The following is a 72,089-nucleotide window of genomic DNA, read 5'->3' on the forward strand; positions in this document are numbered from 1 at the left end:
CAGAAATAACTTTAAAGAGAAATTTAAAAAACTTTTTTTAATTTATATAAATGTGACAAATAGTAGACTAGAATTTAATAATTAATAAAATGAGAGTAAAGCAGAGGAAATTACTGGAATGCACCTAAGAGAAACATCTATCAAAACATTAAAGAGTTTTTAGAGAAAGAGGAAATAATATGAGAAAGTGTAAATTTTTAAACAATTTTAATGAAACATTGAGATAAGGATTCACATTTTTAAAAATGTACAGGTTAGCCTGACCAGGTGGTGGCGCAGTGGATATAGCATCAGACTGGGATGTGGAAGACCCAGGTTTGAGATCCCGAGGTACCAGCTTGAGCGCGGGCTCATCTGGTTTGAGCAAAAGCTCACCATCTTGGACCCAAGGTCACTGGCTCGAGCAAGGGGTTACTCAGTCTGCTGAAGCCCCGTGGTCAAGGCACATATGAGAAAGGAATCAATGAACAACTAAGGTGTCACAACAAAAACTGATGATGGATGCTTCTCATCTCTCTCCGTTCCTCTCTGTCTGTCCCTATCTATCCCTCTCTCTGACTCTCTCTCTGTCTCTGAGAAAAAAAAAAAAGTACAGATTAGTAGTTTTTTATGTTTAGAAAGAGCTTCAATCAGCACTACACTCAATATTTTAGAATATTTTTTTCACACCAAAAAGAAACCTTGTATCTATTAGGTATCACTTCTCATTCCCATCTCCCATCAGCAATAAGAAATAAAAATTTAGTTTCTGTCTTTTAGCAATTTATCTATTCTGGGAATTTTATTTATAAAGAATCATGCAACATATAGTCTTTTGTGATTGGCATAATATTTTCAAAGTTCATCTAGGTTGTAGCTTTTATCAGTGCTCTATTCCTTTTCATTGCTGAATAATATTCCATTACATAAATATATCACATTTTGTTTATTTATCAGATAATCATTTGAATTATTTTTATTTTATGAAATTATATAAAATGCCATGATAAACATTCATACACAAGTTCTTTTTTTTAAAAGGAGGTATGCTTTCATTCTCTTTGGTATATATCTAAGAGCAGAATTGATGAGGTATGGGGGTAAACAAAGCATCCTATAGCCTTATAATTAGATCTCAGTTTTTTAGTGAGCAGATATCTGTGGACTGTAAACTACTCAAATATTTCTCAGTTTATTTTCTCTCCCATCAGGCAGGATAAAACAGCTAGATTGCATTGTAGTTAGGTTATCCTTTCTTACCAATAGAAAACTAGAGCAAACTGGAGTTTGATATTTCCATTTCTTCAGGTAGTTAGGCTTTGATAATGCCCATTAAATTAGGACTGGTTAACTAGTTTTCACTGAGGGTAGGCTCATTTAGAAGACCAGTGCTGTGGTACATTTCAAAATGATTTATTTTTTTCTCCTGCTCAAAAGACAAGATAACTTATTTTTTTATTATTTACTGTGGAAACTTGGTTAAGTTCTCAGAGGTAAATCTCATAATAATGTGAAACTCCCCTCCTATTACAAGGACTCCCAGGAGTTTTTAATTCTCAGAGCTATCTGCAATTTGTCAATTACAGGTCAGTTTTTACCAACTTAGTACTGGTTTCCACAGTAAAATTCCTTGTATCTCTGCTCTGGTAAGCCTTGACACCCTATAATCCCCTGTTTGTCTAGGAACTAAGCAAAAGATTATAAATTTTATTAAGGAGATATTAACTTCACTCTCATTCTTCACTCTTGCTTTTTAAAAAAAAAGAATTATAGATGTTAAGCACCTTTTGGGGGTCTCATGTTTTTTTTTTCCCTTAGATGTTCAATGATTCCTTTTTATATCACTATGTGAGTCAAACCTCCTAGGATGCATCTGCAACCTTGCTAGTCATTACAGTAATTGAGTCCTCCTGGCTCCTTGTAGGTAAACACAGTTACTTTCCCTCTAATACTTTGATGGCCTCTTCAAATCAATATGAATGGTAACAAGAATTGCATTATGATGGTCTCCCCAAACATCCTCCCTGCAGAGGAGACCCATCTACATACTTATTGGTAATGCTAGCTCCTTTCTTATCAGCATATTCCATTTCATCTTGTTAAATATGAATCTACCAACTTTTCCCATTGAACATAATCTTCTGGTCTTAACCCTTTTAGTAGTACAAACATTCATTTATGTCGTTGTGCCTCCTGACCATCCAGAGTACTATCACTTTATTTTAAAAATGTGTAAGGCAACATTAAAAAAGGGGAAATATATATTCTTTTTGTTTCCATACATTGGTTATCAAACAAACATGATTTTAAGTAAATAAAACTGTAACTGGAACTAATTTCATTTTTTGAAAAAGAACTCACTCCTGGGGGTCAGCAAGCATGAAAAAAACTCACTACTCAAAGGGTTAAATAATATATTCAGTCTAGTATGGCCACTTCTGCCAGTTTATTATTTCCTCTACCATATGCTAGAGCTGTGATGGCGAACCTTTTTATAAAAACCACCCACTTTTGCAGTGCTGGTCAACCTGGTTCCTCCCGCCCACTAGTGGGAGCGTCCAGCTTTCATGGTGGGCTGTAGCAGAGCAACCAAATGGCACCACGATTGGCCCACCATGAAAGCTGGAATGCCCACTTGTGGATGGGAGGGACCAGGTTGACCAGCACTGCAAAAGTGGGTGGTTTTTTTAAAAAGGTTCACCATCACAGTGCTAGAGTAATAGGCATTTTCACTTTGCTGAAAGTTGACCATCATTTGATCAATATTCTAGGCCCAATTTTACTAGCAGGTTTGCCCCTATCCTGTCTCATTTTTCCCCCAATGTGTTAAATTCTGTGTCATGAGAAAGTGTCTTTATTTCAATGAAATCTTGCTGCATATATTTTGATTGTCTTGTTCAAGTAGCCTTAAAAATCTAATCTCAAGAGTACTTCCTTCATTCCCATCAAACCATGCCAACTAAAACTAGCAATTCTCTAGCAATATTATCTCTATATTCCTTTATCAAGTCAAGCATATCCACAGCCAAATTATGCTGAAATTTAATCTTAGTTTTATGCCTAAAGCCATAACAGGAATTGGAAACAGCCCTCAAGGAATAACCAGTTGTCTGTGAGAAACTTCTGCACTATCTTCCAACATAGTTAAGTCTAAGTCATAGTAAAGTAAGGTGGACCATTCCTGCAAACTTGCAGTATTCAGGAAAGTTGCAAAGTCAAAATTCTCAGGGACATTGAAAATGATATTAACGCATAATATTTCAGGATATCAAATGTCCCTCTCTCTTCACATTACAGATCTGCTTTGATGAACAAATGTCTCTAGAGCTCTTCAGCTCTTATGATTAGGTCTCAGTCAGTGGCTCATCTGTGTCCACCACTCTGCTACAATAAATAATGCCCTTTATGACTCTTAGATTAACTTCTTGTTAAGAGCTTTCAGTCTCTTATTGTTCATAACAGGACAATGCAGCAGTAACCAGCTGTATGGCCAGTGGCCACCACCATCATGGCCACTCACATGCAGGTTCCCATTGAATCCAGGCAGATAGTAAAGGAACAGTGAAGTCAAAGAATGGTGGGCCATTCCTTTATTAAAGTCTTTCAATGGAAGATGAAAAAATAGGCAGGGAAGACCTCTTTCCTCTCATTCAGAGCTCCCAAAGCCCTGACACATTCTCAGGTTCCACAACCAAGAGATTCTTCTCCAGCTCCTCCTAGAATCAAAGGTCCCACAAGCCTCAGTAGGCCTCCCAAAGTCCCTCAGCTCTGGTTCCCTATCTGTACATCTTCTCTCTCTTTGCCTTTTCTTTCCCTGCCAACATGGCTTCTTTCTCTCCTTTTCCTTCCACTCTTTTCAAAATTGTTTGGCACAAAAATCTTTCCTCCAGCAAACATTTGTAAAACAATGGCCCTTCCCAAGCAGGAGAATAATTTGCAATTTCACAGACCACATATACCTGGTGCTGCCCAGCCCCCAATGCAAACTATAAGCAAACAAACATAAAAATCATATTTTACAAACTAAATTGACCAACACCATCCACATTCATTATTATTGTAGTCATTGTTACCTCTATATTTTTCAATTGTCCACAACTTTATAGCTCCTATATATTATTCTCTTCATGGGTAATAATCCTAGGTTATTGCCCGTGAATTTTTCAGCAGCTGAGCCACAACATATTGCTAGGTAATATGCATCGCTACCTACCAACAAATGCTATCCTGCCTGTGAAACAGTGAGTCAGTCACAATTAAATAAAATTATATGAATTGAATATTCCAAATGCTCAAGGAGATAAAGATTGATTATATCACTATAGACATGAAAGATACAGAAAATATACCCAAATAAAAATTTTAGAGTTGGAAACAAAAATGACTGAGTTGAAAAACACATATATTAAGATTAAAAACAGATTAAATTTGTAAGAGAAAAGACTAGTGAACCTGAAGACATAACAATGAAAAATGTCCACAATGAATCATTGATAAAAGGGACTGAAAAAAAATTAACAGATCATTAGTGAGCTGTGAAGCCACCTCAAGCAGCTTAATAATATGAATGTAATTGGATTACTTGAAGAGAAAATTTGGAAAAAAAAATATATGAAGTGGTTACTGAGGAATGGAGTAGGTCAGAAAAGACTAGTGGGAGAGGTTACAAAGGAACATGAAGTATTTGGGAGTTCAGGTTTATTTTCTTGATTGTTATTATGATCTTATGAGAGCAGATATATGTAAAAATTTAGGTTATTCAACTGAAATATATAAATTTTAAAATATTTCACTAATACCTTAAGAAAACAGAATTTAGTGTGGAATAACTGGTCTAATAATTTAAGTACACCTTGAGATAAAGAAAATATTTACTCACTACTTTACATAGCATAGAAAATAAATATTAAACATATTAAGACTAAAAATAAATTCACAATATCAAGAAGAAAGTATCTTTAGAATGACAAAGTAAAAACTAATTTATTGATAATACTCAAAAGTGAAAACTATAGAAAGATTGAAACACTGAATATATTAAACTTAAATATCCCATGCATCAAAAGACTTTATAAAAAAAATAAAACATACACTGTACAAAAACTTTACAATGCAGAGGATTAATGTACAGAATGAGAAAATTTCTTTCCAATCAATATGAAATAAATAAATTATTAGAAAATTATTAAATATTAAAATAGTTAATTCATAATAAAAGAAGTTATATGTTTAATAAATATAAAAAAGATCCTTGGCCTTGTGAGTAACCAAGAAACTTAAAATGAATAAGTCAAAATGAAAATGATATTACATTTGTATTTCAATGTTTGACAAAAAAATGGTTAAAAATTCTGATGTTGCACATTATAAAAACATAGGCATACTTATAACTGATTATTATTATATACTGCTTGTGGGAATATAGCTTGTTAAAAAACTTTACAAAGCAATTTGTTGATATCTATTAAAGTAAAAAAATTATAATACATAGACTTTAGCAATTCCTATACCTACTCTCATACCATAGAGAAAATCTTATATATAATTTATCAGGAGACACTTATGAAGAATACATAATCCCTCCTGGCCTGTGGTGGCACAGTGGATAAAGTGTCGACCTGGAAATGCTGAGGTCGCCAGTTTGAAACCCTGGGTTTGCCTGGTCAAGGCACATATGGGAGTTGATGCTTCCAGCTCCTCCTCCCTGTCTCTCTCTCCTCTCTCTCTTCTCTCTCTCTCTCTGTCTCTCTCTCTCCTCTCTAAAATGAATAAATAAAAAAAAATTAAAAAAAGAATACATAATCCCATAATGTTTATAATATATAAGAAATGAAAAAAAGACCTTACTTTCCATTAGTAAGAAATAGATTTTAAAATATTTATACAATAAATTATCAGACAATAGATAAATAATAAATTAGTAATAAGTAATTAAAGTTTATGTAAGGAAAATAATAAGTAAATAATATATCATATTTTCTCTTCATATTTTTGAAAGACATTTTTGCTAGGTATAAGATTTTTAATTGACATTTATTTTGGTAGGTTAAATGTCAATTCATTGTCTTTGGGTTTGTATATTTTCCTTAAAGAAGTCAGCTATTATTTTTTATTTTAATTTATTCTTTGGCTGTTTGCAAGATTTTCTTTTTATATTTTTAAGTAATTTGAATATTTAAATATACGTGTCAAGGGTGTATGTGTGTTATCTTACTTATTATGCCTGCATTTTCTTCAGTTTCTTGATTCTATGATTTAATATCTTTTAATATTGTTAAAAATGTATTAGCAATTATTTCTCAAACCTTTCTTCTTTCATGCTCTTTCTTTTCTTTCCTTATGGGGCTCAATTACATGTATGTTAGACAATTTGATATGATATTACAGTGGTAATATTATAGCTTTTATATGCTTTGTTTTGATCAAATTAATTTCTGATAATTTTATAGGCTAATTTTTAGTTTTAATTAGTTGCTTCTGCTGTATTGAGGATGAATTCTTTTAAATGCCATTTTTCCTGCTGTTACTTTTTACTTTCATGTGTATCATTTTCATTTAACTCTTCTCATTTTTATCTCTCCTAAAATCCCACATTTGTTCCTGCATGTTATCCATATTTTATACTGGGTCCCTTAATATATTGGTCATGTTATTTTGAAGTTTAGTCCAATATTTGAAACATGTGGATAATATCTGTGTCTGACTCTACTTAGAAATTTATCTCTTTATAATGGCTGAATATTTCTAATTTTTAATTTCTTCTTTATTTCTTGCAATTTTTAATTGAATATCAGTAATAATGTATAAAACAGTAGAGGATAAGTAAAATAGTATTTATGCTTCTTAATGGGAATATATTTTTCTTTCTTGAAGCTGTTATTATGGAATATAAACTGCTTCTATCGGCTATCTATGTATTTTGAAGTGAATACCTTCATGAGATTATGCTGCCTGTACTTATAGTGAGGAGTGGAGAGTAAAAAGAATTTTTTATTGTTATTGTTTCACCCTCAGATTTCAACTTTACCTATGTTCTTGTACCAGAGATCTGATCTCTCAGCTCTGTTGCCCTTCTTAGTGATACACTGTTATTGCCTGCTACTAGATGATTTGCTCAGCTGATGCTAAGGAGTAAGGACATTTATCTGTTGCCCTGACTCAATCTATGTTATATTAAGGTCCTGTGTTCATATGCCTCAAAGGGGTTGTTTTATATTTTGAAATATACAACAGAACACTAGTATGTTATTTATGGACATATTTTTATATTTTGAAGTATATAGACATATGTGAAATGGATTGATACTCAATAAATGATTAAAGTATACTTTTGCAGAAAGAAGATGGAGAATAAATTTGAGCAAAGGATATACTTATCTAATATGTACAATATATATATATTATTTCCTAAGCTTGTTAGTTGCTAGATCACTTTATCTTTGTCTATTTTATGTGATTATTATATACATTTTATATTTACAAGATAAAATTGCCTCACTTCACTTAAAATTTAATTCTGGTTAGCTTTATTTTTTTCTTTCTGCAATGCCATTTGTTATGCATAGGCCCAACACTTCTTTCCCAAGACCTATGAGATTTTTGTAATGTGATACTTTTAAAAAAATTATTTTTGGTGAGAGAAGGGGAGGCAGAGATAGATTTCTGCATGTGCCCCAACTGGGATCCACCTGGCAAGCCCACTAGGGGGTGATGTTTTGCCCATCTGGGTCCCTTGTTCCATTGCAACCAGGGCCATTTTTTAGCACCCAAGGCAGAGGTCATGGAGCCATCCTCAGCACATGGGGCCAACTCATTTCAATTAAGCCATGGCTGCAGGAGAGGAGAAGAAGAGAGAGACAGAGAGACAAAGAAAAGCAATAAGGGGAGGGGTGGAGAAGTAGATGTTCACTTCTCCTGTATGCCATGACCAGGAATCAAACCCTGGACATCTACACACAGGGCCAACACTTTACCACTGAGCCAACCAGCCAGGGCTTATAATGTGATACTTAATAGAATATAAATAAAACAAAAAATTTAACTATCTGCAAAAGAATTACACAACTGAGTAATCTTTTCAAGTGACATCAGAGAAAATTGTGGCATGAGAGATACTCCTCATCTATCCCCTTGAAATTTCAACAAATTCTATAACTATATGCAGAGAAAAAACCCCAGATGAACCTGAAATATACACACACTGGATAGACAAAGGTATGATCATGCAAAAAAGCAGGCCAAAACACTGAAGAAAAAATAATATCAGAGGACAGAGTCTCTCTCCTTCCTCATGGACCTGAGGTAGGGAGGCACTGTTTGTGCAGACTTTGTCTCAGACCTCAAGGAGCCGAATGAAAAGCCTGGGGGGAAGGAGCAGAGCAAGAGGCAATGACCAGGAAGCAGGGTTGCTTCCCAGCATCTGATACACCTGTGACTGCAGGGTTGAGGGCTGAGCTAATACAGGCATGGGACACACACAAAGTCAATGGCAAGCACCCAAGAACTGCAGGCAAATAGCTAGTTGAGATCGGCCAACAGGACACTGGGGTACACTTGATCTACCCATTCGACTGGCACAATTTACCCTGTGGCACCAGACATGCTTGATCTTGAATCTGGGATCTGCATAACACCATCTCTGAGGCACCGGCACTGGTTTGCCAGAGGGAGTTTAGCATGTGTGGACAGAAAGCCCATGATCTGAAATATCTGCTGCAGCTGTTCCCAAAACTTGGGGACACCAGCTTGTGGTGCATACACCTGGCCTAGCCCAGGGCTGTGCCTGGAGAATTTAGAGTAATATCGGAGGAGGGACTGGACTCTGTCACCACAGCCTCCCAGTTCCTCATTGCTCCCCTTGCTGTGAAAACAGCAGTGGTGTCGGCCTCCCCACTAGGTCTCCAGGCTGCTCTCTCCTGTGAGAAGTGGGGGCACCCAGAAACTAGATCCTATGCTCTGTGGGGATGTGAGGGAGGGCCCTGGAGGACTCCTAATCAGCCAATACTGGTATCATAAAGTTGCAAAGCCCTAGCAATAAACCCTTCCTACCAATGCCACAACTCTGCCTTTGTCATTACAAAGGTGACAGCTAGGCCTTAACAGATCACCCAAGGATCTCACAGAGGCAAATCTTGTAGTGCAGTACACCACCTGCCAGAAAAAGGAATAATTATCTCTTATTGGGGTTATTAACAACAACCGTAAATTCCATCAAGGAAAAAAAAATCAAATATGAATATACAAATCAGAGATGTGGCTCAGAGGATGAAAAATCTCCAGGAAAAAATTTCAATTACATGTCAACCTTGGAGCTTAATGACAGAGTTCAAACTTGAAACTCTAAAAATACTCAATAAGATACAAAAAAAAACACTGAAATGCAATTTAGTGAGCTCAAAAAACAACTTAATGAACAAAAAGAGTACATCACCAAGGAAACTGAAACTATAAAAAAGAACCAGAGATGAAAAACTTAATACACAAACTGAAAAATGAGTTAACAAGCTTAGCCAATAGAATAAGCCAGATAGAGGAGAGAATCAGTGACATTGAAGACAGATAACTAGAGATACTACAGAAAAACAAAGAGAGAGACTCACAAATTTTAAAAAATGAGAAAGCCCTACAAGAATTGCCAGACTCCACCAGGAAGAGCAATATAAGCATAATAGGTATATTTGAAGAAGAGAGGGAAAAAGGAACAAAGAACATATTGAAACAAATAATTGATGAGAACTTCTCAAGCCTGTGGAAAAAGTTGCTTCCCAAGGAGCAAAAAGAACACTGAGTTACCTCAACCCAAACAAACTTACTCCAAAGCACATTGTAATGAAATGATCACAAATCAATGACAAAGAAAGAATCCACAAGGCAGCTACAAAGAAAAAGGATATAACAGATAAAGGAAGGCCCATTAGGGTATAATCAGATTTCTCAGCAGAAACTCTAGAAGCCAGAAGAAAATGGACCCCAACATTTAAAGTACTGAAAGAGAGGAACTACCAGCCAAGAGTAGTATATCCATCAAAGTTATCCTTCAAATATGAAGGGGAAATGGAAACATTTACAGACATATAGAAGTTGAGACTTTATCACCAAAAAACTGCCACTTTCGGAAATACTAAAGAGGGTTATCCAACCAGATACAAAGAACAAAACAAAACAAAATTACAAGTAAAAATTTTTTAAGAAAACCACAATAAAAACAGTGATAATCTGTGACAACAGTAGCATAAAAGGGGAGATAATAAAGATGAGCAGTAGCAAAGGAAGATGAAGTATAGAAGCACTCATAAGATAATGGACTCTAATAAATATGATAATTTTTTTTCTAATAACCTAATTGTAAACACCACTGGTAATGCCATTACTAAAACATATACCTTAAAAAAAGAAAATACAAAATATAGAAGTATGGAACATCATCAAACAAAAAGAAATGACAGAAAAACAAAAAAGAAGAACCAAAGAAGACACAAAGCTATCAGAAAGCAGTATATAAAATGGCAATAGAAAATCCTCAAGTGTCAATAATTACACTAAATGTAAATGGATTAAACTCACCAATAAAGAGGCACAGAGTAGCAGATTGGATCAAGAAGCAAATCCCAACAGTATGCTGCCTTCAAGAGACATATCTAAGCTACAAGGATAAAAATAGATTCAAAGTGAAAGGTTGGAAAATGATTCTCCAAAAAAAATAATATCCAAAGAAAAACAAGAGTAGCTATACTCATATCTGACAATGCTGACTATAAGACAACAAAGGTAACCAGAGACAGTGATAGACATTTCATAATGATAAAGGGGACATTGTATCAAGAAGACAGAACACTCCTTAATATACAGTGTGTTCGTGAAGTCATGGTGCACTTTTGACCGGTCACAGGAAAGCAACAAAAGATGATAGAAATGTGAAATCTGCACCAAATAAAAGGATAACTCTCCCAGTTTCATACCTATTCAGTGCAGTTCGATGTGGGCTCATGCACAGATTTTTTAGGTCTCCTTAGGTAGCTATCCCATATAGCCTCTACAGACCCGTCACTGACTCATGGCCTACCAGAACAGGATTTCTCCACCACACTGCCAGTTTCCTTCAACTGCTTATCCCACCTGGTAATGTTATTCCTATGTGGTGATGCTTCATTATAAACGCGCCAATATTCACGTTGCACTTTGGTCACGGATTCGAATTTAGTGAGCCACAGAGCACATTGAGCTTTCCTCTGTAGCATCCACATCTTTACTGGCATGGCCATGGGCTGCTCTGCTGTATACATGGTGTTATGTCATCATCTGTGCATGTGCACATGCTGCCACATCATCCTACAGAAACTGGGAGGATTTTCCTTTTATTTGGTGCAGATTTCACATTTCTATCGTCTTTTGTTGCTTTCCTGTGACTGGTCAAAAATACATCATGACTTTACGAACAGACTGTATATGCACCAAACCAAGGTGAACCAAAATATATATTTAAGACAACTACTAACTGATATAAAATGCAAACCGAAAAAAAATATAATCATACTTGAAGACCGCAGTACACCATTGATGGCTTTAGATAGTTCATCCAAACAGAAAACCAATAAAGAAATATTGGCCTTAAATGAAATACTAGAACAAATGTACATAATAGATATCTACAAGACATCCCCCCAAAATCCCAGTATACATTTTTCTCCAGTGTACATGGAACATTTTTAAGAATAGACCATATGCTGGACCAGAAAACCAACACCAAGAATTTCAGAAAGATTAAAATTATATCAAGCATATTCTTTGACCACAAAGCTTTAAAACTAGAATTCAAAGGCAAAAAAAAGAAGTACACCAACCCACAAAACTGGAAATTAAACAACATACTTCTAAAAAATGAATGGGTCGTAGCCTGACCTGTGGTGGCGCAGTGGGATAAAGCATCGACCTGGAAATGCTGAGGTCACCGGTTCGAACCCTGGGCTTGCCTGGTCAAGGCACATATGGGAGTTGATGCTTCCAGCTCCTCCCCCTTCTCTCTGTCTCTCTCCTCTCTCTCTCTCTCCCTCTCCTCTCTAAAATGAATAAATAAAAAATAAAAATTAAAAAAAAAAATGAATGGGTCAAAAAAAAAATAAAAGAAGAGATCAAAATATATATATTCACAAACACAAATGAAAATGACAACACAACATTTCAGAATATCTGGGATGTAGCAAAAGCAGTAATGAGAGGGATGTTTATATCATTACATGCTTATATGATTAAGTAAGAGAGAGCCCAAGAAAATAACCTAACATCATATTTTAAGAATCAAGAAAAAGAAGAAAAAAGGCAACCCTAAACCAGTAGAAGAAAGAAAATAATAAAAAGAGCAGAAATAAATGAAATAGAGAACAGAAAACTATAAAAAAGTTATTACAATAAGGAGCTTGTTCTTTGAAAAGATCAATAAAATTCCAAACTCCTGGCAAGACTCACTAAGGAAAATAGAGAAAAGACTCATATAAACAAAATCCAAAATAAAAAAGGAGAAGTTACCACAGATTCATAAATATACAAAGGATTATTACAGAATAGTATGAAAAATTATATGCCACCAAATTAAACAATCAAGAAGAAATGGATAAACTCCTAGAACAATACAATCTTCCTATACTGAATCATGAAAAAGTAGAAAGCCTAAATAGACTGATAAGCAGGGAAGAAAGAGAAACAACTACAAAAACTTCCCAAAAATAAAGTTGTGGGCCAGATGGCTACACTAATGAATTCTACCAAACATTCAAAGAAGAATTGGTTCTTATCCTTCTCAAAGTCTTCCAAAAAAATTGAAGAAGAAGCAATACTTCCAAACACATTTTATGAGGTCACCATAACCCTCATACAAAACCTGTCAAGAATAACACAAAAAAACTACAGACCAATATCTTTAAGATGCAAAAATCCTTTAAAAAAATACTAGCAAATTGAATACAACAAAACATCAAAAAAAATTCATCATGATCAAGTGGAATTTATCCAAGAAACACAACCATGGTTCAACTTACATAAAATGATTAATGTAATACACCATATCAACAAAACAAAGAACAAAAATTTTGTGATTCTATCAATAGATGCAGAAAAGTCATTCAATAAAATACAACATCCTTTTATGTTTAAAACACTAAACAAAATGGGTATAGAAGAAAAATACCTCAACATAATAAAGGCCATTTATGACAAACCATCAGCTAACAATGTACGAAATTGTAAAAAACAGAATACTTTTCTTCTAAAATCAGAAACAACACAATGTTGCCCACTCTCTCCATTCCTTTACAACATAGTGCTGGAAGTTCTAGCTAGAGCAATCAGATAAGAGAAAGAAAAGGCATACATATTGGGAAAGAAGAAGGAAAAGTTTTACTTAAGAAGTAAAAGTTTTACTTTTTTGCAAATGACATAATCCTCTATATAGAAAACTCCAAAGACTCCATAGAAAAGCCATTAGAAATAATAAACCAATACAGTAAGGTTCCAGGATACAAAATATTATACAGAAATCTATTGCTTTCTTTTTTTTTTATTAAAATCTGATATATATATATATTTTTAATAATTTTATTTTTTTAATGGGGTGACATCAATAAATCAGGATACATATATTCAAAGATAACAAGTCCAGGTTATCTTGTCGTTCAATTATGTTGCATACCCACCACCCAAAGTCAGATTGTCCTCTGTCACCTTCTATCTTGTTTTCTTTGTGCCCTTCCCCACCCCCTTTCCCTCTCCTATTCCCCCCTCCCCCCCATAACCACCACACTCTTATCAATGTCTCTTAGTTTCACTATTATGTCCCACCTACATATGGAATAATACAGTTACTGGTTTTTTCTGATTTACTTATTTCGCTTCGTATCATGTTATCAAGATCCCACCATTTTGCTGTAAATGTTCCGATGTCATCATTTCTTATGGCTGAGTAGTATTCCATAGTGTATATGTGCCACATCTTCTTTATCCAGTCATCTATTGATGGGCTTTTTGATTGCTTCCATGTTCTGGCCACTGTGAACAATGCTGCAATAAACATGGGGCTGCATGTGTCTTTACGTATCAATGTTTCTGAGTTTTTGGGATATATACCCAGTAGAGGGATTGCTGGGTCATAAGGTAGTTCTATTTTCAGTTTTTTGAGGAACCACCATACTTTCTTCCATAATGGTTGTACTACTTTACATTCCCACCAACAGTGTATGAGGGTTCCTTTTTCTCCACAGCCTCTCCAACATTTGCTATTACCTGTCTTGCTAATGACAGCTAATCGAACAGGTGTGAGGTGCTTTCTCATTGCCGTTTTGATTTGCATTTCTCTAATAGCTAAAGAAGATGAGCATCTTTTCATATATCTGTTGGCCATTTGTATTTCTTCCTGGGAGAAGTGTCTATTCATATCCTCATCCCATTTTTTTATTGGATTGTTTGTTTGTTTGTTGTTGAGTTTTATGAGTTCTTTGTATATTTTGGATATTAGGCCCTTATCTGAGCTGTTGTTTGAAAATATCATTTCCCATTTAGTTGGCTTTCTGTTTATTTTGTTATCAGTTTCTCTTGCTGAGCAAAAACTTCTTAGGCTGATGTAGTCCCATTCATTAATTTTTGCCTTCACTTCTCTTGCCTGTGGAGTCAAATTCATAAAATGCTCTTTAAAACCCAGGTCCATGAGTTGCGTACCTATGTCTTCTTCTATGTACTTAATTGTTTCAGGTCTTATGTTTAGATCTTTGATCCATTTTGAGTTAATTTTTGTACAGGGGGAAAGACTGTAGTCCAGTTTCATTCTTTTGCATGTGGCTTTCCAGTTTTCCCAGCACCATTTATTGAAGAGGCTTTCTTTTCTCCATTGTGTGTTGTTGGCCCCTTTATCAAAAATTATTTGACTATATATGTGTGGTTTTATTTCTGGACTTTCTATTCTGTTCCATTGGTCTGATTGTCTATTTTTCTGCCAATACCATGCTGTTTTGATTGTCGTGGCCCTATAATATAGTTTGAAGTCAGGTATTGTAATGCCCCCACCTTCATTCTTTTTCTTTAGGATTGCTTTGGCTATTTGGGGTTTTTTATAGTTCCATATAAATCTGATGATTTTTTGCTCTATTTCTTTAAAAAATGTCATTGGAAGTTTGATGGGAATTGCATTAAATTTGTATATTGCTTTGGGTAATATAGCCATCTTGATTATATTTATTCTTCCTAGCCAAGAACAAGGTATATTCTTCCATCTCATTATATCTTTTTCGATTTCCCTTAACAATGGTTTATAGTTTTCATTATATAAGTCCTTTACATTCTTTGTTATGTTTATTCCTAAGTATTTTATTTTTTTTGTTGCAATCGTGAAGGGGATTATTCTTTTGAGTTCCTTCTCAGTTGTTTCATTGTTGGCATATAGAAAGGCTATTGACTTCTGTATGTTAATTTTGTATCCTGCTACCTTACTGTATTGGCTTATTGTTTCTAGTAGTCTTTTTGTGGATTCTTTGGGGTTTTCGATGTATAGGATCATATCATCTGCAAAAAGTGATACCTTTACTTCTTCTTTTCCGATATGGATGCCTTTTATTTCTTTGTCTTGTCTGATTGCTCTGGCTAGAACCTCTACTACCACATTAAATAACAGTGGAGAGAGTGGACAACCCTGTCTTGTTCCTGATTTAAGGGGGAAAGCCTTCAGTTTAGTGCCATTTAATATGATGTTAGCTGATGGTTTATCATATATGGCCTTTATCATGTTGAGATATTTTCCTTCTATACCCATTTTGTTGAGAGTCTTAAACATAAAATTGTGTTGTATTTTATCGAAAGCCTTTTCTGCGTCTATTGATAAGATCATGTGGTTTTTGTTTTTTGTTTTGTTGATATGGTGTATTACGTTAACCGTTTTACGTATGTTGAACCATCCTTGAGATTCTGGGATGAATCCCACTTGATCATGATGTATTATTTTTTTAATGTGTTGTTGTATTCGATTTGCTAGTATTTTGTTTAGTATTTTAGCATCTGTATTCATTAGAGATATTGGTCTGTAGTTTTCTTTTTTTATGCCATCCTTGCCTGGTTTTGGTATGAGGGTTATGTTGGCCTCATAAAATGTGTTTGGAAGTATTGCTTCTTCTTCAATTTTTTGGAAGACTTTGAGTAGAATAGGAACCAAGTCTTCTTTAAATGTTTGATAAAATTCGCTGGTATAGCCGTCAGGGCCTGGACTTTTATATTTCGGGAGGTTTTTAATGTTTTTTTCTATTTCTTATCTACTGATAGGTCTGTTTAGGCTTTCTGCTTCTTCTTGACTCAGTCTAGGAATGTAGTATTGTTCTAGGAATTTATCCATTTCTTCTAGGTTGTTGAATTTAGTGGCACAAAGTTTTTCATAGTATTCTACAATAATTCTTTGTATATCTACGGTGTCCGTGGTGATTTCTCCTCTTCCATTTTGGATTTTGATTATATGAGTTCTTTCTCTTTTTTCCTTGGTAAGTCTTGCCAAGGGTTTGTCAATTTTGTTGATCTTTTCAAAGAACCAGCTCCTTGTTCTATTAATTTTTTCTATAGTTTTTCTGTTCTCTAATTCATTTATTTCTGCTCTGATTTTTATTATCTCCTTTCTTCGGCTGGTTTTGGGCTGTCTTTGTTCTTCTTTTTCTAGTTCCTTAAGGTGGGAAGTTAAGTGGTTCACTTGGGCTCTCTCTTGTTTGTTCATATATGCCTGAAGTGATATGAACTTCCCTCTTATCACTGCTTTTGCTGCATCCCATAGATTCTGATATGTCGTATTGTCATTTTCATTAGTCTGTATATATCTTTTGATCTCTGCACTTATTTCTTCTTTGACCCATTCATTTTTTAAAAGTATGTTGTTTAGTTTCCACATTTTTGTGGGATTTTTTTCCTCTTTTTTGCAGTTGAATTCTAGTTTCAAGGCTTTATGATCAGAAAATATGCTTGGTACAACTTCAATTTTTCTGAATTTGCTGATGTTGTTTTTGTGGCCCAACATATGGTCAATTCTTGAGAATGATCCATGTACACTGGAGAAAAATGTATACTCAGTCACTTTGGGATGAAATGTCCTGTAGATGTCTATCATATCCAGGTGCTCTAGTGTTTTGTTTAAGGCCACTATGTCTTTGTTGATTCTCTGTTTGGATGACCGATCTAGAGCCGTCAGCGGTGTATTGAGGTCTCCAAGTATGATTGTGTTTTTGTCAGTGTTTGTTTTAAGATCATTAAGTAGCTGTCTTATATATTTTGGTGCTCCTTGGTTTGGTGCATATATATTAAGAATTGTTATGTCTTCTTGATTCAGTGTCCCCTTAGCCATTATGAAATGGCCATTTTTGTCTCTGAGTACTTTTGCTGTCTTGTAGTCAGCATTATCCGATATGAGTATTGCTACACCTGCTTTTTTTTGGATGTTATTTGCTTGGAGTATTGTTTTCCAGCCTTTCACTTTGAATTTGTTTTTATCCTTGTTACTTAGATGAGTTTCCTGTAGGCAGCATACAGTTGGATTTTCTTTTTTAATCCATTCTGCTACTCTGTGCCTTTTTATTGGTGAGTTTAATCCATTTACATTTAGTGTAATTATTGATACTTGTGAGTTCCCTATTGCCATTTTATATCTTGCTTTCTGTTAGTTTTGTGTCTTGTTTGATCCTTCTCTTTTGTTTTTCTATCTTTTGTTTTTATTTGGTTGTATTCCATACATCTTTCCTCTGTTGCTATCTTTTTTATCTCATGTGCTTCTGTGGTGGTTTTTTCAATGGTGGTTACCTTTGAGTAAAGAAAAGGGTCCCTTCCCTGTTCATTGTAGCGAACTATTTTGTGAGTACTTTTGCACTCCATCGTCCTTTGCTACTGTTAATCTCCATCTTCTCCCCCTCTTTCTTTTTGTTGTTGTCACAGTTTAAATTTGGCTTTATTGTGTTCTTCTTGGAGCTTTTACTTGTAGCTCTGTTTTTTTTCTGTTCTTTGTATCTGATTGGAGAACCCCCTTTAGTATTTCCTGGAGTGGGGGTTTTCTGATGATAAATTCCCTCATCTTTTCTGTATCTGTGAATGTTTTTATTTCTCCTTTATATTTGAAGGATAGCTTTGATGGGCATAGTATTTGTGGCTGAAAGTTCCTCTCTTTCAGGACTTTAAATATTGGAGTCCACTCTCTTCTAGCCTGTAGAGTTTCTGCTGAGAAATCTGATGATAATCTAATGGGCCTTCCTTTATATGTTGTATTCTTCTTTTCCCTGGCTGCCTTGAGAATTTTTTCTTTGCTGTTGGTTTGTGTCAATTTCATTATGATATGCCTTGGAGTAGGTTTGTTGGGGTTAAGAAAACTCAGAGTTCTGTTTGCTTCTTGAACTTGAGGCTTTAGTTCTTTCCACAGGCTTGGGAAGTTCTCATCTATTATTTGTTTGAGTATGTTCTCCTTTCCATTTTCTCTCTCTTCTCCCTCTGATATACCTATTATTCTTATGTTATTCTTTTTGATGGAGTCAGATAATTCTTGTAGGACTATCTCATTTTTTTTTAATTTTTGAGTCTCTTTCTTCTTCTCTCTGTTGTGCCTCAAGTTGCTTGTCTTCTATTTCACTAATCCTCTCTTCTATCTGACCTGTTCTATTAGCTAAGCTTGTTACTTCGTTTTTCAGCTCGTGAATTGAGTTTTTCATCTCTGTTTGATTTGTTTTTATCATTTCAATTTCCTTGGACATATATTCTTTGTGTTCATTGAGTTGTTTTCTGAGCTCCATAAATTGCCTTTCTGTGTTTTCTTGTATATCTCGGAGGATTTTTAGGATTTCTATCTTGAATTCTCTGTCATTTAGCTCCAAGTTTTCCAATATATTAAATTTTTTCTCCATAGATTTTTCCTCATCTAGCTGTGTTACCTCTCTTTCTTTTGTATCCATGATATTTGATTTTCTCTTCCTTAATGGCATCTGAGGGTGGTTTTGTTGATAGTATTAATGAGATTTAATAAAGAATAAAAAGTTTAAAAAATAAAAAAAAATAATAAAAAAATAAAAAGTCGAAAAGAGTTTTTTTTTTAAAAAAATTAATAATGAAATAAAGAAAAATAAAATAAAAATTTAAAAAAAAGGAAATTATTCCCCCCCCTCCTTTTTTCCTCTCCTCTCCTCTCCCCTCTTTCTTGAGAAAATCTTGTGGTGAACTGTGAATTATAACAAACAATGCCTGTGATGGAGGGCCTGAATTGGGTAAAAGTAATAAAGGGGGTAAAAAAAAGAAAGAAAGAAAAAGAAAAAAAAAAAGAAAAAAAAAGAGCATATGAACCCACAAAAAGCAAATAAAGAAAAAATTTGGGTCAAGAATAAAATGATTTGCTTTTAGGTGTTGGTTGTCTAAGAGTTATGATGAGAGGAATAAGAGCAAAATGGAAAAATGGGGGGACAAATTAAAAAATTACTATTGTATTTAGTGGAACAGGAACTAGATAAAATGGAGAGCCAGGGATGGGAGCACTGCTAGTGAGTTAAAAACGTGAAGTAAAAACCCCCCAAAATGCCACAGACATAAGTTTGAGTCCTAGATAAGATCATTTGTTTGTTATTGAGGTTTGAATGAGAGGAGATGTAAAGGAGAAAGGAAGAAACTAATATAGAGGGAGAAAAGAAAGAGAGAGAGAGAAAAAAAAGAGGGAACCACTAAAAGAAGAAAAAAGAAAGGAGAGAGAGAGAGATAAGGGTTTTGGAGTGCAACCCTCATAGAGAGAAAGGAAGAGAAGAGAAAAGATAATGGGAGATCTAACACTTATGGGTAGTGTAGTTCAAGGAGAGGAGAGAGTAAGACCGGCAGAGAGTTAATCGGCCAAATAGGAGGAGGAAAAAAGTATCAAGAATGAAGATAAGAGAAACAAATGAACAAATATAATAAAATGGGATAGGTTATAAAGTCTGCGGATTATTCTTGATTTTGAGAGGTTATCTTCTTGCTTTTTCTGGTCTTCCTGGTTGGTGACTCTGTACCCTGGGTTCTGCCCCTTTGGCACACTCAGGTAGAGGTTTGCAGTTGATAAGTCTCTATGGCAATGTCATGTATTGTGCTTTAGTCTCGTTGGCAGTCGAGGCTCATTAGCATTTATAGGCTCCGACAGTGAGAGAGTCCGTGTTCCTCGAGCCTTTCTCCTAGTCTTTCCTTCCTCAATTAGTAGCCTGATAATCCAGCTATGGGGTTGCTGCTGCCTCTGCCTGGATAGTAAGAGGCTCAAAGAGCTGGCAACTCCCCACTCTATTTCCACTCAGCACAGGGCTCTGGGTAAGGCTCAGTCAGTCAGAGCTGCTAGCACAATCAGGCGGGCTTTCCGCCCACTCAAAGACCTCTGGTTCTGCCACTCTCTCCGGTAACACAGGCGGGCGCCCACTTCCGGGGCGCTTGAAGGAAGCTCTCACTCACTGTCTGCGCGCGCAGACCAGGATATCCGGCCAGCAGTCTCATGCTTTGAGTGAAACCCCCAACCGCAGGGAAAAGTTGCAGCGTTGGAATTGAGTCTCACTCCGTCCCCATGCGTGGCTTTTGCAAGGCGCTGGGGTGGCCCGAGATTCCGCTTTGGCCCACACAAAGGCCCCTGACTCTGCCCCTCTGTGCGATAACACGGGCGCGCACTGCCGAGGCACTCGGAGGAATCTCTCATTCACTATCTGCGCGCGCAAACCAGGATATGAGGCCGGCCGCATTTCCCTCTGAGTGAAACTCCCTCCAGCACGGAAAATCTCCACCGTTGGAATTAGTTCTCACTCCCTCCCATGCGTGGCTTTCCCAGGGCGCTGGGGCTGCCCAGAGACTCTGCCCTTGGCCCACAGAAAGGCCTCTGACCTTGCCTCTCCGTGGGGCAACACGGGCACCCACTCCCGGGGCCTAGGAAGAAATCTCTCGCCGACTAACTGCGCGCACGCCGACCAGGAGACCAGGTAAAATGTCCGCCCTGCTTGTCTTTCTTTGTTTGGGTTTGGCACGAGTGTTAGCTTGTATTGCCCGGGTTGCCACAGGATCAGTTTTTCCTCGGCTTGGATCTCCGTGCCACAGCCTGGTTCGGCTGTTTGTGCCGCGGCCTGGATCTATTCACCCCCTTTGCCCACCTCAGTTTCTATATTCACAGTTACCAGAGAAAGCCACCCTGTTTAGGTTAGTGAGGAGGGCGGAGCATTTCTTACTTCCTATTTCCTTCGGGGTTTGGTTATATATTTAGCCAATTTTTCACTCGACCATACCTTTGGGTGTATTGCGTAGCATCTGGAGGCTCCAAGTATAGGTTTTTCTGTTTCTGGTTGAAGATCTTGTTGAGTTTTGGGGGAGATTTATCGGTATCGCTTCCTACCCCGCCATTACTCTCCTATTGCTTTCTTATATGCCAACAAGAAAACCTCAGAAAAAAACCTCAAAAAACTAATTCCTTTTACAGTAGCAACAAAAGAAAAATAAAATACCTAGGAATAAACATAACAAAGAATGTAAAGAACCTATATACTAAAAATTACAAAGCATTATTAAAGAAAATTGAAAAAAACAATGAAATAGAATAATATTTCATGTTCATGGATAGGAAGAATAATATAGTTAAAATAGCCATACTACCCAAAGTAATATACAAATTTAATGCAATTCCCATCAAAATTCCAATGTCATTTTAAAAAGAAATGCTTCAAAAAATAATCAGGTTTCTTTGGAACCATAAAAAAATTTGAATAACCAAAGTAATCCTAAGGAAAACAAAGAAGCTGGAGGCATTACAATATCTGACTTCAAACTATACTACAGAGCCACGATAATCAAAACAGCCTGGTACTGGCAAAAGAATAGACATATAGACCAATGGAACAGAATGGAGAGCCCAGAAAGAAAACCACATATATATGGGCCAATCATCTTTGATAAAAGAGCCAAAAACACACAATGGAGAAAAGAAAGCCTTTTTAATAAATGGTGCTGGGAAAATTGAAAAGCCACATGCAAAAGAATGAATCTTGACTGCAGTTTATCTTCTTGCACAAAAATTAATTCAAAATGGATCAAAGACCTAAATATAAGATCTGAAGCAATAAATTACATAGAAAAAAACATAGGACCTAAACTCATGGACCTTAGCTATAAAGAACATTTTATGAATTTGACTCAAAAGGCAAGAGAAGTAAAGGAAAAGATAAATGAATGGGACTACATCAAACTAAGAAGCTTCTGCACAGCAAAAGAAACTGTCAAGAAAACAAATAGGCAACCAACTAAATGGGAGATGATATTTTCAAACAACAGCTCAGATGAAGGACTAATACCCAAAATATATAAAGAACTCACAAAACTCAGCAACAAAAAAACAATCCATTAAAAAATGGTAAGAGGCCACTGCCTCAGGCGCTAGAGTGGCTCTGGTCGCAACATGGCGACACCCAGGATCGGCAGAGCATCGCCCCCTGGTGGGCAGAGCGTCGCCCCTGGTGGGCGTGCCGGGTGGATGCCGGTCGGGCCCATGCGGGAGTCTGTCTGACTGTCTCTCCCTGTTTCCAGCTTCAGAAAAATGAAAAAGAAAAAAAAAATTAAAAAAAAAAATGGTAAGAGGACATGAATAGACACTTCTCCCAGGAAGACATACAAATGGCCAACAGAGGCCCTGGCCGGTTGGCTCAGTGGTAGAGCGTCGGCCTGATGTGCAGGAGTTCTGGGTTCGATTCCGGCCAGGGCATGCAGGAGAGGCGCCCGTCGGCTTCTCCACCCCTCCCGCTCTCCTTCCTCTCTGTCTCTCTCTTCCCCTTCCGCAGCCGAGGCTCCATTGGAGCAAAGTTTACCCGGGCGCTGGGGATGGCTCCATGGCCTCTGCCTCAGGTGCTAGAATGGCTCTGGTTGCAGCAGAGTGGCACCCCAGATGGGCAGAGCATCGCCCCCTGGTGGGCATGCCGGGTGGATCCCGGTCGGGCACATGCGGGAGTCTGTCTGACTGCCTCCCCGTCTCCAACTTCAGAAAAAAACACACACACACAAAAAAAAAAAACCCCAAAAACAAATGGCCAACAGATATATGAAAAGATGCTCATCTTCATTAGCTATTAGAGAAATGCAAATCAAAACTACAATAAGATACCACCTCCCACCTGTTAGATTAGCTATTATCAACAAAACAGGTATTAACAAGTGCTGAAGAGGCTGTGGAGAATAAGGAACCCTCATATACTGTTGGTGGGAATTTTAATTAGTGAAACCATTATGGAAGAAAGTATGATGGTTCTTCAAAAAATTAAGAATAAAACTACCATATGACCCAGCAATCCCACTACTGGGTATATACCCACAAAACTTGAAATCTTGGGTATGTAAAGACACATGCAGCTCCAGTTTCATTGCAGCATTGTTCATGGTGGCCAGGACATGGAAACAGCCAAAATGCCCTTCAATAGAGGATTGGATAAAGAAGTGGTACATATATACAATGAAATACTACACAGCCATAAGAAATGATGACATAGTATCATTTACGACAACATGGATGGACCTTGATAAACATTACACTGAGTGAAATAAGTAAATCAAAAGAAGCTAAGAACTATATGATTCCATACATAGGTGGGGCACAAAGTTGAGACTCATTAACATAGACAGGGTGCAATGATTACCAGGGAGAAGGGAGAAGTGGAGAAGGAGTGGGATGGGGGGAAGGGGAGAGACTTAAAGAGAAACAAAATATTAGGTGAAAGAAGATGATTTGACTTTGGGTGATGGGTACACAACATAACTGACTATCCAAATGATGTGGAGATGTTTTCTCTAAATCTATGTACTCTGATTGAACATTGTCAGCCTGTTAAACTTAAATGTCTAAAAAAAGGGGGGGGGGAATTACACAACCATTATTTCTCTACAAATACAGTAATTTTTTGCCATATCAGTTTACTTTTCACGGTCTCACTATATTGCGGATTTTTAAATTGTATATATATAATATTGTATCACAAATTTTTTGCTATACCACAAGATTTTGTGGTATGTAGGTATTTTTATATATTTATTACTTTAATTATTTTTGCAGTAAAATAAGCAAAATAAGTCTGAGAAAGGTTAATAACAGTGTGGAAAAGGTTTATAAGAGTGTGGGGAGGATTTATAAAGCCTTAAAATATATAAATCATAAAATAAATATAGGGTCACTACTTCACAGATTTTTTGCCTATTGCAAGCAGTTCCGGAACCCAACCCCCATGAGGGACCAATGTATTTATCATTGTCTTAATTTAAGCCCAATTAATTTTGAGTCACAAACTTCACCATATAAAAGGCAAAGTTATGACAACTTAAAAGTATTATTTGGAATACAAAAACTAGAGCAGTCTAAAGGCTATATTTAGTTGGAGAAGAATGGTCTTCAAAATCAACCTCAGTCATATTAGAATCTCAGATTACCGTTTGCTGGTTACATAAACTCAGGCAAATTAATTAACTCTGTGCTTTTCCAAGCATAGAGTTACTCTAAGCTTTAACCAAGAAATAAATTGATACTTAATAATAATTTGTGATAATTTTTCCAACTTATAATCATTTTCATTATATTTAATTCCAATATTAAAGCCTATTCCACCTTTTCTTTTCCTACTTAAAAATTTAAATTATTCTTACAAATTCAAATCATTGTGTTTTCAGAATGTACATATTTTGTTTGCGTTGCTTTTATGTTTGGCAATAGTCCACTAGTAGCTACTCTGACTAATCTCAATTCCATTCCATCCAAGATTTTTAAAGGTGGTGCTGAAAGAATTTTATTTTGAGGCACATTGAGAGAATTGTTTTTATTTTCTCAAATTAAAAAAAAAAGTAAAGACACATTGGCGATTTCACAAGATGATAGCACTGGTTATGACATGAAGTCATACTTTCTCTAAATGCAAACAATACATGTGATGACTGACTTGGATACCATTTTTAAAAGAGATAACATTTGATTGAACCTTGGATCAGATTTCAAGCCAATCTGACTGATCTCATTGCAGATAAAAACCTGACTCTTGAGTGAAGAATTTAGTTTAATTATCTACCACTTATGCCAGTGGAAAATTATTATGAAAAATTTTAGTCTTTTTCTAAAGTTCACCAGGCAACCACAGTTGTAACAGGAAGACAGCATTAGTAATTTGAGGCTCAATTTACTTAGTTTTCAATTTGGTGAGAATATGTACTGAAAGTTGAGACATTTGTTACCTTTTAACAAAATAACAAAAGTATTGGCTTTTTGACCCAACTTGGGCACCCACAGATGGAAAGAAACAAAAATGATTTTAAATCAGAACCCTAACAACTAAATGTGTTTTTCTTCTTTTTGAGGGGCGGGGGTTATTGGGCCCTCACACATCAAAAGCATAAGGTATTTAGGACATTTTTCACCAATCTTCTGTTCTTAATAGTTTTCTTTTTCATATATATACTCCATCCCTCAAAGCAGCCATTGAAAATCACCATCATCTATCCAGTTATAGAAGAAACACAGAAAAGAGTTGAAGAGAATTGTTATTCCTTGGCATGGACCCACAAAGTCAAGCCTAAATAACATTCAGCAATTATTTCTTGAATTAAAAATAATATGTCCCAAAGTAATTGAAGATTAAGGGAAACTCTCAAGCCGCCACATATATGTAAGAAAAAAAAAAGTAAAATTAACTAAGAACTAACTTGATTTCCATGTTTTAAAGACTTTTAAACAAAAGGATTGTTTAAAGTTTCTTTGTCCAAGATGAGTAAACCTTTCAAATGATAGTTTCACAGTGAAGCAGGATGTTTACACCTGCTAAAAAACTGTTTAAACATGATGATTTGAGGTGAACTCTTTAACTAATTTCAAGTTGGTTATATAGTAGCTCTTTTAAATAAGATAAATATTCAGGCCCTGGCCGGTTGGCTCAGCGGTGGAGCGTCGGCCTGGCGTGCGGGGGACCCGGGTTCGATTCCCGGCCAGGGCGCATAGGAGAGGCGCTCATTTGTTCTCCACTCCCCCCCTCCTTCCTCTCTATCTCTCTCTTCCCCTCCCGCAGCCGAGGCTCCATTGGAGCAAAGATGGCCTGGGCGCTGGGGATGGCTCCTTGGCCTCTGCCCCAGGCACTGGAGTGCCTCTGGTCACGGCAGAACGACACCCCGAGGGGCAGAGCGTCGCCCCTGGTGGGCATGCCGGGTGGATCCTGGTCGGGCGCATGCGGGAGTCTGTCTGACTGTCTCTCCCCGTTTCCAGCTTCAGAAAAATACAAAAAAAAAAAAAAAAAGATAAATATTCATAATCTTTATTACCATCCCTCTAGTATAAAATAAAATTTGAAGACTAAGATTGACAAATGAACCCTGAAATATTCTTCAGATTCTCTAAAGATCTGTCTTTCTGCAATAAATCTGGCTTTATTTTCTGCTGAAGTTTTTTTTTTTTAATTTTTTTTTATTTATTCATTTTAGAGAGGAGAGAGAGAGAGAGAGAGAGAGAAAGGAGAGAGAGACAGGGGGGAGGAGCTGGAAGCATCAACTCCCATATGTGCCTTGACCAGGCAAGCCCAGGGTTTCAAACCGGCGACCTCAGCATTTCCAGGTCGACACTTTATCCACTGCGCCACCACAGGTCAGGCAGTTTTGCTTTTTTTAATTATTATTATTTGAAAAATTAAATTTAACAGGGTGACATTGATCAACAAGAGTATGTAGATTTGGGGTAAACATCTCCACATCATTTGGACAGTCCATTATATATCCATCACCCATAGTGAAATCATTTTCCATCACCTTACATTTGTATCCCTCTTTATATCCTCCCCCAAATTCCTCCCGCACTCTCTTCCCACACCCTCTTCCCCCTGTTAACCACTGCACTCTTATTTATGTCTATGAGTCTCAATTTTGTATTCTACCTATGTGTGAAATCGTACAGTTTTTAGCTTTTTCAAATTTACTTATTTCACTCAGTATAATGTTATCAAAGTCCATCTATGTTGTCATAAATGATATTGTCATAGTTTCTTATGACTGAGCAGTAGTCCTTTGTATATATGTTCCACACCTTCTTTATCCGACCCTCTATTAAAAGATACTTTGGTTGTTTCTGTCTTGGCCACTGTGAATAATGCTGCGATGAACATAGGGCTGCACGTGTGTTTACATACCAATGTTTTTGTGTTTTTTTGGTATATACCCAGTAGAGAGATTGTTGGGTCATATAGTAGTGCCATTCTTAATTTTGGGGGGAACCACCATATTTTCTTCCATAGTGGTTGTCCTAATTTACATTCCCACCAACAGTGAATGAGGGTGTTTTTTTTTTGTGCACAGCCTCTCCAACACTTGTTATTACTACCTGTCTTGTTGATAATAGCCAATCTAACAGATGTGAGGTGATATCTCATTGTAGTTTTGAGTTACATTTCTCAAATAGCTAGTGAAGATGAGCATTTTTTGTATATTTTTGGCCATTTGTATTTCTTCTTGGGAGAAGTGTCTGTTCATGTTCTCTTCCCATTTTTTTATTGGATTGTTTGCTTGTTTGATGCTGAGTTTTGTGTGTTCTTTATATATTTTGGATATTAACTCCTCATCAGAAATGTTGTTTGCAAATATCATCCCTTATTTAGTTGGCTGCCTAATTGTTTTGTTGTCAGTTTCTTTTGCTGTGCAGAAGAATCTTAGTTTGATATAGTCCCATTCATTTATTTTTGCCTTTGCTTTACTTGCCTTTGACATCAAATTCATAAAATGTTCTCTATGGCCAAGGTCTATGAGTATAGTACCCATTTTTTCTTCTATGTAATTTATTGTTTCCAATATTATATTTAGGTCTTTGATTCATTTTTAATTAATTTTTGTACAAGGACACAAACTGTAGTCAACTTTCATTCTTTTGTATGTGGTTTTCTGATTTTCCCAGTACCATTTATTGAAGAGGCTTTCTTTTGTCCATCGTGTGTTTTTGGCTTCTTTATCAAAGATGATTTGCCCATATATATGTTGTTTTATTTCTGGGCTTGTATTTTTCTGCCAATACCATGCTGTTTTGATTGTCATGGCTATGTTGTATAATTTGAAGTCAGGTATTGTAATGCCTCTGGCTTTGTTCTTTTTTCTCAGAATTGTTTTGGCTATTTGAATTTTTTTATGCTTCCAGACAAACCTGGTGATTATTTGTTCCATTTCTTTAAAAAATGACATTGGAATTTTGTTGGGATTTCATTAAATTTGTATATTGCTTTTGATAATATGGCCATTTGGACTATATTTATTCTTTCTATCTAAGAAAATGGGATATTTTTCCATTTTATTGTGTCTTTTTGAATTTCTTTTAATAACGCTTTATACAGTACGGTATATAGATTTTTTTTACATTTTTTGTTATATTTATTTCTAGGTATTTTATTGTATTGTATTGTATTGTATTGTATTTTTGCAACTGTAAAAGAGATTTTTTTTTTTTTTTAGTTTATGTCCTGAACTTTCATTGTTGGCATTTATGAAAGCCATAGGCATCTGTATGTTAATTTTGTATCTGCGACCTTACTGTATTAGTTTATTGTTTCTAATAGTCTTTCTGTGAAGTCTTTGGGGATTTCTATATACAGGACCATGCCATCTGCTAAAAGTAAAACCTTTACTTTTTCTTTCCCGATATGGATGCCCTTATTTCTTTCTCTTGCCTCTCTCTGGCTAAAACTTACAGTACTATATTGAATAGTAATGAAGATAGTAGGCAGCCTTGTCTTGTTCCTTATTTTATAGGAAAAGCTTTCAGTTTTTCATAATTTAGTATGATATTAGCTGATGGTTTGTCATATATGGCCTTTATTATGTTGAGGTATTTTCCTTCTATACCCATTTTGTTGAGTGTTTTAAACATAAAGGAATGTTGTATCTTATTAAATGCCTTCTCTGCACCTATTGATAGGATCATATGACTTTTATCCTTTGTTTTGTTGATATGGTGTATTGCATTAATCTATTTATGTATGTTGAATCATCCTTGTGCTCCTGTAATGAATTCCACTTGATTGTGATGTATTATTTTTTTCATGTGTTTTTGTATTTGATTTGCTAGTATTTTGTTTATGTTTTTTGCATCTGTATTCATTAGAGATATTGGTCTATAGTTTTCTTTTTTTGTATTGTTCTTGACAGGTTTAGGTATGAGAGTTATGTTAGCATAAGAAAATGTGTTCAGAAATATTTCTTCTTCAATATTTTGGAAGACTTTGAGAAGGATAGGAACCAAATTTTCTATAAATGTTTGGTAGAATTCACTAGTGTAGCCATGTGGTCCTGGACTTTTTTGGGGGGTGGGGTGATAGTTGTTTCTATTTTCTCCCTGCTTATGGTTTTATTTAGGCTTTCTACTTCTTAGTTACTCAGTCTAGAAGGATTGTATAGTTCTAGAAATATATCCATCTCTTCTAGATTGTTGAATTTGATGGCTTATAGTAGTTTTTTATAGTATTCTACAATGATCCTTTGTATATCTATAATATCTGTGGTAATTTCTCCTCTTTCATTTTGGATTTGTTTATATGAGTTCTTTCTCCTTTTTTATTGGTGAATCTTGCCAGGGGTTTGTTAATTTTATTGATCTTTTCAAAGAACCAGGTTCTTTGTTGTATTAAATTTTTTATAGTTTTTCAGTTTTCTATTTTATCTATTTCTGCTCTAATTTTCACTATTTTCTTTCTTTTGCTGGTTTTGGGTTGCTTTTATTCTTCTTTTTCTAGTTCCTTACATGGTGATGTTACATTTTTTATTAGGGCTGTCTCTTATTTCTTGATATAAGCCTGTAATGATATGAATTTTTCTCTTATTACTGCTTTTACTGCATCCCAGAAATTTTGATATGTCATGTTGTCATTTTTGTTTTTCTGTACACATCTTTTGATCTTAGCTTTTATTTCTTGACCTATTCATTCTTTAGAAATATGTTGTTTAATTTCCATATTTTTGTAGGTTTCTTTACTTCTTTTTTCAGTTGATTTTTAATATCAAAGCCTATGGTCAGAATATACGCTTGGTATAATTTCAGTCTTTCTCAATTTGTTGATGGCAGTTTTGTGGCTCAACATATGGTATATTTTTGAGAATACTTCATGTACACTGGAGAAAAACTGTATATTCTGAAGTTCTTGGATGCAATGCCCTTTAGATATCTATTATGTCTATTTGTTTTAGTGTTTTATTTAAGGCCAATAGTTCTTTATTAATTTTCTGTTGGGATTAATGATCTAGAACCTTCAAAGGTGTATTGAGATCTCCAAGTATGATTGTGTTTTATCATTTTCTATTTTTAGATCAGTTAGTAGATATCGTATATATTTTGATGCTCCCTGGTTTGGTGCATATATATCAAAAATTGTTATGTCTTCTTGATACAATGTCTCCTTTATCATTATGAAATGACCATTTTTGCTTCTGTTTACCTTTGTTGTCTTGTAGTAAACATTGTCAGATATGAGTATGGCTACACCTGCTTTTCTTTGGATATTATTTGCCTGGAGAATTATTTTCCAACCTTTTAATTTGAATTTATTTTTGTCCTTGCAGCTTAGATGTGTCTCTTGAAGGCAGCTGGGTTTTGCTTTTTGATGCTACTTTGTGTCTCATTATTGGTGAGTTTAATTCACTTACATTTAATATAATTATTGACACTTAAGGGTTTCCTATTTCCATTTTCTATATGGCTTTCTGATAGCTCTGTGTTTTGTTTAGTTCTTCTCTTTTGTTTTTCTGTCATTTGTGGGGTTTTTTTGGTGGTATTCCATACATCTTTTCTCTTTTTTTTTTAAGCTATGTGTTTCAGTAGTGGTATTTTTAGGCTTGGTTGCCATTAGGTTAATAAATAAAAAATATCATATTAATTAGAGTCTATTATCTTATAAGTGTTTCTGGACGCCATCCTTCTTTTCTACTGCTGAACTTTATCCTCTTCCTTTTTACATTATTGTTGTCACAGATTATCCTTATTTTTATTGTGATATTATTGGAGCTTTTACTTGTAGTTATGTTTTGTTTTTTATATCTGGTTGGAAAACCCCTTTTAGTATTTTCCATAGTAAGGTTTTTCTGATGATAAATTCTCACAGTTTCTCTATGTCTATAAATGTTTTTATTTCTCCTTTATATTTGATGAACAGCTTTGATGGATATACAGTGGTACCTTGAGATACAAACAGACCAACATACAAATTTTTAAGATACGAGCTGCAACTCAGTCCATATTTTGTCTGAGATCCAAGCAAAATTCCAAGATACGAGTCATGATTCAGGAAACTGCCGCTAGTTGGCGCATTGGCGCATGGGTCCAGTATCAGCAGTTTGATATACGAGTTGACTAACTTACAAGCTCGGATACAGAAAGAATTAAATTTGTATCTCAAGGTACCACTGTAGTATTCTTGGCTTGTAATTCCTTTCTTTTAATACTTTAAATGTTTGGGTCCACTCTTTCCTGGTTTGTAGAGTTTCTGTTAAGAAATCTGATAATAACCTAATGGGCCTTCCTTTATATGTTATATTTTTCTTTTCCTTAGCTGCCATGAGGATTCTTTCTTTGTCATTGATTTGTGACAATTTCATTAAAATGTGCCTTGGAGTAGGTCTGTTTGGGTTGAGGTAACTTGGTGTTCTATTTGCTTCTTGGATTCAAGGCTCTCTTTCCACAGGCTTTAGAAGTTCTCATCAATTATTTGTTTGAATAGGCTCTCCATTCCCTTCTATCACTTTTTGTTTTCTGATATACCTATTCTTATATTGCTTTTTCTGAAGGTGTTAGACAGACAATTCTTGTAGGGCTCTCTCATTTTTAAAAAATTTGTGAGTCTCTCTCTTCTCTCTGTCATATCTCTACTTGCCTGTCTTTGATGTCACTGATTCTCTCCTCTATCTGGTAAGCATGCTACCTCATATTTTAGTTCATATATTGAGTTCTTCATCTCTGTTTTTTTTTTATAGTTTCAAAATCCTTGGTTAAGTATTCTTTTTGTTTATTAATTTTTTAGCTCTCTAAATTGCCTGTCCGTGTTTTCTTGTATCTCATTGAATAAGTTTAGAACTTTCATTTTGAATGCTCTGTCATTTGACTCCAAGATTTTCATGTAATTGAGGGTTTTTTTCCAGAGATTTTTCATCATCTGTCTGAGCTATGTCTCTGTCTTGTGCATCTATACTATTTGATTTTTTTTTCTTAATGGCACTTGAAAGTGGTATTGTTAATAACTGTAACAAGAGACAACTAAAAATAAAATAAAAATTGAAAAAATGCAGTAAAATGATTAAAATTCTAAAAATAATGATAAGTAGAAAAAACTACAGAGAACAAAAATTAAGAACTGAGAAAAAAGAAAAAAGAAAAAAATTAAATAAAAAAACAAACAAAACACCACAAAAATAAGAGTAAAAAATATAATAATTTGAAAAAGAAATGAAGTTCATATAAGAAAAAAAGAAGAGAAGAGAAAAATTATAGTAAAAGAAAAGGTATCTAAAATAAAACCCTCAGAAAAAGACAAGGATAAAAAAATTTTAAAACTAAGAATAATAAAATTCAAATGGGAAAAAGGGAAATGATGAAAAGAAAAGAAGAGAAAATGAGAAAAAAATATTTTTCCATTTTGAGAGGTTACTTTTATCTTTTATCAGTGGTTGTTGCTGTACTGCAACTGTTGGTTCTGTGAGATTCTTAGGTGGAGCTTCGCCGAGGCATTGCTGTATGTGGGGTTATAGTCTCATTGTTGGGTGGGGTTTGTTAGGCATTTACAGTTTCAGCATTATAAGCTGTCAGTTTCATGTTTCTAGCAATGGCAGTCTCAGGTCTCCAGGCACTCCTTCCCATATCCCAATAGACCAGGGGATTAAATGCAGGGCACCTGTGCCTCACAGGGGAGAGAGTGGCCCCAGAGAGTCAGCTGTGGGGAATCTGCTATGGCCACTCTTCCTAACAGAGGGTAGTGTAGTGTGACTTGGATGGCTGGGGTGCTGCACATGTTACATTCCATGGGCTAAGCCAGTGGTCAGCAAACTGTGGCTTGTGAGCCACATGTGGCTCCTTAGCCCCTTGAGTATGGCTCTTCCACAAAATACCATGTACTCTAATTAAGTTTATAACAATGTACCTACCTATATAGTTTAAGTTTAAAAAATTTGGCTCTCAAAAGAAAAATCAATCATACTGTTGATATTTGGCTCTGTTGACTAATGAGTTTGCTGACCACTGGGTTAAGCACATGTAGATCAAGCGTGTCACAGTGCCATGTATGCCAAACTGTGTGGGCTGAGTGCTCACAAATTGAAGGAGAGCTGCAGGATGTGAACACATCCAGTGCCAGTGATCATAAATGGGGCTCATCACTTCTGGCAGCCCATAGGATCCCAGGCCATGTCCCTGCTCTTGGTTGTGTGCCTGCCTTAATTCAGCTTTTTACCCACTGCCCCTCAGTCTCTCCAATGCTCCCAGCTCCAAAACAAAATCCACAATAAACATGCCTTCTTCCCTCAGGTCAGCAAAGAAAAAAAAACTCAGTTCTCCAGCTTCTCTCCTTTCCAGAGTCCACCCCAAACTTGCTTTTTTTCTGTCCCCTTTTCAACCTGTCCCACCTTCAGTCCCTTCAGTGCATACATCTTTCAGACACTGCTGTGAGCCCAGCTAGGGTTCCTTCTGTGCATTATAGCTGTTGAATTTGAAATTTCAAGGGGAGAGATCAGGAGTATCTCTCATGACACCATTTCTCTGATATCACTAGTTGCTTGATTTTTTTTTAATGCTGAATTTATAGTCCTGCAATGTGTGCCTCATTTTGACAACCTTGTCTCTAAAGTTCTTTTGTACTAGAACATAATATGTCACATGTGATCTCTGTTTTTTAAATTTTGTTTTGTGTATGTATATACATATGCATATGTGTATTTAATTTTTGTCTTTCTACCACCTAAAATATATGACACTGTCTTGGGCATTCTGACTGAGATATCTAGAGAATAACATACTTCAAAACTGTGTTCATTTATAATTATTTTTTTGTATTTTTCTGAAGTGAGAAGCAGGAAGGCAGAGAGACAGACTCCCACATGCACCTGACTGGGATCCACCCAGTATGCCCACGAGGGAACCATGCTCGGCCCCTCTGGGACATTTCTCTGCTGCAACTGGAGCCATTCTAGTGCCTGAGGTGGAGGCCATGGAACTGTGCTAGCTCCCAGGCCAACTTTGCTCCAATGGAGCCTTAGCTGTGGGAGGGGAAGAAAGAGAGAGAAAAGAGAGGGGAAAGATGGAGAAGTAGATGGGTGCTTCTTCGATGTGCCCTGGCTGGGAATCAAACCCGGGACTTCTACATGCCAGGCTGACTCTCTACCTCTGAGCTAACCGGCCAGGGCCATTTATAACTATTTTTTTATGTTTTCCAAAGTGTGATTACATTATTTGTTCCAATTAAAATTAATTAATTCTAAACTAGATATGTCTATATTAAATATCAATTTCTTCCCAAGCATCCAGTGCGAATCTACAAGGAAGATCTCAGATTGTTCAATCCTGCGAGTAATACCTCTGCTCATTTTCAGCCAGTATGTATCAGTATCTAGTCTGACTGTCAGTGCCTATTTCATACTGATAATTTAATATTATAATTTATCTGCTAGAAATAACTATATCTCTTCAGTATTCTCAATCCCTGAGCAGCCATGGAAACTATTAGTGTACTATTCTGGATTGATCCAGAAACAAATATATTTGTTTAGTGAGCACCAACTTGGAGTTTTATTCAATGTTTCATCCATATGGTGACATTCAAGAATAATTAGTAATTATCATAAAAGATAAAATCAAGAAAAAGGATGGGAAATTATCAAGTAAGCCTGTTATTTGATTTATCTCCTAAATAGGTCCAAAATTTTATACTCTAGGAAATATAACTTAATTACAATACATCTAATTTTTTAGGTATAGCTATTCATATCTTCTCATATGACATTTGAATTATGTGAAAGAATGCTGAGATAATGGCAATCTGGCCTCATTTCTGAACTTGAACCTTAAGAAAGTCACACTGCAAAATTTTCATACTCATGGTCACATGTTTTATGCTTTTTATGAGTTATTATGGCTAGATAATCAGTGGAACATATAAACTACAACATTTTTTAAAGAACAAAGTTCCACACATACTAGGGCATTTTTCCTGAACTACTTTCTCATCATTGAGTGTATTTTATAACCTACGATGACATTTAATTGAAAGAATCTAAGTATTTCTTAATTGAAATATTTATTTAATAGAAAATACTCAGAACATGAAATAAGTTTAAATTTACAGAATATTTTCACATATTGGATCTGTCACTTGGTAATAAAAGGGAAGCAGGACACCAGTTTGATGTACACAGACCCATGAATAGAGAAAGATATTTATGAAGCTTATTTTTCCCAAGAAATTATGGCTAAAGAACAAATCTTTCTACTATATTTTAAAAACTGCTACAGTAAATTTCTAAATGTAAATGTTCTTTAAAATGGCATGATCAAAATATTTTAAACAATAGTAAAATATAAGATACACTCAGATCACCATGTAGAAATAACTCTACTAAAACCAAGAAATGTGTCATTAAAGTTTGAATTCACGATTTCCTCAGATGTTAAGACATCCACAATGTATATGTTCTATCACTTCCTACAAAGTTATGTGATAAATAAAAGGTCACAAGCAATTAAATTCTAGTTTTGTTGTTTTACACGGCATATTACAAGCATGTATCTTAAAGCAAATGAGCTTGAGGTAGGGTGAAAGAAACTAAAACAACTCCTTATAACCAATATTTCTTGTATTCCAGCACCAATTATGGAGTTAATGAGTCTTCCTAGGGAACTGGACTTCAAAGAGTGGTTTAAAAGTTCATGGAATGGGCCCTGGCCGGTTGGCTCAGTGGTAGAGCATCGGCCTAGCGTGCGGAGGACCCGGGTTCGATTCCCGGCCAGGGCACACAGGAGAAGCGCCCATTTGCTTCTCCACCCCTCCGCCGCACTTTCCTCTCTGTCTCTCTCTTCCCCTCCCGCGGCCAAGGCTCCATTGGAGCAAAGATGGCCCGGGCGCTGGGGATGGCTCTGTGGCCTCTGCCTCAGGCGCTAGAGTGGCTCTGGTCGCAACATGGCGACACCCAGGATAGGCAAAGCATTGCCCCCTGGTGGGCAGAGCGTCGCCCCTGGTGGGCGTGCCAGGTGGATCCCGGTCGGGCGCATGCGGGAGTCTGTCAGACTGTCTCTCCCTGTTTCCAGCTTCAGAAAAATGAAAAAAAAAAAAAAAAAAAGTTCATGGAATGAACAAAGGTTAAGGGAAAATTGAAAGGTAGTCAAAAGAAGAATGAAGACAAGAAGAGGTAAAATAAAAAAATCTAAAGGGAAAGAGTATTCTGAAATATATTGCATACACTTAGAACTAGCCTAAAAACTATCAAAAAGATAGGAAAATTAGTTAATTTACCATTGTTCTCTATGGCAAGGACTATTAATGGAAGTTGGTCAGATGATTATCTAAAGCTAATATTTTTATTAAAATGCTCTCTCATGTTAACATGCACAGTCACTTCCCCTGAATAACATTTTAAAAGTAATTATATTAATTTATTCTATTGAGAAATGAAGTGACCATTTCTTTGGTTTCAAAGGAGACAGGATAAAAAAACACACAACACTATACTTTCTAAGTATTCTCTACATAGAAAAATACACATGCAATTTGGAAAATGTAAATTAATAAACTACATTTTATATAAATTCTAAAGTTAGGTATCAGCACCACTCCCTTTTGTTAAATGAGATATAATTTCACTGATTATTCCCTGGGTTAATACTGGCTCCTTTTATTATTTTAATGGTGGATCTTGCTACCTCAAAAAGGAGCAAAGGTCAGTCCACAATCAGTCTTGTGTTAGAGTTAACTGGTTCCAACTTGTGCACAAATTGAGTCAAAGTAAATTAGTTATGTGTGAGGAATGGCTCTAAATAATTGTTACTGATTTTGAATAATAACTTAGATTTCATTTATCCTGATATTTTATAGTCTTAAAAAGTGTGGTTATATACTTTTATTTCAACTACCTAGGTATTGCTCAAATACTTTAGTGTTTGTTTTCTTAAGGAAATGAGATAAAATTATGTCAGAAACTATAATCAAGTGAGTTCTGATAACAGGTATTTATTTTCATTTTTTTAGATAAAATAAATTGACACTTTACAAGGTTAAAACCTATATTTCTCCACCCTATAATGCTGATTAATGGGGACAAAACTGAACTGTATGACAGGATAAACAAGAGAAAATTGATAAATGAGCTTGAGACTTGTTTGGAGGTTCTAGCAGGGCAACACAGCTACTCGTATACCCTTGACCAAAGAACGGTCCTCTCCTCTAGCGAGGAAGGTCGTCCTCTTCGACTGAGCGCACAGCTTCAGGAGGGACGCGCATGGAGCGGTGAGGGAAGAAGGGAACACCCGCCTAGCCAGCCAGATCACCGAATCAACCCTGGCAATCAATGGGATGACAGCTGTCGCAGCCAGATCGCCCTCACATCTGAAAAGTGATACATGAGATTGGAATAGATTTACAAATAAAGTTATAACCATTTCTTATAACCTATGATTGAACTAAGTATACATTAAATATTGAAGGTAACTCTGCCTTAACATTGTAAAATCAGTATATTTTTTAAAAAAATATTGTTTCTAACATATAGTCAAACCTATTAAAAATCAACTTGACAGGAATCATATATTTTTACTGTATCTACAAACTAAATGTAAATTTTTCTTTAAATTTTTGATCAATATATTTTTTTTTTAATTCAAGAGCATAACTAATCTAATTCTAAGCAGAATTATTAGCCTAATCTCCATGGACACTTTCCAATATTGTTCCTGTCCACTAAAACCTGGGACCATCAAGGAAGCAAGCCTGAAAGTATCCTCAGAATTTCTGATGAAAAAATTGGTTTCTATATCATTCCTGACTCTTTTGTTCCTTTGTCTATACAACAATAATTGCTGGGATTATATTTTTGCATTTAAATAAAAATCGTGTACTGAAATATCTGCTAACTCTGACAGATTGTCTTAACATCTTCAAATCTACTGAGTGGGCCCTCAATATATACAGACCTGAAGTAAATTAATCTTCAACACATGGAATAATGTGTTTTCAGCAAGTGAAAAAAATTCATTAAATTTCCAGAGGGCACTGCATATAATGAAGTACCTTATGTGGCTGTAAAGCAATCAGTGTAATTAACTCAACAGCCTTCATCTAGGTATGAGGAAAACAGCCACATTTGAGAGTCAACATTTTAGGTTCAAATGTGGGAGGGTTTTAGTTTCAGAAAGAATGTGAATATCAGCAAGCCAAAACTAACCTACATGACACCCAGAAATCTAAGTCATAGATTTCTAAGACATAATCAATAGATATTATGAGAATGTTTTAATTAATTATGTAGAATCTTCAGAATATCTCATGTTGGAACTTCAATATAATATGCAGACCAGAGGCACTATAAAAAAAAAAAAAAGCTGGCATTAAATACTTGTTTCATTGTTAGAAATTAGAAATTTATAATTAATAAATGCAAAATGATATTTACCTAAACCCAAGATGGTTTTCTTTGCTCCAACACTCTGAACAACCAGAAATCTAGTCTTTGTGAGAAAGAAAAATAAAGCATGTGACAGACATTATGAAGGTGTATCAGATTCACTGAACCAATTTAAGTAAAAGAGTTATTAATAGGTATGAACAAGTATATCCTAAAGCCTATGTCTTTGTTATTTTGGGGGGTAATATATCTTACATTCATCTAAATTTCATAGAAGGTAAGCCTCTATTTACCTCAATCTTTACCTGATACAAATATTTATTGTTTGGAAAGATCCAAATATATAAGACAGACTCATAAAGAGTTTCCCAGACAAGAAAAAGTTAAAGGAGTTTATCACCACCAAACTGTATTGCATGAAATGTTAAAGAGTTTTCTTTAAGAAGAGGCCCTGGCCTGTTGGCTCAGTGGATAGAGCATTGGCTTGGAGTGCAGACGTTCTAGGTTCGATCCCTGGTTGAGTTGTACATGAGAAGCGACCATCTGCTTCTCTTCTCCTTCATCTTCCCCTTCTCTCTCTCTTCCTCTTCCACAGCCAGTGGCTCAGTTGGTCCAAGTGTTGGCTTCAGGTGCTGAGGATAGCTTGGTTGATTCAAGCAACAGCCCCAGGTGGGGTTTCAGAGTGGATCTTGGTTGAGGCATCTGTCTCCCCTCCTTTCACTTAAAAAAAAATTCTAAAAAAAATGTATATATGTACTTCTGTGTTAACTTCAGTATTATTTACAATAGTCAAAATATGGAAGCAACCCAACCGCCCATCAATAGATGCATAGATAAAAAAAAACAAAACTATAGTACAAGCCTGGCTGGCAACTAGGTTGGTTAGAGTATCCTTCTAATACACAAAGGTTGTGGGATCAGGCACATACAGAAACAGATCAATGTTTTTCTCTCTCTAAAATCAATAAATAAATTTTTAAAAATATTTTTAAATCTAAGTCCCAGGTTGGGTCCCTCAGTGGGTAGAGCATTGTACCAGGCACACTGAGGTCGTGAGCTTGAATCCTCAGTAAGGACATATACAAGAAGCAACCAATAATTGCACAAAGTGGAACTAAGTGGAACAACAAGTTGTTGCTTCTCTCTTTCTCTCTCTCCCTTCCTATCGGTCTCTCTGTCTCCTCTTTCTCCCTCTCTCTCAAATCAATTAGAAAAAATTAATTTTAAAAACAGTTACCTATACACAATGAAATAGTGCTGAATCATAAAAAAGAATAAAATCTTACCACTTTTGACAGCATTGATGGTCAAGAGCCAAGTAAAATAAGTCAGACAGAGAAAGACATAGCATATAAATTTACTTTGTGTGGAATCTGAAAAACAAACAAAAATGAAACAGATGCATAGATAGGTAGAATATACTAACAGTTGTCAAAGGGGAGGAGTTTTGGGAAGCCTGGCTAAAAAAGGTGAAGGGATTAAGAAGTACAAACTGGTAGTTATAAAATAATCATGGGGATGTAAAGTACAACACAGGGAATACAGTCAATAATATTGTAATAACTATGTAAGATGCCAGATGAATACTGGAAACATTGAGGGGAACACTTTGTGAAATACATGATTATCCACTATGCTTCACACCCAGAATACAAAATAATATTGACTATAAATTGTAATTGAAAAATAAAATTTAAAAGGAGAGTAAAAAAGAATAAAATGTACAGGAGCAATATTTACTTCTGATGTGCTGAGAAGTGGTGAGTTATAAAACTTGTCCTGGATGAAAGCAATTTTAGTGTTTTAGACATTTAACTCAATGTTAAACTCTTGATATGTGACTATCTTCAGCTACCTATTATGTCCTGTTAATCAGGTTAAGCCTGTTGATTTTCTTTTTCCTTTTTTTTGGCTGTTCAACATTTAAGTTGACTTGATCAATAAGTGACATTCATATCTATTATGAGAATTATAATTGTTTCATGTAACAGCCTTTTATAGTTAGAAGTTAAAGTTTATATTAAATAAATAAATTAGAAAAACACTTATAGTAAGAATAACTGCAGTATCCCAATGATTATTAAATATTTTTCTAGGAAGACATTTTTTTAAGTGTTAAAATTTGATATTCTGGACTAACTAATAATCTGGATAATAGTCACATGAAAAATAGAATGTGAGAATGCTTCCTTCTGTTTACTTAATTACATAAATATCTACAAATGTGTTTGGAGATGGCAGATTAACTAGATACTTACAGACTAAAAAATGTGTGCCCCTTGAAAATAAAGAATGAAGTTAGTGTGCTTTGTCACTTATTTAACAATTTCTCTTGAATACCTACCTATATGTGATGATCATTATCATTGATCAATTTTTCAACATGCAGATTGATTTAAGACTCTATTTTGCCAGACAAATTTAGAAAACAAAAAGAAAATGAAAGAAGTGAAGGGCATGGACTTGCATTGAATAGATTAAAATTCTATCCAGCCAGTATACTCCTGGAAATTCACATTAATTTGGAGAGAGATCTATTTGTGACATACATTGTGATGGGTTTTGAAAAATAAGTTTGAGGATGGAGTAAAAATTAGAAAAGACTTTATATATTACTCTAAGTGAATGACATGTATCCTAGGTATAGGCTGCTATTAATTTCCTCACTCCTGACATTTCCAAAAGGAAACTACAATCTAAAGGATTGTTAAAGAAATTTATATCCAACACAAATGCAGGGAAGGAAGCTGACTGAACACTTGGTGTGAGGAAAGCTCACACCAACAAATATCACTGAAACCCCAGTTAATCAAGGCATCAAAGGAACTAAAGCATTTATACAGATTTTATTGAAAATAAATCACTTTATCATATTCTTAGATGTATGCATGATTTTCTCATAGAGATTTTTTCTTGAGCCTCTGTAGGCTTTTTATAGAGTATCTCCTGCCCTCTTTAGTCCAGATTTTATAACTACATTTAGGTTAGAGATCTAAGTCTACAGCATAATTCTGACTTCAGCTTCTTCTACTGCTTGGTGAAAATAGGTCATTATTAGCCATTTCTGGCAGGAACAGTTGACAGGAAACAGGACAGGAAATGATATAATGATTCCAGAATTGTATATTTCCCCTATGCCCTGCTGTTTGGGGAATGACCTTACAGTTAACCAGGAAATTGGGAGGTGGTACTGAAACTCAAACACTCATACTATTGACCTCCTTTCCTTGTCCCTTGGTCCTCTTCATTTAAGAAATAAATTATAAGTCTAGGACCAATAAAGGTAAATTTAACAAAGAAAATATTTTCTGTTAAATTACACACAAACACACACACACACACACATACACACACACATTTAGATTTTTTGAGCAAACTATTCAAAAGCCACATTAATATCCAGTTAGCTAACACAAACACCACATATAAACCACCTAAATATTAAAACAATAAACTTCTTATTGTTTTAATATTTATGAAGTTAAACTATTTTCTCATGAAAAGGGAATTTTGATGAAAAGGGAATTAAATACATAGTTTTTATTTTCAGTCAAATCACTGTTTTAAAACTGCTTTTTAAAGATGTATGTTTTCATTTGCCACATAATGATAAATTGTATTAATATGTGGTCCACTGTTCATTTTTTCTCTAAGATAAATGATATCACTGGAATGAAATATACTCAATAAAGATGATAGGCATAAAACTCACACGAACACATAGCATAAAATATAAACTCCTATCTAAAACTTTATGTATATTCACCATCTATAAATTTCATTTATACTTTTTGTGTGGTTTTAGTTACTTTTTATCTTTAAAGATAGAAATCCACTTAAAGGACATCTTCTAAGACAGTTAATTGCTCCACAAACAAAAAGTGCAGAATCTATCACAGGAAGTCTGATGCTCACAGTGTGATCAAACCATTTTTAGTTATTCCAGCATGGAATTAAGCCCTTTAATATTTTAAAACAGTTAACTATTTTATTTACATTTACTTAGTCATTAACTTCAACCTGTTTTAAATTTATGTCACTGGAGGATTGAGAATAACAAAGCTGTACAAATGTAACAATTAGTCTTACTATGTAATTGCTGAGAATAAACATCCTGATTAGTCAAATCACTGTTAAATTTTAATCAATGTAAGTGGGTGTTTCTATTTTTGATTGGGGATTCCACATGGATTTTCTAAGTAACTCCTTTTTGTACATGAAGTTGATATGTTTTCTCTTCATATTACGCCTAATTGATTGTAAATCAGTCTCATATAATGCACTGTTAGTGAGAAGTCAGACATTTTTCTTCAATAGGAGTTTCTTTTATAATGCTACTGACATATTTTCCTTCTCTTGATGTTTAAACAAATGAAGTTGTGTAGATATTATAATTGACAGTTCATTATATCATTCCAAAAAACATAATTTAATTTCATGGAAATATTTTGTGTTATTGTAGGTAAAAAAAATAACATTTTTAAAAGAATAATGCTTATTTGGAAGATAAATATTTATTTTTGAAAAATAAAATATTCTGTGATATCACCTACACAAAATACAATATCAGAAGTTAAGAGGGAGCTAACAGAGTTTTTACAATTCAGAAAGCAAGTTCTTTTTCTTTACAGAAAGATTCAGTCTTGTTGTAGGCCTATGGCTAAGGTTGTTGCTATTATTGTTGTTGTTTTTGTTCGTTTCGTTGGTTTGACAATCTTTTTATCAGAAACAAACAATTAACATAAAATAGCATTTTCTGTGTTTCTTATTCTTCAGACATCATTTCCATAGATTTTCTTAATGAATATTTGTGAAGTGTTCAGGTGTTTTGAGATAAATAACTCATTTCCTATATATTCTTTTATGCTTCCATTATGAGAGCATTATATCTAAAAACAAATATTCAGAACTACTCCACCTCCTTTATTTAGCATTCTTTACTAATTCAATATAGTCTACCAGGGGACAGGTACAAAGGCTCTTGGAATAATAGGCTTTATTACAAAACTAATCAATTATTTGAAACAACAGGTTTCATTTATTGTTTCCAGAATCATGTTTGGTTAAAAGATTGAAATAAAGTAATATATACACAAACATTGCATTATTAAAAATTCATAAAGGCCTGACCTGTGGTGGCGCAGTGGGATAAAGCGTCGACCTGGAAGTGCTGAGGTCGCTGGTTCAAAACCCTGGGCTTGCCTGGTCAAGGCACATATGGGAGTTGATGCTTCCAGCTCCTCCCCACTTCTCTCTCTCTGTCTCTCATCTCTCTCTCTCTCTCTGTCTCTCCCTCTCCTCTCTAAAATGAATAAATAAACAAAATTAAAAAAAAAATTAATAAAATATTTTCTACCATTCACAGGAATATTTTCTAAATGCAATCTTTGTTTATTCCTTGTCTTTTACAATGCAGCCAATTCTGATTATGACATTACTTTGAAACTTATCAGAATAAAACACTATTCAAATGACATTTTACTCCTTTGTTGCTCAATGTACAATTTGTGTTCCACAATTTCCAGTTAGTCTGTTTTCTTAAATAAATAATTATACTGCTTTTTGACAAGTTACAACTTTAATATGTGACTGTGTACATCTTCAAATAACAAGATGTAGATCCTTTGTAATTTACCATTTCTAGGAAATATTTGCAAGGAAACAACAGAGGTCTCATTTTTTTTAAGTAATGACAACAAAGTTGTAAAACTGTATTACTTTCTAAACTTAAGGACAAGTTTAAATGTGCCTTTTGCTTTTCATTTGGATCATTAAATAGTTAATCCTAACAAGCATGGGGGGAGGAGAAAAAATTAACTAAAGGAAGGCCCTTGTGATACAATGACACTTGCTCTATGCTCTTACAGAGAAAAAACATGATGATAAAACAGCACAAAGTGGAGTGTTATGAATTTTATTAATGACTAAGAGACAGTGTGCAAAACATCAAAGGTCTGTAGAAAAGATTAATGACCCTGTGTGAGACTGTTTAATTACCTCCAGCTAATTAGATTCTTGACCAAATTTTTAATATCTGCATTCCTTCTACAGCCTAATTGAGATTCCACATTATTTATCAATCTTTCAAAAAGCCCTTAGTGGGCTGCTTTTCTAGTTTTTCCCTTTACACTTTGACTCCATTTATGGTCCATTATTAAATAAATAGCAAAGTAACTATTCCCCACAAATTGTATACACAAAAACACTTTATGCCTGTTTATTTTGACTAGGAGACTATCACTGGCATCTTTTATACATAATGAAGCACTCAAACTAATAAACTGACTAAATCCACTGTAAACTATGTGGATAATATTTTTGTTATCTGGGCTATGCTCAGAAACTCCTCATGTGGTTTCTGTAAATTAGTCTTTATATAGTCAGTTAATCCTTATTCCAGTTTACCTTGTTCCGGGCTCAGGGGCCATTATGCAATGTTACCCTACCAACCACAGAGCACAACTCAATCAATTCTTATTTTTCTTCTGAATTTAGATCATCTTTTAGCATTCAGAAAGCTTAGTTGCATAATAATTTGCATGAACAAATATCAAGCAATTTATTCTGAAATGCTGAAAATTCAAATGCATTTTGATGTGTCTGTGTGTGTGTGTGTGTGTCTATGTGTGTGTATACAGTATACTATATACAGGGGTCCTCAGAGTATGATACAGTTTCTTTCCTATGACAGTGACATAACACAAATTTTGGTGGAAGTCAAAACACACTAGCCTAAGTCACTTACCTATCCTAGCACAGTTGTAAAATCATAATCTAGAACATGAAAACACAACTAAGCCACAGGAAAAAAGTGATGTAAATATACTGTACCATACAGTGTACTGTAGTAACAGAAAAAAATGAGTGTAAAAAAATTCTTTACCTTTATTCCTGTGGTTTACTTTCACACTGGAAGGGGCATTGCACGGTGGGAGAGAGTGACCTATTGGGAGGAGGAAGCTGGAGAGGCAGGAGAACCTGCAGGAGGTGCTGGAGATACTGGGTCAGGTGAATCAGGATTGCATAAGAAACATGCAGGAGATGCTGGAGATGATTCTACCTGTGCTACAGGTGTTTTATCTCGAGAAGCAGCCAATACAGAGGGTACAGGATCTGTTGTAGGCTTTTCTACCTTCTTAAAGAATTGTTCCAGGCTAGTCTGGAAGATTAATGTCTTCTTCTCTTCCAAAATCTGCCTATAGCATTGCAAGCCATCTATAACAGCCAAAACACTCACATCTCAACTTTTTTAAGTTTTTATGGGAGTGAGCGTCGTAAACTTAAAATGCCATATGTCAAGACTGTCATAATCTGAGGACCCTATTTATTTCATTTATATTTATATCACGTACTGAAGCAGAATAGTAAGAAGTCAGAAAAATCCCTTAGCAAGTGGAAGGAGGAACTGAGACAGATAATTTATTCATACTGGCCTCATCCAGCACCCTGACTCACCTGGCTCCTTCTCCTTTGCAGGACTGCTACCTTAACCATTAAGTCCTCGGGATAATGAGGTTCTGATCAGCATCAAATAATCTTAGGAACAAAGCCTCAAGCCTGTTGACCACAGAGACAGAGTTTTGGTCAAACTAGAGTTAACATTCAGGCCTCAGTTGTGTTTCAGCCTCAGGCCAAGAAGAGCAGCAAAACCAGTTGAAGTGATGCTATGGCCAGCATCAGGTTCAGCTGCAAAGACCAATGATTCCCCACCATAACACTGACAAATCAGTAGAGACCATGATTGTGACCCTATATGCTCATTTGGATGCATTAGCATATTAAAGAATATACATGGGAAACTGATGAATACTTTATTGAGATCTTCTCCTGAGATCTCCCTTTAGAAAACAGATAAAAAACTTTTAAGACAAAGAATCTAAGGCATGCTTTTTCTCTAGATTATACCCGTACCTTCTTTCTTCAAACCCTGTATCTTTGCTTTCTTTCCCTAAGCTCTAATGGTCCCCATAAGACTTGCAATGAGGGAACAAGTGAGCAGCTGCAGTTTATCCTGGGCTAACACCCTGACATTTCTCTGAGGACCCTTCTTCTGCCTCCGTAACTCATTTCCTGAGTCCATGCAGCCCACCTGGTCAACTTCTTCTGCCTTTGTGATTTTCTTTCTAAAAGGTAAAGGCAGTACTCGGACCAGCCCACTTGAATCTTCTCTTCAAGTGTACTTTTGCTTTGCATGCTGAATAAATTTCTTGCTCTAGAATTCTTGGCCCTGAATTCTTGTTTTTCTGAATTCATAAATCCAGGTCCAATATTGCCACTAAAAATACTATTTGTGAAGGAGGAACACTTGATAGGATCTCAATGGAGAAAAAGAGCACTGTTATGGAAAAGTCCACCAATCACCTAGAAAACACTGATGATATGGATTGTCTTTAACACACACTGAGTAAGACAGGAAGTTAAAACACAGCAGGGGCCCGCTGAATTAGCTTTAGGCAATAACATTTCCTCCCTCCCTTCCTCCCTTCCTTCCTTCCTTCCTTCCTTCCTTCCTTCCTTCCTTCCTTCCTTCCTTCCTTCCTTCCTTCTTCCTTCCTTCCTTCCTTCCTTCCTTCCTTCCTTCCTTCCTTCCTTCCTTCCTTCCTTCCTTCCTTCCTTCCTTCCCTCCCTCCTTCCTTCCCTCCCTCCCTCCCTCCCTTCCTTCCTTCTTCCTGTCTTTCTTTTTCTTTTTTGTGACAGAGAGATAGAGAGAAGGACAGATAGGGATAGACAGACAGAAAGGGAGAGAGATGTGAAGCATAAATTCTTGGCCCTGGCTTGTTGGCTCAGTGGTAGAGCATCGGCCCATCGTGCGGGAGTTCCGGGTTTGATTTCTGGTCAGGGCATACAGGTGAAGCACCCATCTGCTTATCCACCCTTCCCCTTCTCCCTTCTCTCTGTGTCTGTCTTCCCCTCTTGCAGCCAAGGCTCCATGGGAGCAAAGTTAGCCGGAGCTAAGGATGGCTTCATGACCTCTGCTGCAGGCACTAAAATGGCTCCAGTTGCAGCAGAATAATGCGGAGATGGGCCGAGCATCACCCCCTGGTGGGCATGCTGGGTGGATCCTGGTTGGACACATGCGGGAGTCTTTCTGCCACCCCCCCACTTCTCACTTTGGAAAAATACAAAAGAAAAAAAAAGAAGCATCAGTTCTTCATTGTAGCTCCTTGTTCATTGATTGCATTCTCATAGGTACCTTGACTGGGGGGCTACAACTGAGTGAGTGACCCCTTGCCCAAGCCAGAGACCTTGGGCTCAAGCCAGCAAACTTTGGGTTCAAGCCAGCAACTATGGGGTCATGTCTATGATTCCACTCTCAAACCAACAAACCCATGCTCAAGCTGGTGAGCCCATGCTTGAGCTGGTTGAGCTTGTGCTCAAGCTAGGACCTCAGGGCTTTGAACCTAGGTCCTCTGTGTTCCAGTCAGATGCTCTGCTCACTGCACCACTGCCTGGTCAGGCTAAAATCTTACCTTTTAAAGTGAAGAATTTTATTAAGAAATTCATTAGCATAACAGATAAAATATTATTGTATCATCTACATATTTGCATAACCAATGGGGGAAAAATATTATAGTAATGCAAATGCATTGAAACTGTTAACCAAAGACAATCTGTGAATCTAATGATGTGATTCTATTGACAGATTCCTGATATTATTTTATGTCAGATTATAAAAACAGAACAACATATATTTAGCTTTACAATTAAAAGAAAATTATCTGCTATTAATAATTATTGTCTTTACATATTTCTTAGTATTATTCTTATGTTCAAGAGAAAATAAAAAATAATTGATTTATCTAATATTTATAAAGAAGACAGGGTAATTTTTACTAATTATTTCATAGGAGTTGTAACTTCTCCAGGATAACATGTTTCAGTGTGAGCAGAACAGTAATTCAGCATTTCTTTTGCTCACTCCCAGTACTCAGTATAGTCCATTGCATCCAATGTTTCAGTTATTCATAAAGTTGATCATCTTTAAAATGACAAACAGGCCCTGGCCAGTTGGCTCAGTGGTAGAGCATCGGCATGGTGTGCAGGAGTCCTGGGTTCGATTACCGGCCAAAGTACACAAGAGAAGCGCTCATCTGCTTCTCAACCCTTCCCCCTCTCTTTCCTCTCTGTTTCTCTCTTCCCCTCCCACAGCCAAGGCACCATTGGAGCAAAGTTGGCCCGGGCGCTAAGGATGGCTCCATGGCCTCTGCCTCAGGTGCTAGAATGGCTCTGGTTGCAACAGAGCAATGCCCCAGATGGACAGAGCATCGCCCCCTGGTGGGCATGCCAGGTGGATCCTGGTCGGGTGCATGCGGGAGTCTGTCTGACTGCCTCCCCATTTCCAACGTCAGAAAAATACAAAAAAAAAAAATAATAATAATATAAAATGACAAAAAAAATATTCTAAGGTCCCTTCCACTTCTAAATTTTTATGGTTCCAAAATATTTTTATATCTTTATAGCTCAGGTACTTCTTTGAAGTGTAGCAGATAGTTTCAGATCAATGGCTAGAGTCTAGAACCTTCATAATAACTTCACCTTAAGCTTGTCTTATACTTAAGCCAAAGATTAATTTTAGTTTTGATTAATATTAATAATAAAAAGAAGAGCACAATCCCTCTATGAAATCTCATTGAAATGATCCAAATAACAGGGAACTTGCCATACTCCAGTAGAGAGATAAACTCTAGCGATAGAGATGAGATTTGAAGAAGTCCAAGGAGGTCAGAATACATGAGTAAAACATCAGGGGCAGAGATAATTTCTCCACAGTACCTGAGAGAATTATAAGATCTGAGACCAGCCAGACTAATGAGTGACCAGATAGAAGGTCAAAAATTTATCTCAGTAGAGACTCTGAACCCTATACCACCCTACCTCCACATCATGCATACTTGGATTTCCACATACATTCCCTTTCTTCTGGCAGAAGGAAAACCAGAAAGAGGTAAAGAGCTCAGTCATTGGCACCCTATGAAACTGAAATTTCCAGATTTTTTCGCCAGAGGAAGTTTCAATAAGAAGGAGGCAGCATGAGGAGTTTGAACACTGAGACTCAAAATATGGGAAGGAGAGTAAGAGATAAAGCACAGGATGCAATACAGTTAATGCTGATTTCTTCTTTATAACTTTGACTAAGATTGATTCAAGCACTACTTCCCATCAAGCAGGTTCTGGGATTCAGTTATGGCAGATGAAACAGAAATAACTGACCATATACCTTGGGCAGCTCTTAGTTTTTAACATGCTGATCAGATGGTCTAGTCAGGACCTTATTGAAGGTTTTACACCAACAGAGAAACCACAGAATGGCCCCATGTTCCTCGTTTTGGCCAGAGCTAATAGTGATCATTCACTCTCACAGTCCACACACTCACTCCTTTACTTTTCATTGTTTTAAGTAAGAATTCCATGAGTGCCAACTATCTAATTGTGACGGGGTATAATGATTAATTAACTATGGTTCCTATCTTCCAGGAGGTTGCAATCTAATATATTCGTATGTAGTATCTATAAATGTGAAAAATTTGAGGGTTAGTCTACTGTAAATCTATATCCAAAAGAAATGCAGAGGAATACTTAGTAAAAGTGAGAGTTCACTTTGTTTTCCCAGAAATCCCAGGAATTCTTATTCCTGTGTTTGGCACTGGATTCACATTCAATTGCACTAACCATTAGGATTTCCATAGTTTTTAAATCAAGGCAAAATGCACCCAGCCTGGAGCAACAACTTTCAGATAATTTTGACATGACAATGAGTATAAAGGCCTCTTTTCCTCAATCTTACATCCATCTGGGAAAAAAAAAACTGTGAAGGACTTTACTACTAGACTAAATCAGAGATATTCTCTAACCCCACTCCTGGATCATTAGGAGAATTTGTTTTATACTCTCCTTCAGAGGGTTTTCTTTCAAAGCATTACCTCCCAAGAATCAGGAAATTTTGTTACATTTGAACACATCATTCATTAGTTGTAATGCTGGTGTTCTGCCTATTTACTGTGTAGCAATTATTTAAGCAAACACTTAAATTCCTCCATATAATTGTTATAATATAAATTCTTACAATTATGTTTTCAAAAACTGAAGGACTAATCTGAAGATAATTTCTCAGCATTAGTTTTCTAGCTGCCATGCTTTTGCTCTGCAATAAATCACTCAATAATTTGTTGAAAAAACCAATACATTTTGGCGAGAATTGGGTTGAAACAAATATCAAAAAGACTGTTTCTTCCCCCCTACCATTAAGTGCAAATTATAGAAGAAAAACTTATAGTGAGAGCATATAAATATAAAATTTTAGGGAAACAAGTACTCTTATACACCTTGTTATGAATATTATATTGAGTAATTGCTTAATACAATATAAAAGCACAAAAAATTTTATGTCATTTGGTCCATATTTTCTATTAATAAAATTTAATAAGAAGAAGAAAAGAAAAAACAGATATTCAAACTGATATAAAATTATGAAAATGTTTATTTCTAAATAATGTAATAGTTTATTATAAATATAAAAGAACATATTATGAAAATATTATAAAATAATGATAAATTTTTCTAGATATAATTATAAGTTTAAAAAATGCATACAAGCTTGAAAATAAACATAATTCTATATGTCAAAACAAATTCATAGAACATGTTCAACCAGAAGTCCTTATTATCTTGTTAATTTTTGACGGATAAAAAGTTTTCAAAAGAGCATGTATAAAATAGGTCCATTTAAATAATTCTGTAACTTGTGATCTTGTTATAAACCTTTTTGTTGAATTTATTGGGGTTACACTAATTAATAAAATTATATAGGGTCAGAAGTACAATAATTCATGTAAGAAATCTGAAAAGCTATATAAGCTATTAATATTTAGTACTTCTGAAAATGATATGATTCTTCTCTCAGCATAAATTTTAGAATTTTTGAACTGATTACAATAAATGTATATTTTTCATCCCCAAATTTTTTATTTATATATAGAAAAATTAAAATCTGTAAGCTGCAAAAGTTAGAACAATAAAATGTTATAAAGGATTTCTTTGTCTCTATTTTTCTGGTATTTTTCAAATTATCTAACATAACCAAATATTATTTTATAATTAAAAAAACAAAATACATTTTAATCAGGATAAAATTACCAAACAAACATGTCAAATCGATTGAAAAATTGAAATTTAACCAGATAAAATTTTTAAAAAGCATTTAAGTAATGAAGCACATATCCATTAATATTTAAAATAAAACCTAACATAATAAAGTTTCTTTTTCTGATGTTATATATTACTTTTAAAGATTTTGATTACTAAGTTTTGCACTACTAAAATGTCAGTCAAGCCTGACTGGGCAGTGGCTCAGTGGGTAGAGCGTCGGACTGGGATACGGAAGACCCAGGTTCGAGACCCCGAGGTCGCCAGCTTGAGCAAGGGCTCATCTGGTTTGAGCAAGAGCTCACCAGCTTGAGCCCAAAATCGCTGGTTCAAGCAAGGGGTTACTTGGTCTGCTGAAGGCCCGTGGTCAAGGCACATATGAGAAAGCAATCAATGAACAATTAAGGTATTGCAATGCACAACAAAAAACTAATGATTGATGCTTCTCATCTCTCCATTCCTGTCTGTCTGTCCCTGTCTATCCCTCTCTCTGACTCTCTGTCTCTGTAAAAAAATAAATAAATAAAAATAAAAATAAAATGTCAATCAAGTCTAAAAGATTTGCTTGTGGAAATACAAATCAGTCAGACAATTTTAGAACTTGCTTTTTCAAGTATTGCTAGAATGGACATCAAACTGAATGCAAATTCTCCTAAAATATGAAGTATTCTATTAATTTTAAATTGTTCTAGATCATGGCTGACTTATCAATTATTTCTATATTTTTCCTTAAATATATATAAAACAATAAAATGCACCTTTGCAACAAAGCAAGTATTGGGTTTAGATCACTAATGTTGCTGAAGTTACTATTGAAAGGATTCAAAAGGAAGACATGTGAGTGCATGGGAGTATGCAGTGGTTTATTCTGGCGGTTACAGTACATGGAACAAATCGTCAATTTTATAAATAGAAAAAAAAACACCAAATCTTAATCAATATACTTTATAAAATGCATGTCAGTTATTTTATACTATTTTCTCTACAGTTTGGATCACTGCTGCTACCTGTAGCCTAAACCATTAACCTTTCAACCTCAGTAAATTGAGATTTCATATAAAAATAAAAGACTAAAAGAAAGCCACATTTTCAACAAGAAATAGAAAGAAAGAGAGAGAGCAGTTTGTTAATCAAGAGACTCTGTACCACAGTGCATTTGAGAGTTCATGAAAAATTGTGTTGGCGTTTTGTACTTTTTTTCAAAAACAGCTTCTTATAAGCTCCTAAATGGACTCTCCTTATCCCCAGCCATGAAAAACAGCAGTGTTTCCAACTTTTCACCTTTCAACCAATGTGTCCCTGTGGTATTCACAGCACTAATGAAAGAGATTCTTGACAATGTCACCACGGACCACCCCAGAAGTGGAGTCCTGCCAATGTAAACCATTATTATAGTACTGACCGCCCGTTTTGTGCTGTGAGGTCATTCAGAGACTTCCCCTGCTTCCCTATTGCTAGCACTGTCTCTGAAGAGTGACATCCGCCCTTGAACATAGACACTGAAGCAAGCCCCCTGCTCCTGATTCTCATCCAAGTCGCTGTGGACAACATCCACACTTTGATGCTACTGAATGGATTTTCTTTCTTTAGGGAGAGAATCAAAGAACATTCAAAGAAAAAACAACTTGGTAATGACAAAGAAATGTCCACAAACAGATGCAGTCTTTAATTTGTAATTCTCCTCACATCCTGAGCTTATAACAAGTAATGAGGCTGCTTGAGCATAATTATTTAATAATAAAAGCACCAAATAATATAAGAGCTATGTTTTTGCCAGAATCACATTTAACTTCAGGAATGAAAATTAGTTGGGTACAAGCACTTAGTCTACAGTTAAATGGGAGGATTTAAATTATATGGACTATGGGACACTGGGATTACTAGTCTTTATTAAATAACTGTGACCTGTCATAAACAATTTGTGTGAAGTTCACAGAAACTTTAGGTGGTTATATTTCAAGAACTTGGAACACAAGGATAAAGAAACATAGGTAAGCATTCAGTGTTGCTGAGAAAAGGCTCATCTAATCATGTTTTCCCTAAAATAACTACCAATTACCTGACATATATATATATGCCCAGACCATGCCAGGTTGTCCTGATAGAGTCAGGGGGAAATGTATCCTGTCTTCCTCTTCTGCTGGATCGGAAAACATAATCCCTCATGGTCCCATCTTATACCTTTTCCTTTTAATTTCCTGCCTTTATCAGTTGATAGTGCAATGCAAAGGAAGAAGGATTTTCTACTTTAATAATTTGCCAAGGGACCAACTAATAGACTCAGTGGCTCCATTTTTCCATCCACAATGGGTAACCACTATCACTTTGGATGGAAAGATTCACCAATGGATATAGCATCCAAAATATTTTGTCATTCCTCTCATAGAACTAAATCACTAAGAGATAAAGAGGGAAAAAATGTAAAAAAGATAAAATATGATGAGAAAGTTGTTGATGTAAATTATGAGTATTTTTGCTTAAAATTGGAGAATTCACAGTGAAGCTGATGCATAAGAAAGGGTTTTAATGGGTAGTCAGGTGCTTTTCAATGGAGGGAAGTGGAAGGTGGATATTTCAGTGCAGAAGGAAATCAATAGCACCTGTCCCAGAGAGACAGCCTGGCAGGCTTTCATTGGCAGTGACGCAGTGGTGTGCTGGCAAGTGTTTAATAACTGGATTTTTGGAAACAAATAAATAAAAACATGACACCAGTAAGTACAAAGTTGGGAAAAGACATGTACCATTTGCTTTTGAGAGACAGGATGAGCCAGTTCCAGCACAATAGTGGAGTTGGGCTATATGTTACGTCCCCCATTTTCTTATATAAAAGATATAAACACAACTGAACATTTATAAAAATACTTAATTTCACTGTGTAGTAGTTCTATAGTTTTGGTTTTTCTTTTAGACAGTAAGGAGTCTCCTTCAAGCATCACAGTGTGTTTTGTCACTTTTCCTTTTTTGTTTGTGCTTGTATTTAACAATATTTCTACTGTGGTCTGGGCTGAAGAAAGATAACCAAGCTTGTTAAAATATTATGTTAAGAGTCACCGGGGTCCTCACTGAGGTCAAATGATTACAATGCATGATTAAAAGGCAGAGGTTTCTAACAGCTATTGCAAGACCAAGACCTTATTTACAGAATTTGGACTGTGATTTGAATGGTTAAGGTGTCCTGAACACTTATAAGAGGGGTACTCTGATAAGTGGAGTTACAATAGGTGGATGGAAATATAAAAAACAAAGAGGTTATTTTTATGTTTTAAGCTTCAAAATATTGGTTCATGTTTTCATGTTAGAAAGAAGCAAAAGCAACAAGAGTCTGCCAATATTTTATTAATAGGAATTTAAAAAGCTAACGAATAATGATGACTTATTTAAGTAAATTGTTCATCTCATTAATGCAGGAGCCCCAAGCAAAATCTTTATAGTGTCTAAGAGGTCATATAAATGAATGCAATGGGCCAAATGAAATATAACAGAAATAAAATGGAGTATCAGGGACTGTAATGGACGAAAGAAGGAGTGGCTACCACTCACATTCCATTGTTGTGGAATAGAGGACCCTTTAAGAAACACTGGGATTTTGTGTAAATTTTTCTGATTCTTAAATGTTGGCAAGTAATTCATATTTTAAACACACTGTGTGGGCCAAACAAAACATGTCAGTGGGCAGGATTTTGCCTTAGCCACCAACTCGAGACCTTTGCTTTCATTCATTCTAAACAGTGCAATGTGGTTTATATTATGTGGTATTGGCAGGCAGGTAGTATGTGGAGCTAACGTGCCTGGATTTATTTTACTTATTAATTACTTTATATCCTGTATTTTTCCCAGATGTATTTGAGATTGTTATTTAAAAAATCATACAAAAATATGATAATGTAACTGAGGTGAAGGGAGAAAGAACTCAAATCCTAAGAAGAGTCCTAGGGAGAAATATAAAGAAACAAAGGACATGCAACGCAATAAAATTATTTCAGAGGAGGTAACAATGTTTCATTGAGCTTCATAGCAGCCAAAGCAAAGAGTGAAAAAAATCTTATAAAGATTCATTTACATCATGTATGAGGTAAAACATGCTAGAAAATCAAGAGAAATGCAGCTTTACACAAGACTGAGGTCAGAGATAAGTTCCTGCCAAAGGTGTTTATATAGTTCAGCAACGGAAAACTTGTCTCCTCACATGAATGGTCTGGTGACCTTATCTCCAGCAATTAGTGGCAGTGAAGTCACAGCCTATACTAGAAGCACAATCTTCATACACTATTTTCAGAGGCCTTTATCAAAGACCACCATGTCCTCCTTCCTGCTCACACAGATACCCAAACCAGGCAACTTTCCCTGCCCCTACCAACTGATTGACTCATTTTTGTATCAGTAAACTTTGCAGCCAAAATTTTAAATTAAATTCCATTTAATGTACATTAAACACAAAATGTCAAATATTGCTCTAGGTAGTTAGTTAGTAACTTACTACAATGAATAAAAAATTTAAAAAGTAATCTGCTTTTAATGAACTTCCCTTTTATTAAAGGAAACAAACAAGTTTTCAAATAATTCCAAGAATACTGTATTAAGTCATCTTAAAAATATATATAAAGCACAGTGGTAACAGAGAAAAGAACATGATTACTTCTCTCTTGATGGTATGAGAAAAGGTTCCCAATACTATTTGTAGAAGTCCCCTCAAGATTATTTTAAATGATGATTAAAGGTTTATAAGTATCTTTGGTAAGGGTAGTAGTCTTCTGGAGAAATGCAAAAATACCTTATCTCTAGCCCAGAGAGAATTTCTACCATCTCTCTCAGAGGTGTTCATGCCATTGGTACCATCTCAATCTCAATGATATTCATATCAATGCATTAAGTGGTACATTCTTGTCCCTTCTTTTCATTATTCACGTTGCCTCTATATGACTCCCACATTTAAGAAATATATTTATTCCAACTAGCTATCATCCTATAGCATACATAAAGTTCCAAAAAAATGGTATTTTCTCTAATTGTTTCTATACACTATTCCTTATAGCTTCAAGTTACATGGCACATGTGGTAGCAATACTCATTCTGGTATTATTCAATGACTTGGGAACACAGACCAGTTATAGCTATCAATTCACTAGTATCACTTTTTGTCAGACATCCTAGTACCATTTGATCAGATTTATTGATTCTCTCTTTTGTTTTCTTCTTACATCTTCACTCTGGGTATTGTTTCTGTCATTGATTATGCCATTCTTTTTTTTTTTTTTATGTCTAAACTCTCTTTAGTCCCTGTAAAAGCCCATAACTTCATGAAAATTCCATTACTTCTTTGCAAATCCTTCCACTTGCCCAGTGTAATGGCACTTGCTGGTCTTTGGGAAACACTGCATCAGTTTCTAAGAGAGGCTAGTAGTTTAAACAAACAACACTAATTTTCCAAGCTTTCTTTTTATTGCTTTAACACAGCTGGTCTTCCCACACTTACCTTTTTAGTATGTAGTCTGCTTGTGGAAGACAACATTCTTAGGTAGAAAAGATATTTTAAGTATAGCATTCAACTACATTTTAATTTTAACTCCACATCTTTTTTTTTTTTTTGGCAGAGACAGAGAGAGTCTCAGAGAGAAGGGCATATAAAGACAGACAGACAGGAAGGGAGAGATATGAGAAACATCAATTCTTCGTTGCAGTTTCTTAGTTGTTCATTGATTGCTTTCTCATATATGTCTTGATGGGGAAGGGGGAGCTACAGCAGACCGAATGACCCCTTGCTTAAGCCAGCAACCTTGGGCTAAAGTTGGTGAGCTTTGGTCACACCAGATCAGCCTGTGCTCAAGCTGGAGACCCCGGGGTCTCAAACCCGGGTCCTCCACGCACTATCCACTGTGCCACTGCCTGGTCAGGCTTAACTCCACATCTTAAGATAAGGAAAATCAATTTAGCAAAAGAGTATCAAAGATACTTATGTGTTATCTACATATATAAGATTCTCTGTATGTACATATTAAAATCCAGGGAGGAGAGAAAGAATTGGAAAAAAAATATCAGCCAAGTGTTAGCTGACCAGATAGACAAATACATTCTGTCTCAGGAAGTCCATAAATGTTGAAAATAAAATAAAAAGATAGCCCTAAAGGCACAGTTCAGTCCTGTGACTTTCATTTTGAGGAACCAAAAAAGTTTGCACTCTAAACATTGGTTATACACTCTACTCTCAATAAGAGGCACAAGATCTCACAGGTGGATGTTTTTAAATATAAAGAGGCAGAATCACTAAGAAACAAGCATCTTTCAATTTTGTCAAGATCAGGGTTTCAAATATAACAGCAGTATCTTTCCTCAAATCTGAACTTACATAAAATGCCATGCTCTTAAGTGAATAACAGTACATAGTTAAGTTACTAAGTTTTGCATTTCAAGATTTTGATTTATGATTCTTAAACATTGTCTCCAGTAATCCATTAGAACAATATAACTTTCTTTTGGAGGTATGGAAGGAAGTTTTAAAAGCAGAAGAAAGTTTTCAAAGATGAGGAAGTTTATTAGAAACATCAGGAGAGTGATGGATAATTTCTCCTACCTCAATGGGGTCATGGGGTCATGAAGGGGAGAGTCAAGGGGTTAGGAAATAAAGGAGACTATTAGTTCTTTAAGTACAGAGGAAAATTATTCTTTAAGTGTTATAGTTTAAAAAAGCAAAAACAAAAACCAGTGCAGAATGTGAAGGAATTCAAGCAACAGTAAAAGAGTCCATCCAGTAGCCTTCAACAGCTATTTCACTTTTTTTTTTTCCTTCTTTTATTAATTTTTTAGAGAGGAGAGAATGAGAGAGAGAGAGAAAGAAAGAGAGAGAAGGGTGAAGGAGGAGCAGGAAGCATCAACTCCCATATGTGCCCTGACCAGGCAAGCCCAGGGTTTTGAACCGGCAACCTCAGCGTTCCAGGTCGACATTTTATCCACTGCACCACCACGGGTCAGGCGACTATTTCACTTTTACTAAGAATTCATTCTCATTTCAATTTCAAAATCATTTATTTGCATCAGTCAATGCCAGCTATTTAAGTGTAAATGAGAATCTAGGAGGAGCCACAATCTTTTGCTGGCAAACAACTACTCCTCATGATTATTAATAGATCAACCTCAAATCACAGATTTGCCCCTGTTGATGAGGAAGTAAATACTCCCATGATTTTGCCCCAACAACTTTAATAAGGGGATGAGGAATAGAAAAAATGCAGAGTCAGAGTTAGCAGAGACTTGAAAGAGGATTTTATTAACCTGGGACTTGACATTTATTTCTAAAAGTCAGTTAAAAATAAACTCATTAATTTAGGTCTCTAAGAAAATTTTGGTTCTTTACTTAATAATAGAGTGGGCAAAGCTGCTGTGAGAGAAACAAAAGAAATAAACTTAGTTTTCCTTTTAACATACAATTATTGTCTCATTAAATGTAAATTTAATCTCTATTTGAGACATGTAATTTAAATTGTGACCAAAAATATTATAGGCATGCTGCCTACTTCTAATTAAATCAGGTGGCTTTATTGTAATGAAGGGAGAATTTGGAGGAGATGCCCACTGCAGTAACAATCTGATGACTTGTTTTTCACAGTAAACATATCATTAGCATTTGGACCCCAGAAAGAGAGTAATTATTTTTTAAAATAAACTTTTAAAATTAAATACTGGGTATACATAACATAGTCCAACCCTAAGTTTCTTTCTTTCTTTTTTTTTTTAAGGGCTATTAGAAATAGACATAGACTAAACAAATTAAAACCTGCAAAAACACACCTGGTCCTTATCTGACCAACAGCTAAATCCTGGTATAAGAACTGCATAAACTAATCAACTGCTTTCTTTGCTCAGTTTGCATTGTCCTCTGGGTTTATTTTTTAAGGCGTGGGGTATGCTCAGTAACCACTTAAACGTTCAAGGCTTTGTTAAGCTTTATGGAATAAAATATAAATTGTTTACTGAATTGGGGTATGGAAAGGAGAGCTAAATTCTCTTACTTTTAATATTTCTCTTTGATATCTGCCCTTCTAGACAGAAATTTCAAGCAACAGTTCCCAGCAAACATATGGGGAAGCCCACTGGAAATATTGTAAGGCAAATTAATAATGGCAGATGCCGGCATGTCTGGGTGCTGTTTATGCTGAAGAGCCCTGCATTCTTTATGTTTTGAAATTATTCTGTTGTAAACATTTTCAGATTCGTTTAGTTTGGCAATGTATTCTTCTCTCTAAAGGTGTCTGCATTTATTTGACTATGGAAAATATTTACTTTGATAAAGGGCAGCTTAACCTTTGTTTAAATTTGAGGTGAGTTAAAGGTCACTGTAATTATTTGCTGTATTATTTGTGTCAGATTTGAATTACAATGAATACAGCACATGCATTGCCCTTTATTATGAAATAAGCTAAAAGAAACTCAACTTCTGCATCTAGCCAGCATATTTTATGGAACCAATCAGTGTTGCAGAACATTTTCAAGGTTTTTACTCTTGGACTGTGATTGACTGAAAGTGCTTGAGGTTAAGGTCCTTTCCCAGAGGGAGGGAAGGAGGCGATTTAACATGGCAGCTCACTCTCCCCCCCCACCAACCCCAAGCTATGTTTTTGATGGCTAGCAGCCAGCATATGGACAGAGTGGGGTTCAAGGCTATTAGTGAAACACTGCAGGCAGTCACATGGGAAAAATACATAGACCGGACTAGAAGGGTAGAATTACTGACCAGAAGATAATTTCTGAACAGATATGAAGGAATCCTCAGGTTTTCACTGAGGAAAATCTCAAAGTTAAAACACGAATATTGGAATAAGAAAAGTCAGTAAAAAATAAGAAGAAAATGATGAAAAAGTTCTGAACTAAAATAGATTAGGGCACAAAAGTAGGTGATCCTTCAACCATGGTCTTTATTCTTCAATAATGGAGAGAAAGTTATCTAACATATTATGTTGATCTCATTTTTAAAAATATATAATGACAGACACACACATACACCAAAAATATTTATGCTTGATTCTGGTGACAAGGAAATATCAAGGTTCAATTAGCAACTGAAGTGCACTAATAATATGGGGTTTATTTACTTAGGAGAGTGCATGATGGGATGAAATTGGGTAGCATATTCAGTGTATTGAAAACAATGGAATTCAGTAGTCCAAATTAATCCAATGTTGCAAGTTAAGAGTATCCTTCTCTTCCTCATATAAAGATAATAGCACCCTTTCGTTGTGTTGTGTGTGCTAAAAGGATTAATACATTTATAGTACATAGAAATTGTCTGTCAGATAGTAAGCATTCAGTAAATATGAGCTCTTACTTACCACCACTATCACTGTAGTGTTACTCAAATATTTAAGACTAAAAACATACCTATAGCTAATACAAACTTTTGGCACAAGCTAAAGTGAAAAGAAAACTGAAACCAACCATATAGCTATACAGCAAAGGAATGCAGTACTGATCAAGTCTGGTGATGCCTGAGCAGGCGAGGTGCAGTGGATAGAGTGTTGGACTGGGACATGGAGGATCCAGGTTTAAAATCTTGAGGTCGCCAGCTTGAGTGCGGCTCATCTGGCTTGGGCAAGGTCTCACCAGCTTGAGTGATGGGTCACTGGCTTGAGCGTGGGATCATACACATGACCCCATGATCGCTGGCTTGAGCCCAAGGTCTCTGGCATGAGCAAGGGGTCGCTCACTTTGCTAAAGCAGCCCCCCCCCCATCAAGGCACATATGAGAAAGCAATCAATGAACAACTTAGATGCTGCAACAAAGAAATGATGCTTCTCATCTCTCTTCCTTCCTATCTGTCTGTCCCTCTCTCTGACTCTATCTCTGTCTCTGTCAAAAAAAAAAGTGTCATTCAGGATATGAGAAGAATGGGCCTATATAATTAACATGATATAATCACAAAAAATAGAGATATGGTTAGAGTAGGAGGGAATAGTTACTCCCTTTTCTCCTAAATTCCCTTTCCTCTTCTCCTAGACAACTACCAATCTATTTTTTGTCTCTCTATATATTTGACAATTATGAACATTTCATATATATATAGTGATGAACATTCACATACATACAATATAACAGCCCATTGTGACTGGCTTCTTTCATTTACCATGTTTTGTCAGTACTCCATTTCTTTTTATTGCCAAGTACTATGGCACTGTACTCTATTACTATATCACATTTTATTTACACACTCATCAGTTAGTGAACATTTGTGTGTTCTTTTCTACTTTTGGCTAATAAGATACTACTGCTATGAGCATTTAAGTGTAAAATTTTGTGTGAATATATGTTTTCATTTTTACTGTGTAGATACTTAGGAGTGAATTTGCTGGGTCATAAGGCAAGTCTATTTTTAGCATTTAAAAAACTGCCAAATTCTTTTCCATGGCATTTGCACGGCTTTATATTCCCACCAGCAGTATATAAGGTTTCCAAAATTGTATTTTTTAATCTTTTTTTTTAACTCATTTTAGTGGTTGTGAAGTAGTATCTCATTGGGCTTTTTTATTTGCATTTTCTTAATGACTAATGATGTCGAGCATCTTTTTATGAGCTAACTGCTTTTCATATATCTTCTTTAAAGAAATGTATATCCAAATTATTTGCCCCCTTTCAAATTGGATGGTTTATCTTTTTACTATGGATTTTATATACTTTGGATGGTACACATTTATTAGTTATGACTTGCAAACATTTTCTCTCGTTCAGTGGGTTGCTTTTCACTTTATGAGTGTCTTTGATACATAAAAGATTTTAATATTGAAGAAAGTCATTTTATCTATTTATCTTTTGTTGTTTGTGCTTTTGGTGTCATATCTGAAGAACCATTGACTAATCAAGATCATAAGATCATTTGAGAGTTGTGTACTCTTAACTCTTAATTTTAGGTCTGTGATCAATTTGGGGTTAATTTTTGTATGGTATGAGAAAAAGATCAAATTTCACTATTTTATATGTTGATAGCCAGTTGTTTCAGCATCATTTGTTGAAAGATTATCCCCTATACCCACACACACATTGAATTGTTTCAGCATCTTTGTTGAAAATTAATTAACTATAAATGCAACCACTTATTTCTGGGGGACTTCCCATTCTGTTCAGTTAATATATGTGTATCTTCATGCCACTACTAGACTATTTTAATGACTATAGTTTGTAGTAAGTTTTGTTATTAGGAAGTATGAATCCTCCAACATTGTTCTTCTTTTTCAAGACTGTTTTGTTTATGCTGAATACATTGAATTTTAATGTAAATTTTAAGACTATTAATTTGTGCATTAAAAACTGGAATTTTGATAGAGATTCCATTAAATCTTTAAGTCATTTTTAGTGTATTGCCATCTTTGAATATTAAAACTTTCAATCCATGAATATGTTTTAATTTATTTAATTTTCTTAAGTTTTTAAAGTATAAATTTGGTATTATTTTTTTGCAGACTCTAAGGTTAAATTTAGTGCTTAAAATTTTTTGTTGCTATTGTAAATAAAATTGTTCCCTAAATTTAAATTTTTTATTTTCTACTGCTTTTATATGCAATTAAATTTTGAATGTTGCTATCATAGACTACAATCTGGCTGAACATGTTTATTAGTTCTAACAACTTTTAGTGGATTCCTTATGATTTTATAATTATACTGTTAGTCCTATACAAACAGAAATAGTTTTATTTCTTCCTTTTCAATTTAGTTAGCTTTTAATTAACTTTTTGCCTAATTTGCTTGACTAGAACATTTAAAATTTGATCTTATCTTGCTTTTGTTTTTTTTAATGCAGCTCACAATCTTCTTCTTTTGATTAATATTCTAATACTTTTATGTTTAATATTATATATTTGAATTTATGTCTGCAAATTAACTTTTTGTTCTTAACATGCTTCATGTGTTATTCTTCTTATTGTTCCACTGTTTCTCCGTTACTGCTTTTCTTTGGGAGAGGATTAAGTAGATATATTTTAGTGTACCATTTTGTTTCTTTGCACTATATTTTAAAATTATTTTTCTAGTCATTTTGGGGTTTACCATGCATATTTTAAAACATTTTACTTCATATTTACACTAATCTACTTTTATTGAGGTTTGAAAATGTTACTGTCATAAAGCTCTACTCTGTCTTCATCCTTTTGATACTACTTTTATACATACACTTATGTTAACAAAATCAACATTACATAAGTATAATTTTTATTTTATATTATTTTATGTATTTTAAAAAACTGAAAGAAGGGAAAATGTATATATATATATAGAGAGAGAGCCTGTTATACTATTTACCATTTGTTTTTCTTTCTTTGCTTTTGTAAAATCAATTTATGATATAGTTAATTTTTATTACTGTATAGCTTTGTTCTCATTCACCATTTTGTATTTTATTGTCAAACAAATCAAATTTCCATATTTTATAAGGCCAAAAATACAACTATATATACTTGTTTTATACAATTGCTTTTAAATTAAAGCAGTTGAGGACATGTACATTCTATTTTCATTTTTAATTACATGAGATCTGTACTAGTTACCTTTGTTGTGTGTATTTCACTTGCTTTCAGCCTGAAGTTTTCTATCCAGGAGTCTTCTACCAACAAATTCTCAGTTTTTGTATTTTGAGGATATTTTTATTTTATATATATATTTTTGCTTTTTAAGAAGACCCATAACATTTCTTTTAATACTGTTTTGGTGATGATGGACTCCTTTAGTCTTTTTCTTGTCTCAGAAGTTATTTAACTGTCCTTCAATTTTGAATAGCTTTGCTATGTAGAATAATCTTGGTTTTAAGTCTTGCTTTTCATTACTTTGAAATTTTGTACCAATTCCTTCTGGTTGCAAAGTTTCTGTTGATAAAACAGCTGACAGTCTTATGGGAGCTCCCTTGTAGGTAACTAATGGCTTCTCATGCTGCTTTTAAAATTTTAATTATGACATGTCTTGGTGTGGGCATCTTTGAGTTCATCTTGTTTGGGACTCTCTGTACATCCTATATACTTGTATGTCTATTTCCTTTCCCAGGTTAGGGACTTTTATAGTCATTTTAATTTTAAATAGGTTTTTAATTTCTTGGTCTTTCTCTTCTCTTTCTGGCATCCCAAGATACTACTGTTGGTACACTTGGAGTTTCCCCAAAGGCATCTTAAACTATCTTTAATTTTGGGGTTCTTCTTTTATTTTTGCTTTTCTGATTGGGTGTTTTCTGCTTCTTTATCTTCTAAATTGATGTTTTGATCCTTTGCTTCATCTATTTTACTGTTGACTCAATGTAATGTATTCTTTATTTCAATTAGTGTATCCTTTATTTCTGACTCTTATTTTATGTTTTATATCTATTTTATTTGTTCCTTAGCTCTTTGTTGAAGTTCCTGCTGAGAGAGTTAAGCATCCTTATAACCAATGCTTTAAACTCTGCATCTGATAGATTTCTGTTGAGTAGTTTTCCTAAACTTTTGTTCTGTTCCTTCAAGTTAAGCCTCAATTGCTGCCATTAGAAGAATTTGCTCCAGGCCAATCAGCTGCATGGACTGGCAGTGACCTCAGCAGAAGATCTGCTGTGCAGTAGAAACCCCAAAGAGCAGGGCTCTGGGCTCTGCTGCCTTCTGTGTCTACCCCTTGAGTGTGTCAGTTGTGGAGGTGGTTGGGTGATACTTCAGTATAGTCTAAAGCTGTCTACTAGGTAACTGGCTCTGGGACCACCCAGATGGTGCTGGCCAAGGTCAGCTGTCACCTGTATTCTGTCTGCAGCCACCTAGCATGAGCTACAAAGCAATCTGAAGATTGCTGCTACTTGTGCTGGGATTCGAGGTGCCTGGGAAAGGCCATGCCGTGAACCAAAGCCAGGTGCAGTTAATGCTGGGTCTCAGGCCACTAGCAAGAAGTATAGGGCATGCCAATGCTAGAAGTCACTTACTTGCAATTTTTGAACCTTTGAGAGATTTTAGGAAAGTCCGTAACATAAGCCAAGACAGAGAGTTTGTATGGAAAAATCCATTGGAAACAGCTTGGGTGGGCCTGCAAGTGGTGGTGGTGTGTGTGTGTGTGTGTGGGGGGGGGGGTCCCAGGAAATCACTAGAACAGGGCAAACAGTCAAATAGTGTTAGCTAGGTTGATGGGGACTCAGATATGGCTACTGCTTGCCAGCTTGGTTGATGGAAGGCTCAGCAAAGAAGCAATGACCTCTGCCAGTACTACTATCTGAGAAAAAGCTGCCCCACCTGCTCTTGTGCTGAAGCCAGACTATTCATTTCCTCACCATATGACCCTGTTACCTTTCTAGCTGCTATGCCAACACTGGAACTCAGAGCAAGTAAGTCCAAGTAAGTCTGTGTATGAGCCCTTTAAGAGGAACACCTAGGGCTACAGCAGCCCTCTGTTTCACTCCGCTCTAATCCCCACTAGTTTTCAAGCCAGAAGTTTGGGAGACTTTTCTTCCCAGCACTAGATCATGGGCTGAGGGACCTGGTGTGAGACCGAGACCCCTTGCTCCTCAGCAAAGATCTTTGCTACTGAAATATCCCTTCTGATTTTTAACTGCCACACATGGGTATGGGACTAGTTCAATTTGCGTCTCCAACTCTCCTATTAGTCTCAGTGTGGCTTTTTTATATCCTTAGTTGTAACTCAGAAGCTTAGTTGTAATTCTAATGTGATTTGTGGGAGGTTCTAAGTATCATGGTTATTTATGCTGCCATCTTGACTGGAAACCCAATCTTTCTGTTTAAGATTCTTGATTGGCATGGGTATTTTTCTTTCTGTAATTTAAATTTGTCAATCTTCTGCCTTTAGTTTCAGGGTTTTAAATGAGAACTTAGCTCTTAATATTGCTGGGTCTCATTCTGATAAACTATTTTTATTTTCGCTGCTTTCCAGATGTTCTCTTTTACTTTATCAATGTTTTTGTCATGATTGTTCTGAGTGGTGATCTTTTTCTGTTTTTCTTATTCAGAGTTGAGCTTCTTGTATGTAAAGATTAATATTCATCATTAAATTTAGAAAATCATTAAACATTATCTTTCAAATATTTTTTCTGATTTTTTTTTCATTCTTTGCTCTCTTTCTGGTACTCCTTTTTCCTTATGTTGATATACTTAATGGTGTCCCACACTTCTCTGAGAATCTGTTCATTTTTCCTTCATTTATTTCTGTTCATATTTATGGATATAGCTCTAAATTTGCTAATTCTTTCTTATATAAGATCAAATCTACTGTTTAGTTTTTCTAGTAAAGATTTCATTGTTTTATTTTTAGAATTTTACCTTAATTTCTGTTAGATGAGATATTATGATCATAACTACTATTGGTTCTTTAAACATGGTGTCCTTCTTCTTAATCTATTTATTATACTTGCTTTGAAAACTTTGTCTTCTAAGTCTGATGTTTGTACATCTTCAAAGGTACTTTTTTGATCAATCATTTTCCTTTGTATGAGTTACATTTCTCTTTACTTTGCATATTTTATAATTTTTGTTAAAATTTGGACCATTTCAATAACATGGCATAGCAACTCTGGGTGCTAAAACCTATTCCCACCTTGGTGCTTAGTCTCTAATATTTTTCCTCAGAAGGTGAAGTCTTGAGCATTTGTAAAGTCACAAAAAAAAGACAGCAATTTTAGTAAAAATATTTTGTTCTATTTTCCTATCTCTCACTTAAGTTTTATATCTCCTTTGGTATCATACCCAGGTATTAGCCTTCACTAATTGTTGTTTAATTGTTCTATTATTATTGATAATGCACTAAGATATAATGACTACTCAGTCTGATCCAAATAAATTTGGGTCTCTTTGTAGGGTAATATTTCAGGAGGACTCCTCTGAGCTACCTTATCTTTTGTGGTGTTGTCTCTGGTAAACTTCTTAATGGTTTATGGTTTAGCTTGTTGCTTTAATGTAAGCAAACAGCCTTCCTTTTATTGTTTACCTTCATATTCTCTATTTCTCATCTAGACTAGAGCTTCTGAAACCTGGAGCTGGGAGGATGAGCAATGCTAGTGTACTTAGCAATAATTGACCATTCCTAGAATTAAGAGCACTCTCTTAATAACTGGACTGATTTAAAATATCCAGAATAAATGGTGGACTCTATGTCAAACTAAATTATAAATTGTTAAGCATATTATAAAAAGAATAGAAAACAAAAAAGAATAGAAATACCATCTTCAACCCAGAAAACAATTGTGAGAAAATTGATTCTGAGATATAAATCAATGACCAAAAATCAGTCTGAGAGCAGAAAAACACAATGATGTTAAGATGATGGACAGGCCAAAAATTGTTCTACATATAAATTATTAATTAATTTAGAAATATGGAAATTAGAAGAAATGTAAATAACCTGAAATCTTCATAATTTTAAAAAGTACAAATAAAGAAATATTTAATCAATAAAATCTATTATGTTCAGAAAGAACAGTGAAAGTTTTATAATTAGAAGTGTTTAAGATATTTTTAATTGACCCAATATTTATATAATTCTATTTATTAATTCAGTCATTCATTCAATAATTTAAAAAATTTATTTAATTTTTGGGTCAAGTTTGTTAATTAAATTATATAGGTTTCATGTATACAATTCTATAACACACCATCTGTATACTGTATTGTGTGCTCACCACCCACAGTCAAGTCTCCTTTTGTCACAATATATTCCCCCTTTATCTTATTCTACCTCCAGCTCCTTTGATTATTCTTTTCCTTTTTTTTTTTTTTAAGTGAGAGGAGGGGAGATAGGGAGACAGATTATCAAATGTGCCTGGACTGGGATCCACCAAGCAATCCCATCTGGGGCTAATACTTGAATTGAACTAGTTATTCTCAGCACATGAGGCCAACTCTTGGACCAAGAAAGTTATCCTTAGTGTCTGGGGATGATGTTGGAACCAATCAAGCCACTCATGAAAGAGAGAAGGGGAAGAGAAGCAGCTAGTCACTTCTCATGTGTGCCCTGACTGGAGATCAAACCCGGGACTTCACATTCTGGGTTGATACTCTAACCACTGAGAAACTGGCCAGGGCTTTGGTTTTTTATTTTTTTGCTTAATCCCTTTATCTATTGACCCAACACTAACCACCTCTCCTCTGACAGTTGTCAGTATATTCTCTGTATCTATGAGTCTGTTTCTATTTTTCTACTTTGTTAGTTTGTTTATTTTGTTCATTAGAATTCACAAAGGAGTGAAATCATATGGTCCTTGTCTTTCTCTGACTGGCTTATTCCACTTAGCATAATGCTCTCCGGGTCCATCCATGCTGTCACAAAAGATAAGATTTCCTTATTTTTTATAATGTAGTAATACTACATTGTGTAAATATATAACAGTCTTTTATTTATTCACTCATCTACTGATGGGCACTGTAGTAGGAAGAAAGTAGAATATTTGAAGGTTATAAAGCAAACAAAACCACCTAACTTCTTTAGAAAAAAATATAGCTGTATGCAAAATGATCCCAAATCACTAATCCATTTTAGTAATTATATCAACATACATTTATGTATGGTTTATAGAAATAGCACAGTGATTATATGATTAACTGATGTCTCAAGAGAAATTAGTATTAAATCAAATGGTTAACAATGATTTCCTTTAAACTTTCTATAAGTTTTATTATGTGAAGAAAAAAAGAACAATCAGTTTATTTTTTTATACTGGTAAATATTTATAATTTATTAATAATGATGAAACAGCCACTAAACTAACCTAAGTAGTAGATTTCAAACCCCTGAATTTCTGTTTAGTTTATTAAGCTACACTTTTTTTTCTGGTATGTTTTTTAATAAACTGAAAACTTGAGTCCCTAAATAAATATTAGGTGATTTCAGGTCTCCTGGCACTAAGAAAAATGGCATCTATCTGTCTCCACAGTTCCTGAACTAACTGTAGTTTCTTTTAGAAGATGGCTGAGTATTATGCATATTTAATGCTCTTGAGGTTTAAAGTAAATTTAATAAGTACTTAGAGTAGATTAGCAAAGTTTATCATATACTGGTAGAAGCATTCCATTCCCTTAGATAGAGAAAAATATTAATTTCAGAAAGAGAGACAGTCAATTTTCTCACTATTTGTATTTGGTAGTAGACCTGGGTGGGATATAATATCCATCGAGAAAATGTCTGCATCCGGGTAGAATTTTGATTTACAACTTTAAGTCTATGTATAGCACGTGTTAGGATGAGAAAATAGCATTCCTTTTTAGCATATTAGATGCACGTAATCCTTACCTTGTAACTATCAGTAAAACTACAGTGCTTAACAGAAAATGATTATACAATATTTTTACCCTGTTAAATTTTGACACATAGAGCTAAAGAATAATTTTGCCTAAGTGTATTGCTGTAGCCAAAATGGAGACATAAATGGTTGAGGAAGACTCCTCTCTCTAAGAGAGATCATGGAAGTTGAGAGAAGTGTTCATCTTTTGCACTACAGCTGATCAAATGCTTAACTACAGCATGGTTTCTCATTCTGTATATTCAGGTTTGTTAAAATAACAATAACAACATCAACAACAACAAAAATTGTTCATTACAGGTTGGAATTCAGGGTAAAGAATAAAAAATAAATGTGTTTAAAAGCTTTTAGCAGATGGAAGCCCATTTTAAATTTATAAGGATACCCAACTGGTATAAAAGAAGCAAAAATTAGAAACTCAGGAGACCCAGATGTTGTTTTATAGCCAATCTAGTGAAGAGAAAATAAACCAGTTTACTTCGTAACTGGGAAGGAAAAAGGCAGTATCAAGTGGTGATATTATAAAACTTATCAAATTACTTTTCTAGTAGATAAATATGTTGGTTAGTGCCAGGAGTTATAATATAGACATAGGAATCTGTTAGCTAAACAATTTATTAACCATTCAAATAAGCTCACTTTCAGAAGTCTTGTGGTAGAAGACTTCTGAAAGCAGAAGAAAGTCAAACGGTTAGGCTAAAAACAAATTATGTCTTAAAACCAATGTCAAACATTTATAGTGCAATTTAACAGCATTTTTTTTCTTATTACAATGAAAGAAAGAGACTCACAGGCCACAGACTTTAAAACAATTTTTCCAGCCTTAAAGAAATGGGAGAAGGTAAAATGAGAAAAGGAATAAAAATTCAACTTGTACATCAACAATAACAACAAATATTTCTTGTTGGTCTTTAGATAATCATGAAGTTGGTAGCTGCCGTATTCACACTAAGTTATAGCAATTATTCCAAGCATTAGAGGCATTATAATAATTAAGTCAGTTGATAGAAAAAATAATCTGCAAATGAGTGTAGTCTGGAAATTTGGGACCTGTTTTTAAAGCTACATGGAGTTATAAATGACACAGAATCAGATCATTGTTTAACTTTTTCAGCCTTCACCTGCTACTCTTATTTTTCTTTTTTCAATCAATAAAAAAAAAGTTAACAAAAAAACATAAATATTTTATATCTCTATTCTCTTTTGTTTGACCAGAGATTCTAAGCTCTCATTCTAAGATTCTCTCTGCTTGTAATAACTCTCTTACCTTCTTTAGTATGGACAAATCTATAACTATTAATAATTTAATTCAGACAGTATACCTTATAGACAGTACTACCGATTTTGAATCCACAGATTATACTGTATGTCCCCATTTTAGAAACATTTTTCTTAGTTTTATCTTATTACATGAAAATTAAATGTTTAAATCAGTTTTTTAGAACTAGCCTGGAAACCCTCTTTAGTATAAGGGACTATATGTTATACTCTAAGTATTTTGCATATTATCAGTTTTCACAAATATTTGATGGACTGTATTAAATTGTTCTTGTGGGAAACAAAGAACACTATAGTAAAGCCTTATAAATATTAGAAGATATTAGGCCTAATGTGAATTTGTAGTTGCCGATTAAAAACATTTTGGATGAAAACAATGATGACAATATTCCAGGATTCATATTCAGCACCAACAATTAAACTATTACGGTGAAGCTATTGAATTAAACTCCCTGAGACCTAGGTTTTTCATCCATATAATAGTGATATTTACAATACTTAGTTCACTATGTTCCTCATAAGATAATCATTATAATGACCTTGTCTGACTTATTGTAAACACCTATTAAATAATAGCTACTATTGTTAATATTATCATTGTTGATAGGAATGGTAGTCACTATTTCATAGGTAGTAGTAATTAATATTAAGAATCTACAAGCAATATGTTATGTACCTTAATGATGGTAAATGTTTAATCAATATAAATATAAATAGTATGTACCTCGTAACTTCTTTATTAAAAGCTTTACTTTCAGAGGTAGCTTTCTAGTTTCTTCCTTCAGACTAAATTTAATCCCCTCCTCTTGGCACAATAAATTAACAAAAACATGTTCAGGCTCTTTAGTAATTTGAACTAGATATTTTAAA

Source organism: Saccopteryx leptura, chromosome 7 (genome assembly GCF_036850995.1).
Source record: "Saccopteryx leptura isolate mSacLep1 chromosome 7, mSacLep1_pri_phased_curated, whole genome shotgun sequence".
Classification (NCBI taxonomy): Eukaryota; Metazoa; Chordata; class Mammalia; order Chiroptera; family Emballonuridae; genus Saccopteryx; species Saccopteryx leptura.